Source organism: Ornithodoros turicata, chromosome 3, assembly GCF_037126465.1.
Source record: "Ornithodoros turicata isolate Travis chromosome 3, ASM3712646v1, whole genome shotgun sequence".
Taxonomy (NCBI): domain Eukaryota; kingdom Metazoa; phylum Arthropoda; class Arachnida; order Ixodida; family Argasidae; genus Ornithodoros; species Ornithodoros turicata.
Window position 1 is genome coordinate 103353460 of NC_088203.1, and position 69002 is coordinate 103422461.

Below are 69002 nucleotides of genomic sequence, written 5' to 3' on the forward strand. Positions count from 1 at the left end.
GAGAATGCTCGATTGTTTTGTAAGATGGCATATGCCTTGTTTAAAAACACGATATCACTATTTAACCATCCAAATTCAGGGGTTTTCGATGTCTAGCAAAAGTCCTTTTAGCAAACGAAACCAGAATTTCAGCGGCATAGTTAGGCTTAGCGAAGCGCACACCACGTTAGTTTATGATCAGGTCAGTCCCAAGTTTGAGGTTTGCATTTTTCTGCGAAGGGTAGTCGCTGCCCAGTTCGCTGTTGGCAGCTTCCCGCGCGAAACTGTGCATTTTATAGTCAAATAACGTTTAGTTCCAGCAAATTTTGCAGCGGGGATTTCCATCACTTTATCTCGAGGTAGTCGCGGGACGTACAATCAACAATTTTTCGCTAAATACCCATGCACTAAGAATTCCACGACTGCTTTCTTCCCATGTGAAATAACTCAGATGTGCATTATGTATATTATACTTTTTATTTACAAATGATCAAAAATACACAAAGATGCTGAGCAATAGGAGACATTTACATCAATTGTTTTCCAAATTGTCACCAGCTCACGCGTGCCCACAACTTAAATAGAACTTACGCGATTGACATAAAACAGAAAGGCAACCATGTTGCACTACAACGTCACACGGAACTGCCACTTACGAAAGTGGCGAAGTCCTTATGTACAACACAGGCAATTCTGACCTTAACTCTGTAAATCACAAGTGGATCCCAGTAGTCCAAAAGAGAAGTCCACAAAAATACAGAAAGAAATAAAAGAGGAACTGTACATATCCATACTGCTTGGTGCAGGTGACATTTGAAAGCCAAGCCAAGGCAAGCCAAGCAAACCTCACCTCACAATGCACCCCGAATTCTTTTCCAGTCATATTCTGTTGTGCTGTCTGAAGGCCGCTTCATGGCACTGTACGCCGCCGTACTTGTGACTCCTGCTTCATGAAAGGAGAGGCACACAAAGACACGCAAAAAGCACACCCAAGAAACGTTGGCCGAAATCGTCAATGAAAGTTGTAGCATGTTGACGTAGCAAGGTATTCAGATTGCAATCACAGAATGATGGTGTTAGAATATCATTAGCATTATCGAGACGTTCAATCAAATTTAAATGCGAATTTCATCCACGTTAATTTTGATTGTTGTATAAATGCCAATTGATGTCAAAAGTTTTATCCCAGACATGTAAAAATTTTAGGTGGCATATTTAAGTTTGAAGAAAGAGCACACAAAATCAACAATGAACACACAAGGCGATCAATTATAAAACATGTAATAAAAATGCACAGCAATGACCAATGGAATCAACAACACCGTACCGTAGTGGAGAGAAGGATGAAGATGAACATCGTGGAGCGTAGTTTTTTTGTTTTTTTTTCGTTTGATTTTCCAGGGCGATGAAGATAGGCATGGCGAGAAGTGGAAGGAAAAATAATGTTAATAGCGCCGAGAGAAAAGGTTGCCCACATTCGTTGCGTTCCGTTTGATGAAGGGATGCATGGCCATTTTTTTTTAAATAGATGAACGAAGATCCGCATCGGACAGAAACAATAGTCGCAGCAGCAGCAGCACATTGTTGGCAGCACACAAGGTTGGCCCACATGAAAGAAAATGGAGAACGGAAAGGAGAGAAAAAGGGGAACCCAGTTAGAACCAGGAACTGGAACCGATCGATTACATACTTGAATTATCATTATGATTGGTAATACGAATTAACGTTATTACATCGGCACATAAGCAGGCTGAAAGGGTGTTATATCGAGATGAATTTTTTTTTATTAAACCCCAAGTTATGACCGTGGCACTGTTTTTTTTCTCTCAAACATACGCTGGTCAGACGTGGCAGTAGAAATATGACCATTTCTGACTGCGTCGTTTGGTTGGTTTCATAACAGTTCCACAAACACACACAGCCGGTTGTAAATTTAAGTACCGTATGCAACGTGCCTCACTAAAATGATTGGCTCAGTTAGAAAAGGTGTCTTCCCAGAAATTAAGGATCGTTACTGAGATGTCCGATTAATTTTCTCAATTTAATACGCGTAAGACTAAAACAGTCACTATCTCAAGAATGAGGGCCTGAATGAAAGTTAGGGCATGACTATAGTCGATGTTTATGCTTTCACGTTCTGAAAAGAGCAAGAAAAACTAAATGATCAGTTTGCAAATACCCTCTGGGAATGCACATACAACCATCTGCATAGAAATGGAAACAAAGTGGCACATTAGAGTACACATTCCCTCCCATACCATGATTGTGCACAGATCTGGCAATTCAAAAACTTCACTCAATCTGGTTTCACAAGTAATTTCACCACCGATAAAGAGCAGAGAAGGTTTGATTCAGTGAAACTAAGCATGTTGAGAAACACACACGGAAGTATACCACAATGGCGGAGTGTATACAGATACCTCACGCCCACAAAGCACAATGTTGACACACTTCTGAACGGACAAGAGAATAACAGGGTGAGTGAGTAGCGTAATTTCACGCACATAAGCCGCAGGACGCGACTTTAGGAACGCTTTGAAAATTTTCTGGCAGATAAGCCGCGGGCAACATGAGATGACTGATTGGTGCGACAAATGAGACCATAGGTAGGGTTGCCACCAGGCCGGTATTATACCGGCACGGCCGGTTATTTGTGCGCCATGCCGGTAGGAAGGTGATACCGGCAGCCTTTTGCCGGTACTTGTGGCTCAAGACCTTTCATGAGGGCTTTTACGAGGTTTTCCCTTTAACATTTCACTACAGCTTGAATAAATCTGGAGCACAGACCCAACTCCGCAGTCACCAGTCGTTTCCTTAGTTATTCGTTATTATTATCATTGTTATTCATTAAGTCTTGTGTTCGGTGGGGACAAGAGCAGTGGTTGTGTCGAGCCAGCTAGAACGTTCCTCACCCACTTTCCCTTTCCTTCTTCCCCTCTATTCCACCTCCTCTCCCTCAGCCGGTATTTTTCACTCCGAAAGGTGGCAACCCTAACCATAGGGAAGGCCATAAACGCTGTGGTCCATACTCCGGGGTCGGCATAGTGTACAACAAAGGAGGTCAGCTCTGGAATTCTACCAAGATCAGATTGTGCCCTTGTTGGGCGTTTTTCATGGATCGATGGGTCAGCGGATTGCCACAAGACGTGAATCACAGTGTCACCACTTTCGTAAAAGCTACATGGGGGAATGCACCAGGAATATTGATCTACTCGAGTGTGGACCCGTCCCTGTTACGCACTGTTCGTGCATCGGCAGGGCAATGCTGTTCCAGTGATACTGTCAGCCGATTCGTTAAAACCGGCATACGCGGAAAATACCAGGAAAAAATAGTCATCAGACAAGCGTGAGAAAAAAATCACGCATAAGCCGCGGCTAATACGCGTGAAATTACGGCATACGGGCAAGACGGCCACTGTGGTCAGGCTTACATGCAAGTTATCCTGAATACGATTTCTACGTCAGCCAGTGGCATTCCAATGTGAGTCTTTGTCTCTACTTCCCATCAGAGCTTGATGATGATGACGATAATGATGAGGATTGTGGAGGCTCTTCCCTTTGGATACTCAAGGATTATAGGTTGCCAGCACAGCTCGTGGTAAGCTGTGCCATTATTAATTTATGCCTCAAATGCACACTGTATGGTGAGAAGCCACCCCCGAAAAATGCAAATTATTTAGGCCACTGCTATCTGCCTTCAGAGTGGAAAATGAACCCGACAGGTCCTCTGTACGAGAGAGCACGGAAAATAATCGTAGATGAGTTGAGCTAACACGTGACATTCAGAAGGTTAATAACTATGAGGTGAGACCGTAAGGAGAACAATAAGCGTGAGGAGAAACACACTGTGTGCATTATGATTGGCTCACAATCACCATGAGACACGTATCGTCCAAAAGCTTCGCAGTTTCCCAATATTGCGCAATCGAAGTGCAATCCGCTGAGCCGCCTGCACTTGTGTTTCGTAGGGGAAGTGGTGGCGAAGGGGGGGGTCTTGCAAGTATAAGCTCGTAACAATTTGTTCCCGGTCTTCCGTTCTATTTTCCTCTGTACTGGGAAAGCTGCTCCAAATTGCACACCCAAAGTGAAAGCCACACACACAAAAAAGAGCAATTTGCAAATTACGTGGGATTCTGCGAGAAAAGCACGTTCCGCAAAACACCCTAAGCTCCAAAAAATATCGCGGAAAGCTAGCGAGCTTCAATCGTGGTGCAAAAGTATACTATATCACTGTCCAAGTATCCTGTGGTTTCATTATCGCACAAATTACCTCTGAAGCTTTACACCGTACGATGTATATACGTGTTAAACAATCCGACAAAACCCACTCTTGCTGTTCTCAAACATCTGCTGTCGTCGTAAGAATTATTGCCCGTGTGCTTTGCAGATTCCAACCTAGCTATCTAGACGCAAATTCTTATGTGCGGATAGGAAAAATGAAGGCCGAACACCACAGACCTCAAAAAGACACTTCTTTGGAATGTACATCGCACGGAAAAAACAAAACAACAACAACAAAAAAAAAACTATACAGGTAATATAATAATAATAATATAGTACAGAGATGATAAAAGTGCTACAGGGAACAGTGTTGGAGCCTGACGAAGGTTCCTTGTCTCTGTCCACTAACCACAGATAATGTAATGTAATGTAATGTAATGTAGTGTAGCGTAATGTAAAGTAACGGCCATTGATAACGGCAATTTCACGTCTGCCTCAAGAGAGCTAATGAATTATGGCCGCTTTTGCACACAGTTCGCTTCCTTATGGATGCGCCGTGAGCATGGATCTTTCACGATGAGGACAGAAGGACTCAGCTGGGCACATGTAACAAGTGAAGGGGGGGGGGGGGGGGTTCTACGTGATTGGTCACAACTCAGATAGATAGCTTATCTGTCACATGACACCTCCTGAGTGCGCACACTTTGGGCATTGTGCGTTCATTGCTGCCCAGGAGGAGAAATGTGGCGACAGATGACACGGGTTAATGGGGTTTGCGTTCATAGTAACCTATTTGTTCGTGGTCAGGGGTTGGAAATTTCCAAAGCACAAACGCAAACTTTGACAGTCGTTCCTAACTTGTTTGGTATAACCGAAAGTTTGTTTTAAGTGGAGCCATTATAACCGAGCTTTACATTAGTACAGCAAAGGGAGTGATGGCATTTACTGCCACACACACACGCATCTAGAGATAAAGGAAGTCTCACTATTAATGGGAAGCACCAACCCCAGCACTGCAAACAAGGGCCAAAGGCCAGTAGCGTAGCCAGAAATGATATTGCAGGGGGAGATCCACAGGAACTTACATGGGCGGAGATCATTTCGCCCCCTTTTTCCTCCTCCCAAATGCAAGATCAAAGGTACGATTTTCCCAGCCCACTGGCTACGCGACTGCCAAAGACCACTCAAGATGACACTTCCCAAATGGAGAATGATGAGCCTGATAAAATTTGAAAGATGAGATGATGTTTAACGCAGCACCAGGCTTCGATACTATCAGCTGGAGAAGATAGCTAAAGGTTCAGCAATAAACCACATGAGACAATGGTGTGTGTGTGTGTGAAGTTCGGTAGAATCCACGAGGAACTCGATTACACTGATCACTACAATATACCCTAAGCAACCTATCAAAGTGCAGGGGAAAACGGTGACCTTCGCCATAGGATTAATACATTTTGACTGTCTTTCCAGACAGAGCTTTGTCCGAAGGCGCGGTTTTGTCCGGACCAAAATGCTCGCGGAGAAGTGCCAACGCTACTATTTTCGGCACTGCGGATTTCGAAACAGTAATTTTGGATTGTGCATTCGTATTAGATTGGTAATTGGAATCCTAGGTGAGGCTGCTCTGAAACTTCCGAAGTGTACGTTTAGGTGATGCCATTGCGCCGCCCGAATGTTCGGGACGCCGACACTTTCGGGAGTTGGAACGCTCTTTCACGTTTCTGTTTGTACACGCCGTCGCTGTTCGACCGCTTTCGATGGTACAGGCAGGTCTGTTCAGTAAATTTGCAGCCGGAAAGTGAGTCGAGCTCAGCGGACGACCCTGACCGTCAAGAACCGTCGACAGCAAGCGTGGTGAACACACCGTCGCTATTCTCAAATAGTACAAGCGACATACCTACGATGCTCGCGCAAGTGAGAGCAAACATTATACAAGCGCAAATTTTAGATTACCTAGCTGCAGCTGCGATGATATAATGTTGAATTTAGTGATACTGTAGTCGGATTTTCCGAACTGCTTTATCATTCAGACTTTTTAACAGTCACCATCGAGTACGGAAAATCAGCCTGCTGCTGTACACTCTTCCATCCACTTAGATTGGGAAAAAAATAAAAAACACCACAACTCGGCTGCTGTACTGGAGCAATGCAAGATATGATTCATTAGGATGCACAAACTATTTTGAGATTTTCCTGGTTCTTTCCAGAAAGCTGCAACGGCAAAATGCTTGCATTGCCTTTTCACCTCAACGGCTGCTCCCACACGTTCAACCATTCCCAGATGAGGCACGTGGTGGAGTCGTTTATGAAGATGGCTTATTGCCTGGTGCACGTCAAGCAGTCAAAGCAAGAACTGACAGTTGTTAAATCAGGGATTAAAAAAAAAGAAAAGAAAAAGCAGTTAAGGAAAGGCTTCTTTCTACCATTTTATCTGATATCAGTGATTTTCCACACCATGCTCTAGATCTCTCTAGATAAGCGTGTTCTAAGATCTCTACAGTGGAAAGACATACAAGACAGACTAACAGGACCCTGAAAACAAACTGGTTAGAGTGCATGCACAAACTGTGGTAAGCTCTTGTCATACAGATTTTCGTAAAGGCGCAACCACCAATAGGGCAGGGTAAGAGCAACCTGTTCTGGGTTCTTTCTTGAGATTGTGCGTTGCAGAGGCAAGACGAGAGAAGAAAGACTTTTTCCTCGCAATGAATTTATGCAGCGTAAATCAGCGTCTTCATAAACTACATTCTAGGGATGGCAAGAACTTCCACAAATGACAATGTAACAGTAAAACACACAAAACACATACCTCCTGAAGGTTGCTGACCCGCACTGCTCAGCGGTGCGCGCGGTGGGGGCATTAGGTCCCAATCTGCCTTGCCAGTTGCAGGCCTGCTCCTCAACGGTGGAGGTGGGACACGAAACAGCACCGCCGTAGACAACGAGGCCGTCGTCCGAGATGGTGATGATGTTGTTGGAGACGACGTCACTGGAGGAGGGCGGTAACTGCTTAGGAATGAGGACTTCGATCTGGGTAATGTGCTTCGGTAGTACAGCATGCCGTTCATGTGACTGTCACCGACTGTTGACGCGGAGGTGGTGGTAGTTGTTGAAGAGGATGGAGTGGTGGTTGATACCGGTGGCCCCGCCTGTGTTGAAGGAGGTAGCGAAGGGGATGTTTTTGAAGTCGAGATGGGCAATGGTGGAGGGGGAACGCGGAACCTAGAATGGGAATCATGTCAACGCTATATACGTAATGCTGAAAAAAAAAAAAAGAGAAAAAGATGGATGATTTTACACTGGTTGATGAACGGTTTTCCTAATTGCATGTGTGGACGCACATGTCACCTTGGAGGTGAAAATTCTAGGTGTACTCAACAGGTGGCACTTTCTGTAACAGGTTCACCCTGAACAGCTCTGCCCAACACCTGCCAAGGAGACAGGCCCAAACCAGATTTGCGATTGATTGAGTACTATACACGTGGGCTTGTTTTGGGCTAAGTGATGTATATACGATTAGGAGAGAAGTTTATGCTCCAACATATTTCTATAGCTTAGCGAGCTTAGGAATTTTTGCACCCAAGCAGATGTGGGGGCACACAATGGGGGGGGGGGGGGGGGGGGGGGGGGGGGGGGGGGTTATGACCAGGCGACAGGCCTATGCTCAAACAGGGATTCCAGAGGTGGAGCAATATCACTGCACATATTTCGTTAAGCTCACCTCCAGTCATCAGTCACAGAAGCACTGTAGTTGCTCGACTGGTATGCCGGCTGAGAAGACAGAGCCGTCGTGCAAGTTGTGATGACAGTGGTGATGGAAGATGTAGCGGCTGCAGTGGACTGCACGGGCTGTGAGGGTGAAAGTAGCTGAGGCGGAGGAGAATGTAGGTGCTGAAGAGGTAATGGAAGCGCCGCCTCCTGCACCTGTTGCTGAGCTTGCTGCGGTTGCTGAAGCTGTTGAGGGGCAGGCTGCTGCAGCTGCTGGGGTGTTGACTGCTGCAGCTGCTGAGGCGGAGCCTGCTGCTGCTGCGCTGTTGTAGAGGGCGGAGGAGTGTCGTAACTCTGTTTTGCTGCAGCATACTGGGCGTACTGTTGCCGAAGATGTGGGTAAACAGTGGGCGCGATATACGCTGGCGGAGGCACCATCTGTAACGTGGGACATTTTGTGCGGTGAACGGTGATGGTCAAGGACACCCCACATTTACAAGTCAGTTCCAATGCCTACGACTCTACGTTATGCATAGAGCCTGAAGTTTTCGGGAAATATTTTTTTCTAAATTCGGGGGGTAAAAATCGGGTAAATAAACGTGCGCACTAAAGTCATGCAAATTCGGGTGATAAAAAAAAATTACGCTAAAATCAGGGAGAAATCGGGCTCAGTTATTCAAACCAACTGTAGCGGTTTGGTACAAACGGTGACGTAACTGCATTTTTCTGCCAAACAAGTAAGTTGGTGCATTTCAACAGACATCCCAGAGAGTGCAGTTTGCCTGGTAAAAATCTGGTTTCACCCTAAAGAGGCAACCTTCAATTCGGGGTGCAAATTCGGAGAAGAATCGGGTAAAATCCTAAAACTTCAGGCTCTAGCTTATGCAATAGCGTCGACAAAGTTGCGGTGTGAAGCTAAACACTAACGGAAGTTCACATTTTTGTACAAAAATACGCTCAAGTTCTTGTTCAAGTGTACAAAGCCTCACACCTGTCACACGATGACAGGTAGTTTAACGCCGCGTTAAAGTACACATGCTTGGTAAGACTAACTCACAGCAACATGCTGTTGAGCTTGTTGCAACGTAGGAGGCGGCACAGCTGGAGGCGGTACCATCATGGGGGGCGCCACAGAAGCCAACGACGGCGGCGGCACGGACATGGACACCATAGTGGGCGGAGCGACGGACGCTGCACCGTACGTGGGACCCGCTAGAGACGTGGAGACCAACGTGGGTGGAGCTACGGAGGTAGACACGTAGGTGGGCTGCACCACGGATGTCTGCACCAAGCCGGTCAAAGTTTGCGGCACGGCAATGCTCGGCGGCGGCACCATGGTCGGGGTGGCGGCCTGCGCAACCACCACAGGGGGCGGCACCATCGTGGGCGCAGCTACGGACTGCGGAGGAATCACGGCGTGGGCGAGGACTTGGGACGTCGGGTAGACGACGGCTTGCGTCTGCGGCAGAGCCGTGACGTAGCTCACATCTGAGGAACAAATGAGACGCTTATTTGTCCGCCCGTGTGAAGTAGGAAGAGCCAGAAGTGTCCTTACTCGATGGAAGACTGGACGTCAGCGACACGGGGACCATGATAGATGCCGAAGTGTTGCCAACTGCGCCGACCAGTATACCTGAAGGACAACAGCATCTATGGCATTACCCGCCACGTATGTAAAGTTACTCTAAAGAGCAAAACGGACACGTTTAGTTGCCTGCCCTCAGATCTCATAATCTTCATGCACTGTGGCACCTTCCTCATTCGCTGGGAGACAACAGACACGACAGCTCTTACGAAGTACTGGGAAATCAATAGGAAAATCTGTCTCAATTTTGAGTAAATAAAGGGCATGTACAAAAGTAAGAAAAATGAAAAAGAAAAAAGAAAACAGGAGAGCCAATAAAAGCAACCGAGCTGTTGTCTGAACCAGACTGAGGACCCCACTCATGGAGGCAGTTTGTAATCATTGGACAGGCAAATGCACTTGACGCGTTGTTTACTCTTCATTCAATTGCTGAAAACACCCTGAACTTCAGCCTCTACAGAACTGAACTACCTGAGCCTGAATTACAGCCTGAACTACAGCCTGAACTACAGCCTCCCGGACGGCTCGGGAGAGTTGGTAGGTACGCTACATTATCTGCGATACAAGCACTTGATAAAGTCAATACATGAACAAAAATATACTGACCTTGAGCTCTCATCTCTGTGCCAGACACCATAGGTTGAAATACTGCCTGGCCTAGCCCCAACACATTAGCCGTGGACGCCACCCCTGCAAACGAAAGACACGCATACTCAGAGCGCATTAAGGTAGGAATGTTTAGCCAACTGCACATTCAAAACCAGTCCCGCCCTCAGATCTCATAATCTTCGTTCACGGTGGCACCTTCCTCATTCCCTGGGAGACTGCAAGCAAGCGTGCACGACACAAAACTACCAAAAATGAATATAAAACTTTGATTTTGAGTACATGAAGGGCGACACGTTGCATCGAATAAAAATAAAAACAAAGCGTGAAAAGTAATATGCCAATAATAGCGAGCAGGCTGCAGTCCCGGTCAGGTTGAGGACCCCACTTGAGAAGGCAGTTTGTAATCATTGGGCAAGGAAGAGATAGACTCGATTTGTCTATGCCTGCAAAATGAAGCGCATGGAACTCACTGGGTGCTTGAATCGAAACAGCTGATTGCAGTGCCACACTTGCCAGCTGCTGCTGCTGCCACTCTGCAAGGTCTTGGTGGGTCTGCACGGAGAGAAGTCTACAATTAAGTAGAGTCGGGATGGGATTTGCTTTATGAGTGTCCAGCAGTAGACAGCCTCAACAGATATAGACAGGCACCAGGCTACATAAGATACTGTCACGGTCCATTCAGGGTTATATGCAATCAACCTCCCTTTGAAGCAATGAATGCTAACCGTTTGAATCAGGCTGATGGCCAGTGTTTTGGCAGCTTGAAGGCCGTCCATATTAGGATGCCTGAAACAAAGTTTGGGCTCTTTACTTGCCTGAACTAAAGACACAGAGAGAGAGACACTCACGTAATGTGAATATGGAGCGGCTCAAAGGCTTCCCTCCCTGAAGTGGGTTCAATGAAGCCGGATCCCTTCCCCCGCAGCGTTGCCGTAGCCCCCGTCGTTACGTTGATGTGGTCCAGGTAAGAACCCTGTATGAAAAGGACAGCGGCACCTAAACAGCGGCATCACGCAGGGCAAAGCGTTGACAAGACACCTGAGCAGGTCTCGCGCAACGTAGAAATCTTAGGGAGTATGCCGGAAAGAAACCTCCCAAACTGGGACATACGGGCGAGGGGAGCACCATATTGAATCAGACACCGTTGCCGTGGCGTATACAAAAAAAAAGAATAAGCACACACCAAACATAATGAAAAAAAAAAAAAAGCAGTTTTTGGAGCAGTAACACACAGCCCTAATCGATGAAACTGTAAAAAAAAAAAAAAATAAACAAAATAAATAAATAATAATTATTATTTGTTGTAACATAATTAATTGTAACATAATTGTTACATAGTAATTGTAACAAATAAAATAACAACATAAATAACATAACATAATTAATTGTAACATAAATTAAAAAAAAATAATAATAATAAATAAAAAGAGAATAAAATAAAATAGACACAACATGGATGCCACCTGGGGACGCAGTCTCCGCCGCCTCAACCAGCCTTGGCTACAAGGCTGGATGGGGGCAGTCCGTAGCCAAAAGTTTTGGAAATTGTGCCTCCTTTCACGGGCTAAAAATAGGCGATTCAATATGGCTGTCTCCGAGCGCATACATTGAGAGAGAGAGAGAAGAGCCCAGTTGAAGTTCTTTGCTCTCCTCCGACCCTCCTCCCCGCCTTTCCTTGTAGCCTCTCCCCGTAAGATTTCTATGTCGTGCATTGGTCTTAGGGAATAGTATACGGTACATTTGGTCCCATGATCTTCTCTTGGATGGGGTAAGCAGCAGGCGCCTGCTCCAGGCCAACGTAGATCTTGTCTTGCACGTAGTGATGGTGCTATTTAATCAGAATGCAACGAACACGTGTTTTCTACAGTCGTCAAATCAATTAATTCCATCTCCTCACCCCTGTCGTGAGGAGAGTATTGGCTGTAAGGCAGGGATCAGTGTACGTCGTCCCAGTGAATTCGTCCGCCTGTTGCTCCGCACCATCCTTTGAGTGCTCAGCAATGATTGAATTGATGCGACACATTGCACCTGCGTCAAAAAAACAGGTGTGTCTAACACTGCGGTCCTGTCCTAATAATTCGCAAATTTGTTTGTCTATGTTTACTATGTTTACGACGTTGCAGCGACAGAACGTCTGAAAATACTTCCTGCAACGCAAGGGTTTCAATAAAACTGCCAAGAAACCTTGAGGAACTTAATCAGGTATGCATCAAACTACATACATGGACAATCACCAGGTGGTTCCTTTTTCCAGAGCATGCTTATAATATCAAAGTGGGCAAGTGTGGTTGTTTCCCTTGCTCACGTCCTTGCACATGTAGTAGTATGAGTTCTGAATTTTCGTTGAAGTTTTAAGATCATTAATCCCCTTGTGAGTGACATCATATGGCCAAACCCTGTTCTACCAAGAAGGTCACTGCACATAGTTTGGCATTTATGTTGACACTCACGTTCAATGGCATCAATATGTGGAGCCTGAATGTGGATGTAGAGGGGCCGTTCCGCCGATGATGCGTTCATCTTTTCCACATTATTCATGTACCTTCCTCTCGTGGAGAGAACAGCACGCGTAGTCCTGCAGATCTGATGGAAAAGCACACTTCAAGTCCCATCATCATTGCCATCACAAACGAAGAAAGCAGTGACATGAACCAAAGAAACACTGAAACACCCTCAGATCTCATAATCTTCGCGCATTGTGGCACATCCCTCATTTGCTGGGAGATGGCAAGTGGGCGAGCACATGATCAGTGACACGAAATCTGTCACAGGATTACAGAGTTTGCTGGAATCGGTCAGTGAGTGCGCAAAAACGTAGAGGAAGGTGTTCTAGATGACTCATCCAATCGGAAGAATACGAATTAATAAATATTCAACAATTAAATAATTTTGAGAACTGTCTGGATGCGCGCACACTCGCCATTTCGGCCAGCTCGAGGGCCCCACTTGCGGAGGCAGTTTGTAATCACTGGGCAGGGAATACAGTTCATGGAGGGACGTAAAATATGGCATAAAAAAAAAAAAAAAGCCTCACTAGCAAATGTTGTGATGCTTACCTCTTCTTGAAATAGTCCTTTCGTGAGAACATTTCTTGCTGCCAATGGTGCATCGTTGATTTCAACTTCTGTTGTGAACAGATCCCCAGAGTTCCGCCCCGATATGCCGTTTATCTGATACAAAATTCTTCACTGTACATTTGGGTGCATACTGGATATTCATTGCTATTCATTCAGGCAGAAAGGGGGGCAACATGAAAGTGCATAAAACGCCGCCGTTTAAATATGCCAAGTGAGTTTCGTCGCGGAAAATATCACAGCAGGAATCTTGTTGAGTCTTTTATTTTTGCATTCGGGATAAACAGAATGCAAAGGTGATGAATGAGCAGATAGAGATGAACTCATCAATTTTGAAGCTTCAACTTCCACTGAACACTTACTTTTAACTTGCCTTTGGCAACCAGCATTGCGTTCACTCGTTCAGCAGCTTCTGCAGCTACTTCTAGACAGCTTTTACTCATAGTGATTCCCGGCAGCGTGTCAGAGATGCACAAAAAACTTGCGAAGAACGCAAGGCATGGTGACTAGGCCTAACGCCATACCTACAGATTCCATTCTGCCGTGCGCTTTTACTGGGATAAGGGGACGCCTCCTTGATACGCCCTGACATCAAAATGTTTCGAGTGAAAAATCATGGCCACAAAACGGAAAAAAATTACTAATTCGCGGGACAACACGATAACAAATGGAACACTTCCATCCGGCAGCACAAGCACCTACAGAACAAATCGAAGGCAGAATAACAAGTAATAAGCATAAAACGCGAAAAAAAATAAAGCCAACGCAAGACCTCAAATTTTACGATCTGTTAATGAATTTTACTAAAATACCGTGCGCAGTCAGACATGTAAATTTTACCATTTTCTCCTCGGCTGACGTAACACATTGCAGCCTGTTTCGGTTTCCGTTCCACGTGAGCAGCGTTACAGAAGAAAGGAATTACCAAAGGAATTTTAGTCTCCTCACAGTCGCGTGAAACTGCGTTTGAAAAAACTTTAGAACCGATCCCACGACTTCGTAAAGTACAGCCCTGCGTTTATTCCACTGTAAATGTATGTACGTCGCCCAGCGACCGTGGACGATTTTTCCGTAGCAAAGCGAGCTGCCTCCAAGGCCACGCTCATGGTTTTTGTAAACTTAATTCCGCACTATTCCGCATTAGCGCCGCGAAGAAACTGTAGCTATGAACGGCGTACAGACGTGGACAGAGATGGGACAGCAGGAAGGAATGGGGTACAGGGGGGGATTAGTATGCGTCCTGGGCAGACTTCAGGGAGAACTGTGTCGACATTCGACTGGAATGTCTGCCGGAAAACCTAAGACAACACAGCCGGTGTCGGGTTTCAGCAGCGCGTCACCTACCATTCTCCGCGTGGAAGGCAATCATCCTAGACACAGTTCAGCAAATATATATTTTGCATGGCAGCTCAAGACTCCTTGATGAATGAAGCAAGCAATGCCAAATGTCATTTCATTGCACCTACAATGAAAGCTGGCATGATTGCAATTTGCAGTTTTCCCATGTCATTCAGGTGTCACACACTGCCTGGGGAAGGTTTCTTATGGTGCAGGACACTAGTCCCCCTCGCACTTTCCAGGGCCGCAGTCTAAAACATGTTACAGCAATACCCCCGAAAAAGCTTGCCTTTAGAGCTCTAAAAATTCCTTGGAGCCTTGTTGTATTGCCCAACTTATCTCCCTTGATCCAGCGTGCCTGCTGGGGAAGGCACCCGGGGCGGCTGCCCCTCTCGCCCCCCTCGGAGCAGCTCCGACTGTGAGAAACTTCACAACTACTGGGGGTGCACGCTGCAGATATTTATTATCTCGACACTGAAAGATAAAATCTCTCACATCATTTATATAAAATATATTTACAAACATTGTGTCGACACCAATGTATCTTCGTAAAGTTTATCACAAGGGAAATAGAATTCTTTCAAACACCCGACAAGGAACTCTTGGGTCTATAACTACGTACAATATATACACGCTTTGTCATTCAAACTATGTCCTATGCTGATATTTCAGGGTGTCTGATTTCCCAAAATTTGTGCTTGTCAATTGCTTAGGGAAGAGTCCTTCCACTTAAAATTAACGTGATGTGCGTACATACACTTTGTGCTCTACATATCAATAATATGCCTTCTAGACATAAAACAAAACAAGGAAAAAGACAATACCTTTGGCAAGTCTGACGATACGAATGCTTGCCATAAATGCAAGGGAACACTAAGCTGACAGCATGAGACGTATAGGGGACGTAACATAGATCGGTATCTTCCAGCATCATAATAATAATACAAAAATTGGACCATCACATCACAGACAACACCGTTCCAATGCTAGGAAGAAAGATTCTCGCAAAAGGGTACCTCTTACACGATTAGTATTCAATTGAAGTTACACCAAGATCTGTTGTAGAAAGCCACCCCCCCATTCCATGGCAGTTTTGCTTAAAGATAGGCAATGAATTCAAAGCTCATAAGCCAGGTACATCTGCATACATGTTTTGTTAACTTAATACCATAGCAGACGAACCTTTTTCTGAAAGGTTGCAAAAGACACGTGTAAATGTGACACGTAGAAACATGATGGCTATGCCAAGTAGCCCGCGATCTCAAAAGTTACTTGCGGTGGTCAAGGTGCATGCGGCACTTAGTCTAAAAGCACGCTATTTCTTTCGCACTTGTCGTTTAAAAATTACAGCACATCTGTTGCAAGCATATGGCGACACGATGCACAAAAACTAACGCATTTGCTTTCCGTTCGACTGTACTCTGCTCACAAACCCGGTGGAAAACCACCCAATAAACTGCAAGACCATCCGGTCTTGCCTAACCCATAAACTTAATTCAGCCCTCACCTCCTACGAGAGCGAAAGTACGCCTCATCTTCGTCGTCCGAAGAAAACGTGCGAGGCTTCCACCCTTTCCTTTTCCCATCCCTGGACGCCTGCTTTGTCTCCCTCCAGTTCTCCCCTTGGCGCCGCAGAAACCAATTCTCGTTGCGAGCCTCCTCGGAGAACCGCTGTTCTGCGCGGCTCTTTGCTCGACCGCTGAACCAGTTGTTGGCCATTTCGGCCGCATCTTCGTCCGCGACTTCCCCCTCATCTGCCTCCGCGGATTCCTCTTCCTTCTTCTCTGGCAGTGCATGTTCGTGCCGATGATCTTTTGCAAAGTGTTCACCCGTTTCGCTGTGTTCGTCGCGGTGAGAGTCATCCTCGTGGGGAGGAGGATCGTCTTCAACGTCCACATCATCCACGTTTTCTTCTTCCGCCGTTGACGGCTTCTCGTGGGCCATTTCGTACAGCTTCTTGTTCAAAGTGTCCATTGCTTTCCACAGCTTCGAGGTCAGTTTTGTCGCCTTCATCTCAACCGATTTGTCCAACACCGACAGAAACTTGTTGCTCGCGTCGTAGACCTTCTTCAGCGAATTTTCGACCGCGCGCGCCATGTCGGCAACGATTCGGGACTTCTCCTCCGTGCCCGACTCCGCGTCACTCGCAGGGGAGTTCATCGACTGTTGCAGCTGCTCCCACCTCTCTGTTATGATGTTGCGGAGACTGCCGAAGGAATCTTTCACCTGAGAGATTTTCTCGGAGACCTTCGTCCCCAACGACATCTTCTTCAACCTGCCGAGCAACACCGACACAGCGTTGGACGCCGCTTCGGTTCCGTTGTTCAGGAGCTCCGTCCAGTTGACGGAGGAGAGGTTATTCCAGTTAGCACCTTTGCTCTGCAGGTCTTCGTAGAGCTTCCGCCAGTGCTTGGCTTCCATGTGTTGATTCTTCAGCAGTTCGAGGAGCAATTTTAAATCTTGGTTCGAGTCACTCCCCTCATCTTCTCCTTCTGGCTGAGAATTTCGTTTCTTTTCAATTTCCACTTCGAGATTCCCGTTCTGTCGACGAAGGTCGCTGATCTTCTGTCGATGCTGTTCGTGTTGATCCCCGTTTGCAGCCACTGGCGGTGGTTGGCCATAGCGGAGTTTAGCTATGATGGCTTTCAGGTCTTCGTTTTCTGTTGCTAACTGATTAACTTTGTCCTTCAACTGAGAGAGCCTCGCTGTTATGGTCTGTTGCTCCTCTTCCTCATTGTGTTGAATTTCCTTCAATGTATGTTGAAGCTGCTCATTTTCCATGTGCAACAGCTGCACTTGACTCTCCAGGCTCAACAGAGTCTCTTGCCGTGAGGTGTCCTCTTTAAGATGAGCTTTGAGTTCAGCATTTTCCTCTCTCAAGTTCTTCACCTACAGTTGGGCAGGAAACAGAGAAATACTGGGGTGATTAGGAAGGAAATCTTTCTGCCAATACAAGGCCATGTAATCAAGAGAACAAGGCACAGAACAGTCCTGCCCAGGTTGAGTAGCAAGCTGTGCTTTTACTGCGCAGTAAAAGTACAATAATGCGGGGATACTTTAAAAATCTTGGTTAGTAACTACATTTCTGCAAAAGTAACTCGTAAACTGCTGAGCCACAACAGTGCTTTCAATTTGTAATTTTATAAAATATTTTTGTCCCCACATTATCGAAGAAAATAAGGCGTTTCCCACTTCAAGCAGCTGTCAACTGCTTGCCGCGGAAAATCGCGGAATTTGCAAGTCTGTGCCGCAGAATTTTGAATTTGCCGCAGCAGAAAACCACGGGGCCTTAGTTACGTGATACTGGTATTTTTTATCTATGCCTTACAATACTCTATCTGTACCTTTCCTTCCAAGTCCCTTAACATGGTATCTTCTTCCTCTTCTTCAACCAGCCTCTGCTTCAATTCCTTGTTCTCTTCTTCCAGCATACGAGCCCTTTCCCGCGTCTGCCGTTCCTGGTGTCTCACCTCGTTGAAGGTCTTCATCAGCTAGACATACACAAACACTCGTGACAGAATGCTTCGACTCCATCAACTTGTAGAAAAAAATTTGCACACTTTTTTTCTCCCCTAAAAAAGTTGCAAACGTCGATCGAGGGTGCAGAAATTATGCGGGATCATTCGTAGAACGACTTTCAAGTGACATGATTCTTCCAAATTTTAGTATACTGATCACGGGCTCCCGGTAGGGACTGTATTGACATTATTATTGCAATGCACGTGCGCAAAAGGAATAGTAGCCTATCGCACCAGGGAAGGATAACGGACGTATTTTGGTTACCGTTTCCATTTTCGTTACTGCTCTATTTTCGTTTCCGTTATCCGTTTCTGATACCGGCCTTTCAATTTCGTTTCCGTTTCGTTTCCGTTACTGTTTCCGGTAATGGAATCGTTGTTACAGAGCTGCGGGAGGACAGCCTGTCCGGCTCTATCAGCGCCCTGCTTTTTCCCCAAGTGTAGCTTAGGTGTCATGAGTACACACTACACAAGTAATTTTATGTCGTTGGGATGCGCACATGTTGCAAGATAAAAAAAATATATATGTAAAAACATGTTTTCAGTCTTCAATCACTCGGAATCCAGCAGCTCAACGGGCTTAACTTTAATCCAATGTCGCGTTCATAAGCGGACGCGCTCAATAGTAAATAATACTGCCATGGCCACAGTGAAAAGAAAAAAAGTACAAGATAAGTAACTAAAAATCATAGGCTGGCATCCTCACGCTATGAAGGAGTATAGTCATGTGTTGATGTCATGGAGGTATGAGGACTGGGGCGTGGTAAGTGAGGGATGCACCCTCGAGATCCAACTTGCGCTTTCTTCCCATGTCTCGAGTAGTATTTAGAGCATTACAGGAAACGGAGTCATCAAAATACAATAGCAAAAAATAAAAAAATGACTCTAATGTCATCGCATAACAGGAATAGCCATTACCCGAATTCAATACCGGACGATAAATTCGTTTCCGTTTCCGGTAATGGAGGACCATGGTATGCGTTTTCGTTTCCGTTATCGTTACCATCTCCAATTTTGGTAATATACCGTTTCTGTTACCGTTACCGTTACCCTTCCCTGCACCTACAGCACAATCAGCAACGGTCGGTAGGTGAAATACCAGACCCTCTACCACTCATTCAACCGGCAAAATGCGACGAAATCAACGGCGGTGCTGACGTGCGGCGGGATGCTGCTGGGAGCCACCACCAGGCACACTGACGCTCGGAAGCATACTATGTTCTGCAACTTTGCCTATGTCACCTTGTGTTGTGAGTTCATAGCGTCTTTGTCTACAGTATCTTTCTGAGCTTGTTTCATTGTTAGACCAACAGTATCGTCCATCATCGGCGCACCTTCGTCCAAATGTAGGGCGCAAATGGTACAAAGGCAGTAACTCTGGTAGCACTAACGGTGCTGGCATTGGTTGTGTAGTGGGCTCAGGTGGAGGGTGTGGCGCAAACCAGTCGCTGGGACAAGTAACCGGGCACGAAACTGTGAGGGTGCATATTATGCGAGTAATTATGGCATTCAACTTACTTGTAGATGTTGCATCTGGTTGAGGATGAGATCAAGCTTAAGCTTGTGGACGTCATCATCCTCACATTGGCCCTCGTCGAGTGCATCGACGCGGACGTCTGTCAGGACGGCATTCCTCTGGGACTGCTCCAGTAGTTCTTTCAGGCCTTTATTTTCACTGAACAAATTTTCAAACTTTTGCTTCCAGTACTCGTTATCTTCATAGCAGACCTGAAAGTGATAACCGCACTCATAGACGAGGATTCCCTGCATTCTGTAACAACGCGTCTCACCAAGGGATCTTTGTCCGCAGATGACCCTTTATTCTGTTTCTGTTGTTGCATGCAGATAATCAGTTCATCCTGAAGTTGCTTCAATTTGCCTATCTGGGCATGCGTCATTTCTTTCTGCTGAAAGAACTTGTCGGACCAGCCTGCAAAAACATTATTGGGTCTTGTTAATCGTAGCGCAAAAACACACACAGGAATGCGGAACGATCCAGGAATAACTATTATATGGTTTTGCCCTGCGCGTAGCGACACCTGGTGCTACTAAAGAATGACACTTTATGAATGCTTACGAATATTCCTCCACATTTATCCAGAGACACCTATAAAATGTGAACTGTGTGTGCTTGAGACTTTTGCTCACCGCGGCAATTACAGTCGCCGACTGATTTTTCGGACGTGCTCGATTATTCGGACTCGTTTGCGGAACGGCCGCGGGTCCCATAGAGTTGATGTTGATGTTGAGAGCGTAGAGTTGAAGAACATCCAAAATTTCGGACGCCGTGCAGCTCAGTCGCTCGATATTTCGGACTCTGTTTGCCCAACCCGCGAATTTCTCTCTTGGGGTGACGGAAAATATTGGTATAATCCGAAATTGGTATCAAAAGAAATCAACCAACTAAAATATTTAGGAAAAAAAATAAGCAGTGATGATTGTACATTTTCCATTCCTATGAGTAGAAGAGGTCTGTCGTAGCGCTTTTGCGTCTTCGTTTTGGCCAACGGCCCAGCACGTGCTGTCCGCTTGCGAGTCGCGCTACAGCGCTGTTAAGCGAGCTTCACCTAAAACATGCGTGCGTTCGGTGAAGCAGACTTGCGGACTTGATGACGGCAGTACCTCTCGCAGTGTACGCTGACGAAATGTCGCTTCGGGAAATAGAAGCTGATGTTGTCAGGTAGAGCTGGAATCGCGTTAGGAAAGCATCGACAAAAATTTTTCCAGCCTACTAGGGCTTAGTAAAGTTTATTTCGAAGCAAAATTCGTTTTTTCGGACCGCTCGATCATTCGGACTTTTGCGCGATCCCCGCCGAGTCCGAAAAATCGGACAGCGACTGTACTTCACAATTACTTGCACATCTACGATTGAACCCTTTCCTTGTCCTAACATCTTTTACATGAAGGATTTCACAATTTTTTTTTTCACAATTTCACAGGATTTTACATCTTGGCACAAGTAGTGCACAGAACGAAACGTTACTTCAAACATCGCCTACACTTCTGAATGCGCTGGTAATCCTTCAGCAGATCTCCGTACCTCTCTTTTACACACGATTTCGCTTCGAAGTTGCGTCGCAAATAAATCGTGGTTGGTTCTGAGTTTGTTGAGAGTGGCTGTCTAGTGCTTCGACCGGACTCGAGGAAATGAACCTCGGATCTACGTGACACCAGCTCGCTTGCATTGTTCTTTTTCCCACATCACTTCACATTTACGTGCAAGACCACGCTTTGCAGGAATGCTTACAGGAGCCAATGTACATCCGTGAACTACAGGGTTATCCTAGCAAGCATTACACACTTCCATCGCACTGTAAGAATATAAGACTAGATTTGGCCTATCCCAAACTTTGCAGACTAATAGCCATTTATCTGAAGTTTCATTCGAATTTTTTGTAAGCGCTATGGTCATGTAGAAAGAAAATTAAAAATAAAGCAAAATCTCGCCCCATGTATTTTCCGTGGCCTATCCCACGCAAACACCGCCATTTCTTCTTGTGTCTGCTTCACATTTACATCACCTCACACAGGTAGCGCTGTCTTCAACGATGTGACATGCCGATTCTGGTGTTATGCACCAGTGCTCATGTTCAAGTCCTGTTCTGTATGCTGGTGCCACCTGTGTGTGGTGGAATGAAAATGAAGCGCACACAGCACAAAATGGCGGCCTTTGACTGAGATGCCATAGAAAATGCATAGAGTGAAATCTTGCTCGATTTTTTTATTTTTCTTCTACAGGACCATAATGCTCACAAAAAATTCCAACAAAACTTCAGACAAGTGGTTACCAGTCTGCAAAGTTTGTTGTAGGATAAACCCCGTCTTCTATTTTTACGGTGGGCTCAAACTGCGTAATGTTTGCTAGATTAACCCTGTAAGTAGGCCACATTTCTTTTTGATATTATTTCGAAGGAATAAATGCGACATCGTCCAAAAAGCCATATCGTAAAGATATCTCGTTCCATTTTTTTTCTACATAGAGAGGAGCACTTCAGTCGTACACTGGAAATCTGCGCTAGCATACCTAGGTAATGGCCGATACCGAGGCCAATTGCAGCCGCAGCCACCAGGGCGGCCATCACACTAAGAGTTATATTAAGCCTCGCATTAGGAACATGTCTGTAACGGCGAACTCCTGGCCTCAGATCTAAACCAGGAGGGAGGGAGGCGTCAGACAGCACCGTCGAGGCAGCTTCAGAAGCGTCGTCTGGAAGCACCTCCAGATTTTCGTAGGAACTTGCAGTGTTGGCTGCTGTGAGAGGACGAAAGATTGAAATGTAGCGCGTCATTAAAGAATATAGTAGGGATGTGCCGACCAAATCCGCAAATCCTAGGCATGGATTCGAGATTCGCAAATCCCAATCCCAGTGCCCAAAACGGGGAATTGAATCTTTGGAAAATCCACCGACCAAGTTTGTTTGTTTCTTTTTCAAACTGGCTTGTTTGTTTGTTTACATTGCTCCAGACTGAAAGAGTTCTGGCAGGAACTGTTACCTCAAAAGTTTAAAAGTAACCTAGTTTTGCTCGTGACTGTCGCTTAGTTTTATGGAAATATAATTCAGACTCGAGAATTTACGAATTTCTCGCAGTCTATGAACAATGTGTTGAATAAATTACGCTTAAGAAGAACTATATGGGTATATATTCTCCTAAAACTGAAGCATTATTTAATTTGTTTTTCGTTAAACAAAGGTATCATATTCTGCTTCAAAACACTTTTTGACTGGAAGTGTTTTTTTTTTTCCTTGGCTTTTTAGACGTTTCTTAAAAAAGGATTAGAAAGATTCGAGATTCGTAAGATTCATGGACTCTTAGAACATTCCTTGAATTCGGATTTGGATTCAAAAAATTTTTGATTCGTCCCATCTCTAAAGACTAGATTGAGCTACGTACGCTAGTTTTCTTACCCGAGATCTCACTAAAGCTTAGCGATGCAGACGTCTGCGTCACGGCTGACGATTCGAGTGACTGAAGTCTTTCGTCCATGTCGTCGTCGAGGATGTCGATGTCGCTGTCTCTGCTGTGATCGTTAGCTTCATCCTTCTCTGCAGCTGCACCGTCCGGAAGCGAAGACAGCTCTTCCTCTCGAACGGTGTTGCGGGTGCTATTTAGTGCGGGGAGATGGGGTTAGGCACGACCACGTCCAAGATTGCTCGTGTATCGGAAAGGACATCGAAATATCCTAGTAAACCAGAATACAGCAGATGCGCTAAATGGCAAATGAGACGGTGCGGGTAATATATTTTTGTAGACGTTATTCTTTCTTCTTAAGGAGGTTGAACTGGACTTATACTTTTAAGGACATTTTAGATGCATGTGCAAGGACAATAGCACAGGTATTAATAACGGTAATAACGGTCTAGTTTTACTTGTCTGCTTATAAAATGAAGAAATCACTTACACAAAATTCAGAAATGAAATTGCATTCACAGACGCATGACACGATCAACTTACTTTTCATCTTCAGTGATCACTTCAACCTTGTTACCTTCCAGCTGAGAAGACCCCGTCGAAGCAACCTGAAACAGTTTCACAGAAAATTAAACCTTTTCTTCTTCTTCTTCTTCTGCTTTTCCTTTCCCCGGTGCATTGATGCCAAAAACAAAATATGTAATGAATGCGATAATGTGGAAAGCGTGTTAATTGGGACTGAACATGATTGAGAACACACACAGACAGGGACAACACACAAGGAAAGCGTTCAACTAGCAACTGATTTTATTTGGACAACCAACTCCAGTCAGGAAAATCTTCAACAGTTGCCAGTTGAAGTTTTCTGTGTGTCATCCTTGTCCCTCTGTGTGTTCTCAATCATGTTATGTAATGAAGGCAGTATAAGTGAACAAATTGTTTACACTAATTGTACTTTAATCGCCGATTGTCTCCCAAACAAGTTTATCTTTGCAGCCTTGGCAGCGGAAGTGTGTTTTTAACATTCCGTACGAAAATAAAACACAAAGACTGCCAATCTGCATACAAAGGCTGGAAGTATAATAACTCTGAAATGCCAGCCCACCTGTACGTTTCAAGCTTATTGTGTAATAGTCGATATAGATTGTTAATACTATATATAACAATGCGTGACAACCATTTATACATAATAACAGCAAGAGCACTCAATGTATCTAACAAAGGGCACCTTGTGTCACTTCACTGAATGCCTATGCAGCATCAGATACCCTGCAAACAAAAGGAAAGATGGACAGCTTCTTTTTTTATCATTCGGGTACAAGGGAAAGTGCAGTGTCTATTGGTGAAAACAGATATACCCACAACACTCCCCCACTTGTTGATACGGTCAGAGTGATAAGGCTCCTTCAGCGTTATCATTGGACACAAGGCCTTTAACACGTGGTAGACACACCCCCAGACACTCCTTCTCGTACATATATCACGTGTACAACATGAGTTGAAGTGGTACTTGTAACCTGTCAAGACAGATATATCTTGGCACGATGAGGCACATGCAGCGCTGCATGTGCAAAATCTCTACTTTTGCAGAACTCCCAGAACATAGCTTTGTTGCAAAAATTTGTCTTGTTGCTTGCCAATAATTGTTAGACTTGTATATAATGCTTTGCGGTTCTATAACACTTTGATGCTGGTACAGAATCTATGTGTACATGTAAGACCAATTCGTTCCTGAAACCGTTCCAATGTATGGCCATGTTCATGGCAGTGACACCTGCGTTCCACACATGATAAAAAAGTAACTATAAAGGAGGGCATACCATTTTATCTTCTTCCGGCGATGACACCAGTGTCCAGTCGCCCGAAACTTCCATGTCACTTTGCTGGCCGGAAGCCATTTCTTACCAAGTCCGCAGCTATTCAGCCATAAAACTTCCAAGGAAAGAACAAATAAAGTTTTATTTCGCACGAGGAGACACTCGCAGCACGATCGGTAAATCACATTCCCTGTAATCCGATCGTGTCAGCACAGCACACAACCTCCCGTTACGTCGAATGACCCAAATAACGTCGCACAAATTTACATCGAGAACATTGCAGAAAACATTGCTGTCGCTGACAAGCTAACCCATTTTGACAACTGCGTCACTGTGCAAGTAACACGTGTACTAACCTTGAACCAAAACAGACCCCCCTCAAGTCGGGCAGCGCGCTCGCGAACTTGCATCAATCAATACATAACCTTGCGTGCCGTGTACGTGATATGATCAATAAGTCAAGTCGTCGCTGGCTTCCTGTACGCGATTAACCTCAAACTTGACATTTGAGGCGCAGCGCAGCTGTCATAACAAAAGAGACGAGTTATATATGTTGGTAAATAAAACAGTATATAGGAAAGACCGAAAGGCTCAAAGTGTGGACGCATCGAAGGATTTAAACGCATTCAGGATTGCATGTAATCTAGAGCCAGAATTCGATTGAAATATGCGTACATTAGCGTCATTCTAACAGGTAGCGAAGGATGAAAAAGGCGAAAGGATAATCTCCATTATTATGGTTCGCGACAACAAAGAAATTGGAGACAGAAAATCTTACCTCCGATTGACCGGCTCTTCTTAGCTGAAGACAGCGGAGCGAAAGAATTTAGCGCGATAACTTTATCTGCCTTACGACAGCTTACATCAGCTATCAGCAGCAATAAAAGTAGCACTTTCGCATTGCACGGGTAAGACGCGACAGTAGGCCCGCAAGATACCTTGCCTTGCCTTGTTCCCTCGCGTTCGCCGTTCGACAGGTACTGCCATCTGGTACGGCTGCTATGCTGCACACAGCTACCTCGGTTGACTACGCCATAAAATGACGGATAAAGCATTGTGCATTTGCGAAATTTTGGGTGTTCTAGATGAGAGGAGCATGAAATGGAAACAAAAGCGCAGTAAAAATTTGAAAGCGAAACTGACACGGCAGAAGCGGATTCACAGTCGGTGCGGGTGTCGTCTGCTTCTGAAAGCGTCGTAGTGTGATCAACAACATGCTCGAATTTTGAGTTTCACTGGCTAATATAGTTGCAAGAAATTGACGCCAACGACGTACGTGTCCCAGATCACCAGTCAGGTACGTGTTCCTGGCGCCCGTGTTTCGTTTTTCTTTATTTTCTCTAAGACAGCCGAATGATTCGGCACTGGTTTCTTCTGAGCTCATCCCGGCTACATCGTTAAACAGCTCGTTATCAAGTTAAACCTGTTCGTTTCTACAGTAACATTAATAAAACGAAAATACGGAATTACCTTCCAACTTATGCAATTTTCATACAGTCACACCATGCACGTGGGCAGAATGTGACGAGGAGAGATACTGCTTGAAAGCACAAGCTGTTTTCTCAACTACATACTCAGCAGTTTATGCAGTGTTTTGCGGGCTTTCCTCCATTATTTGTCATCCACTTGACTCTTTTTGAACATGACACAGATATATGTTGAGCATAACAACAGTGTTATATTTACAACATAACACATCTCCAAGACAACAGGCATCACACTAGCTATAACAAGTTTTTACAGAAAAACAAACACAGTGACTTGCCTACACAGGCAGTGACCAGAAAAATACAACATGTAATATTTTTTACCTTCAGCTATATTCACAAATGCTTCAGTGTGGATGTTAACATATTGCATGTTGTCGTAATGAGTCCACAATGAATTATGAATAACAGCTATTTGCCATAACTGGGATATTTTCCTTTTTACAGGTATGATTCAAACGACCCAGTGACTGTCACAAAGTTCAAAATGGGTGCCACAAAAATAAATAGATCACGAACGACTGCAGAAACCCACACGTGATGTCACTGAATTGAGCACGAAGACTCTGAAAATAAAATGTAATAAAAGATTATAGAAAAACCAAACTGCTGACACAGTTGTAATTCAAACTACCTGTTCGCATTTGTGTGGAGCTGACATCCTCAAACCTCTGCATTGCCATGTATGACTTGACAAGTTCGGCAGCCTCGAGCCATTTCTCAGCCTATTAAATAAAAACAAAGTTTTCTCTTTCTCTTGGTGTTGTATTTGTTTACCATATTATTATTGAGAGAAACATTTGTTGAGGCATAGAGAAAAGATTGTCACAGTGCAACAATTCATGTGAAGTTATTAGGGATCTGTGAATAGTAATTTCAAAACACAAGCAAACAGCTATATAACTTAAGCAAATGGTCATGTAATCAAAGTGGACATTAAGCAAATAGTCGTAAAAATATTACGATCTACGCTTAATGTAGCCCATTAAGTTACGGTAAACATATAACGTCATGTAAATAACTGTTCACCTCTCTTCTCAAAATTTCCCGTTCTTCTGGCTTGCAATCTGCAATCACATTACAAATATTGTACTATGTGTGCAAGGCGACGTTAATATCGGAAAATAAACATGAAACATAAAACACTCCACTCACTAGGCATGAATGGAATGGCAATGTCAAGTGCATCTTGATATGTTTTCAGTGCTTGCTGCATCCTGTTTGCAAAAGCCTACAAGTAATAATAAAAATTACCAATAATTCTAACAAAATGTGTAAAATGTAACGGATGTACATATTTATCTGCGAGTAAGAAAACAGTGCACGAAGTTGTATAATTTAACTTACCAGTTTTTTTGCAGCATTTACAAGCAGGAGTGCATTTCTCAGTGGTGGGTATCTTTCGCAGATATCCTCTAGAAATTAATTTCAAATTAATTTCCATATATTTTCAAAAATGAGTTTACACAGGGTATCCCTGTTTTTATGTGTACCAAAATCGTTGCAGTCGTTTATGTCGTCGTCGATGACAATTGGCTCTTTGGATTTCAAAATCGACTTGAGAACTTCGGCTCGCTGGAGATATTCGCTGATCTGATAAATAAATAAATCAATAAATAAATAACATAAAGATGTACATGTTGGCTAATCTACCTTAGCCTGTAATGACTTCCACTTCTCCATGTCTGTTTCATCTAAAAGAAACATAAATGGCTGTCATTATACACTCCCCACTGAAACGTTATAATGAATTACGACGCAGGTTATACTCATTTAAAGTTTTAGATTAAAAATTACTCAATTAAAAATTTATACTCATCACTTCCCATGCAGTACTGGAAGCAGATACTGAAGTGCCTGACAGTACAGTTGTAGAGCTTCTCGGTACTTGCCGCTGCTGTCCGCTGCTATGGCCTTATGTACCAGCCCAACCTTAATTTTGATGATGCAGCCAAATTCATATCAGCGTTTCTATGTTATCTCACATTTACACGCGTAATGTTGGCCGTACCCCTTTCTCGAAGGATTCCCTTGATGGTAAGTGCTCAAGGTCCACAAAGGGGTGCGAGAAGAACTCCTCAAATCCAATTCGTTTTTCCGGATTCCTCTGCAGCAAGCTCAGGAGTAGGTCGCGACATGTGTCAGATATGGCAGCTCCAAGGGGAAGCTGAATTTTGAATATGTAAAAGAAATAAATCGGAAGAAAATAGTGGTCTGCATCAGTGAATTTGTTTACGGCATACTTCATAAACACAATTTACTTTCATGTCACATAGAATGATGTGTAATGTTGACCAACGTTAGAACTTCTGTATCTTGAAGAACGTCAGGTATTGCCATTCTACTTCACGTGTCTTGTTTATTGAAGTTGACTAATCTGTTATTTATTTAAGCTGCCACCTGATTCCTGATGATAATTTTGGGATGTTGTGGTCGTTTAATGTAGGGCCTAGGGTGTTATCCAGCACCCAGTATGGCATGCTAGCTCTGAAATTCGCTAAAATTTGCCATTTAGGAAAAAAAAAAAAAAAAATCTGCGCGACCTGTAAGTTTCCTCAACTGCCCCAAAGCAGGACTAAAAAAATTGTGCTGCTGCCACATTACAAAGTGCTCACTCACATAATAGAGATACTGAAACACAACTTATGCTTAAAGCACTATTGAGACACAGCAAAGTGTCCCTCACCTCAATAGGTTTGTCCGTTTTGATTTTGTCAGCAACTTCCTTGAAAGTCGGAGAAGCATATGGTGCGCTGCCGAAGAGACACTCTGAAAATTTATAATGTGCATGAACGACACCTTTGTGTACAAACGTGATGTAAAGCTGCACGTACCATACATAATAATACCAACAGACCACAGGTCAACCTTGTGATCATAGTGGTTACTAAGAAGCATTTCGGGTGCCATGTACAGCGGCGAGCCTCTCAGGCTGCTTGCTCGATCACCTTCGTGTAAATACTGGGCAAAGCCAAAGTCTGTAAATAAAGTGAAAGATAAATTGTCGCCATGGCAACGAGGCAAGTATCCGCTATACCATTTTATTTTCATATTTTACCTGCTAATTTCAGAACCGGATTTCTCATGGAAGATAACAATATGTTTTGTGGCTTGAGATCCATGTGCGCAATATTGTGGTGCTGCAATACTTGCAAGGCCTTTGCTGTTAGTTTGAGACAATGAGAAACGTTAGCACCGAAAGTTGGTATCATTTAGACGAAAACTTACCGAGCTGTTGCAGGAATTTTCGAACCACAAGTTCTCGAAGCCTTTTGTGAACTCTGATATAGCGATGAAGATCTCCTCCCGAGCAGTACTCCATTATAAGGTATATGAAACCACTGTTCCACTGTGCGAAAGTGAAATTAGTCGTTTGTGTGCGAAAGTTTGGTCAAGACTTGCCCTTACTTGGAAATCAATGAGGTCCACAATGTGTTCGTTCTTAATTTTCTTCAGAATCGCAATCTCGGTTAGCAGATTTTCAGTGGCAGATTTGGTAAGGGAGCTCTTGCTAATGCATTTGATAGCCACGACTTGCCTCGCACCAGTCTGAAAAAAAGACAATATGGGTTATGAAGCAACGCAGGGAGCTGTTAAGCCAATTTAACACCCACGTCGTAACATCAAGGAAATGACAGACTCGTCATTTCGAAGAAGATCGAGTGGCAAATCGTGGACACGCAAGACCATGCTCTGACCATGATGCTTCCAAATGAAATAAAACACATCGTGAGGTCACCTTGTTGTACGCTTTGTAGACTGTAGCATATGTTCCCTGCCCAAGCTTTTCTGTGAAAATATAGTCGGGTAGCTTATGCTCGAACAGTTGAGCCATCAACAAGCTGAAACGCGAACTCCGAAAGCAGAAGCCGAATTCCCCTTACGGATATTAGAGGAACTAAGAGCGGTTTATGTCATCGTTTTTTTTTTTACATTACATTACAGTTACATTTAAGTTATTCCAAAATCTTTTTTATACTGCCGGCTCTATTTATTGTAACAAACCCATCTTATCCTGGCATTTAAAAATGGAAGGAAGCTTTGTAGGTGAAAAAAACATGGCGCTGCCCATGTTAAAGCGTTTTCGGCTACCTCTTGGCAGCGTTTTTCACATTTCTTCCCGCAGTTTCTTTACGGTACATATAAGAAGTGAACGCATCGTGCAAAAACGTCACCGGCTAAAGATACACCGTGAATTATCCCAGCATTCAAAGAAAGGAAAGGAGAAAATCCACATAAACGTCGGTACTATCGGTCATGTAGACCACGGCAAAACAACTTTGACTTCTGCTATCACTCGAGCATTATCCGAAGAGGGATCATCCCGATTCATCGAATACGACCAGATCGACCGTGCTCCCGAAGAAAGGCTACGGGGTATCACCATCAATGCTACTCACATCGAATACAGCACTGCCACTCGGCATTATGCCCACACGGACTGTCCGGGTCACAGAGACTTCATCAAAAACATGATATGCGGCACAAGTCAGATGGACGGCGCCATCGTTGTTGTTGCAGCAGACGATGGCTGCATGCCACAAACGAGAGAACATCTCCTCATCTGCAAACAACTCGGAGTGGAAAAAATTATCGGATTCGTAAACAAAGCCGATTTAGGGGACCAAGACGTGTTAGATTTAATCCAGCTAGAAATCAGAGATTTACTAGAAGATTTCAAGTTCGAGTGCACGAAAGATGCACCCATTATTTACGGTTCCGCCCTGAAAGCCATGGAGGGAGACACCTCGGAATTTGGACTTCCTTCCATACGGAAACTACTAGCCGAGATGGATTCTTATTTCGTACCTCCAAAGCGTGACACAGATGGTCCACTTATGGCACCCCTAGAAGGGGCGCTGAACGTCAAAGGACGCGGAACAGTGTTGATCGGAACTCTCTTCCGCGGCACGTTGAAGCGAGGGGATCACGTCGAGATAGTCGGATTCGACCAAAAGATTCCGACCGTGGTTACGGAGATACAGATGTTTGGAAAGACCATCCCAGAATGCAAAGCTGGAGACCACGTTGGATTATTGGTTCGAGGGATTAAAACTAACATCATCGAACGTGGGATGACATTAATATCCCCAAACTCCGCAGCGACCAGCAACCGCTTCAGGGCGCAGCTCTACCTGTTAGCGAAAGGTGAAGGCGGGCGGTCGAGACCAATATCTCAAAAGTACATCATGCCCATGTTTTCACGGACGTGGAACATAGCATGCCGGGTGGACGTGGCCAGCGACAGCATGTTGATGCCGGGAGACCACGCCGACGTCTTTCTCACGTTACCAAAGAAGATGTTGATGACAGTCGGACAGAGCTTCACAATACGCGAGCACAATCGAACGGTCGCAACGGGGCTGATCAGTGAAGTGCTTCCGAGCATTTTGGTGACTACCAGCCAAATTGGAATGGTGGCCGTTGGAAACTAGATGGTAGTTTTTGTTGTGTGTCTACAGGTTTTCCCGGCGATTTTAATCTAAGTGCCAGCTAAATTAATCCATGCCCCATAAAGTTTGCGTGGCACGTGGATTAATTTCGATGGCACTTGGATTAAAATCACCGGGAAAACCCGTAGTTCAGCTTTTAAGTCATTGACTCAACGAGTTAGGAAGTTTGTGTTCAGAATACTGTAGAATTTTTTTTCACCTGCGCATTCGTTTACTCGAGATGTGGAAGTGAAACCGTAAGCAGGAACATTATCCTTGTTGTAGCATTAGCCTGGTTGGCTCCACTCTGTCTTATACGGACGTAAAACGTCTCGTGCCACAATCGAGCAATCACGCGCTATCAGCCAATGATATTATTGTGAACGGGTGCTTCTATGACACAAAGAACTATTTTTCTCTCTCTTTTGCAACAGTGTGTAGTTGGGTGCGTTCATTGTTATCAGAAATATTGGAAACCATACCAGCGCAAAAATATAATTACAAAGATGGAATAGTACATTAAAACACTGTAAAACTAATTTTAAAAAATGACAAAGCATACATTGGAAACATGAAGAGTGACTAAAATACGATGTAATGGGTGAAAATACAGATGTGAACACTTGCATGGGGGGTTGCTAGTAATGTTTGTACAATGTTGCTACAGTTACAGCAACTTGGAGCACCCTTCCACGATGTCTCTCAATTCCGTGTCTGTCGCCCAGTCAGCGTTCGACGACAGGATGAGCTGCAACGTGACGTTATTCAGAATCCTTAATTTCTCCAACTCTTCTTTCAAGTGTCTCCTAAATGAAGGACAATTCTCAGTGTAAGGATGACAAAAAAATAACGAAAGAAAAATACCAACACACACACACTTACTCTTCTGAAGGTGGAGCATCCGCGCCATGCTCACACTCTCGTTCTCTTTCCTCGACCGCCTTCCGTTCTTCCGCTAGTCCTGGGAATGATTTTAGCTATTTTGTGATGAATAGTTTCGTCACTTTATGACACCATTTTGTCAGATTCACCGCCAAAAAATGAGAAAAAGTAGGGGTAGTTTGAAGGCAGAACCGTGTAGTTCATTGAAAGTAAGTATACTTTAATAATTTACTTTGTAATAAGTTAATCTGTATTAAGTAATAATTTATTTAACCCAAAACTGGGAAATCTGAAACCATTTAAAGCGTATGATATGCATAAAAATTTCTTCCTAAGTTTCAGTTGCATAAGGCATATGTTACAGATACATCATTTGTGATATATCTCCAAATTTATCCATCTGTTCAATGTACACTTTTGATACACGCTCATGATGAGTCTTCTACAGTACGGACGCATTTTCGCAGAATTAAAACTAATAATGGTACAGGAAAAAAAAAAAAAAAAAAAACAGAACTCACTTTTATGTTGTTGTCTTAGTTCTTCCAGCTTGGCCTTCTCCTCACACAGTTTCTGAAGCAAATTGCGCCACTTATCTTGTATGCAAATAGTTGGCTAATATTTTATACCTGTTGTTCTTCCAGATATTCCTGTTTAAGTCTTTCGTTCTCTTTCATAAGCTTCAGAAGCCAGCTGTGAGACACGCGTGCGAATAAATTAGGTGCAGTAACACGCTCAAATGCTCCAAATGCACTCACATCTGGAACTCGCTCGGGCCTTCTTCAAAGGTCACTTTGTACTGCTCATTCGACAGTTGTAAGCTGAAAGAATTTAACAGCTTACAGCATGTATCATAGACAAGGAGACTGTACCTGCTAAGGGCCAGTTCTTGAGCTGTGTATTCAGCCATTGCAGTACGGTACTGCGCATCCAGCCTACCGAGAGAAGAATGCCATGAGAGCACATAAATTCACGTAGCAGTTAAATGCACGATGGGTGAACTGAACCAACCCTTGTTCTGTATCTTCAGCGCCGACATCAACTTCAGATTCTGAAAGAAATATTGTAGGCATCACTACCACTCTCTGAAGAGTGCGACATACTTTTGATTTCGCGTTCAATGTTTTGCGTCTTGCTTCGTAAGGCATCTACGTAGTCACAGAGTGTTTGAACATCGCCGGGTGCTAACGTGGGTGGCTCATCACTGAAAGAGATAGCAGGTGTCTTACAGATGTTATTGGATATGGTCCAGGTTTCCTTACGTGTCCATGTTCTGTCTCAAGACGAGCACAGGAGGACGAGCACAACTGTACAAAAAAGAAAAAAGAAACACATAATCTTTACACAAGCTGCGTTGGCTGGCAGACGTAAACTACAGACGAAATCAATCCATGTGCCATGCAGACTTTAATGGGCAGGGATTAATTTAGCTGGCACTTGGATCAAAATCGTCGGGAAAACCTGTAGACATGCAGCTCGCAATGGGAAGCAATACTGTTCTGGGACCTGAACACGGAAACAGATGAACACTATACAAGCCTCAATGGGGTGTCTGGCTTTTTCGACAACTGTCACATTTCAGTCTCTAGTACTGCTCTTGCCATTAAACGAAAAGCAGGTTCAAAAGTCGGATCATCATTTCCCTCTGAAGTCGCGTGAGTATTGTGAAACCCCAATGTATTGGCGTTTTATATTGTAGGATGGGACAAAGGCAATGCATGACCACATTATACGCTTCAAAAATAGGACCGCCCTCGCCCTAAAACCGAAAAGTGAGAAAAGTAGACATGCACTGCTCGATCATCCACCTCGATCATCAGAAATCAAATGAAAGTGAAAGTCACACGGGCGTAAAGTGAACCATCAAGTAACATTTAAAAGAAAGAATTTTCTCGGGAACAGCACCACCACACCACTTGCGTACACACACACACGACCCGAAATACCCGATACAGCGATAACGAGAACCACATTAACGTTTGTTTACTGTCAAATTTTCGCGGTGCTGCTGGATGTGTTGATGTTCCTTTGCCAGTGTTGCTCGCAGAAAACGCCAATAACATGCCCGCCCGAGGATGATGGGATGATCTCCATCCATCCATCCCTCTCACCCAAAGAGGTCTCACTCATTCTCACCTCACCTCAGTGCTCAATCAGTCTCGCCTCACCTTGTCTCACCAAGAGGGATACGACCGATAGGACAGGACTGACTGACTGGTAGGACAGCCAACCCACTACCGGCACTATTATACCACTACTAAACATGGCGCCGAAAGCGAGGTTCCAAGATGGTAAGCCGGCCAAGTTGGATTGAATTAGTGCTGCATAATAAGTCAAATCATATTTTCGTTAATTGTTTGTGTTATGAGGTGTAGTCGTGGTAAACTCCAACCAGTTTCATACGGAGCATAGCACATTTTTTTAGCAAACAGACCCCATTTTAATTTCCTCACACCCGATTCATTCACCCAAATCTGACACTCCTGGCGTTCAAGATGTTATACGTGCGTAAACATATTATAACACGACGATTACCCGCGCAGAAAGGTCACACGCACTCTTTTTAAACAGAGTTGTAAAGGTATTTGTTTTAATTTTCGAAATGATGCGTTTGTATCGTTCGCTGTGCGCGCGAATAACCTTACCTTACCTCAGAACGACTTAACCCTGCATGCTTTTTTTTCCCCCTCGAAGGTGAAAAGGTGTTATGCTTTCATGGCCCATTACTCTACGAAGCCAAGGTAAAAATTGAATTCTCATTATCGGGCATAAACCTCGACTTGAGTATGCTCAATCTACTGCAGTGCATCAAAGCGCAGGTGAAGGACAAGCAGACAAAATACTTCATTCACTACAGTGGTTGGAATAAAAAGTAAGGCCATCCACAAACCGTGTGAAATGAAACGCAGAATGGTGTACTCAAGCAGAACCACGTTTTAATTTCGTTTTAGTTGGGACGAGTGGGTGCCTGAGAGCAGAGTTCTAAAGTACAACGATGTGAATCTACAAAAGCAGAAAGAACTGGAAAAGGCGCACTTGTAAGTTGGACACATACCTTGTTACAGGACCACACTTGTTTACTACCGTTTCGCACACATACACTGCTGATAACATATTTAGACTTGGACAGGGGCGGATCTAGGATTTTTCCGGGGGGGGGGGGGGGGTCAGCCATGGACAAGTGCCAGGTGCATGCTGGGATTGGTCTATTGAACCCTATGTTCAAGTCTGGAATTGAGGGGGGGTCAGGACATCCGGACCCTCCCCCTAAATCTGCCCCTGGACTTGGATACAAATTAAGGAGACATTGCATGAAAGTTGACCAGGCTTTAAAAAAAAGGTGGTCTGATTGTGATGTTGAAAGGTGGTGAAATATGCAAACATGGAAGCAAACAAACACAGATCTCTCTGAGCCTGCAAGTCAATACCATATAGTGATCTCACATTAGAGCAGTGGCATCACCAGGGTGTACGTCACCCAGTGTGGCAGCTCTTTGCGTCACCTCCCCACCCCCCCCCCCCCACCCCCCAAAATATACTGTGTCCCTTTCGACAGCAGGCAATACACTAAACAATATCATACCCCACTCAGAAAAAAATCACATGCTCGCAGAGGGCTCTTCATGATATTTTTGGCATCATTGCTTTGCAGACCGTACACCCCTAGTGACGCCACTGCTTTGGAAGTCAGTCTTGACATAAGTGAAGGGAGTTGATCTTGAGCATTGTTTGTGACGTGCCTCCTGCTTTACCTGTAGCACACAATTTTTTGTCTTTTCCCCTTTTTTTCCCCCCTGTTTCTTTGCTGGCAAATGTCCTCACAGGTCCTCTGCTCCTCACTCTCAGTGTGCTTTGTAAGTACCTCCACACCCTCATACAGCATGCCATTCAAGGTGAGCGTGGCGTCCCGTTCTCTGGTAGGAAATTTGCTCTCCCAGGCGCGCTTTGCCCCCTATAAACATGTACAGGGCTTCAAAGAAACAACAGGGGACAACAGCAATCTAATACCTTTCGCTTGCATCATAATAGACACATTACTGATTAACTGCATCAATCACGAGGGAGAGTCAAATGAAAACTGCCAAAAAGTGCAATAAAAATTTGTGACAAAACTCTTGTCCTGTACATTGGCAACAGTGACGCTGGTTCAGGTTCATATTTGTCTAATCCACTGCAGGCACATGGCAGCCCTCTTTACGCATGCTCTAATAAGGAACAGAGTTCTCCTGTTCCTGAGCTCTGCAGAGCCCATTATCCGAGTCCACGCTCACCTGTACACATTTCACGTCTCTTCATTTCTCTGTGGGTGCTTGTGTGACAAATGCATGTTGCTCCGTTTCTCGCTTCCTTCCTTCGGATTTCTTGCTTGCTGATGAGTTTCTTTTCTCTAGCTGCAAAAGTGTGTCTTACTAACAGCAGTAAGGAGGCAACATTTTGCCATACACTGGGTGAAGATTATCATTTGATGAAGATAGAAGCAGGAACGTTAATTCTACACACATTGCTTTTATACGAAAGCTATTCAAGGGGGAATCACTTCTGCGCAAGACTATAGAGAACGTTTGTTCGCTTAGAAAGCTCATGGAATATCGTCAAAACAGAAGTACTGGCGTGTTCACCTTGCTTTTCCCTTGTCAGTGACACAATTTGTAGAATTCCAGGACTATCCGTTGATTTGTATTGAGCCCGAATTCGCTAATATTTTAGTGCGCGACACTCTATCGAGGTGGCAGCACATGTTCGAGACGCACCAAACTTTAATTTGTTAAAAGTCAACGGTTCAACCTTGTCCTCTAAAAAATACGTCATCGAGTAGAGAAAAGCTAAGAGAACATGCCAGTACCGATCTTATGATGGTAGTTTAGAGCATTCACGTGTCTTATGCGAACGAAAATCGCCCATAGATTTCTGAACAAGCGATTCCCCCTTAATACTCACTGCCAGGTACTCATAATAGCAACCTCGTCCTATGTTTCGAGTATTGTTTAACAGCATAGGAGTCCAACATAACGTTGATTCCCACAGGAACTGTCAGAATTTGTTTTCCTTGTGGAAATTTTAGAATATATGCATGAACATTTTCATTCACCTTTGTGCACCTCCCTACACCCCTCCCAACCAGCAAAAGATGTGTGTATGTATGTAAAATAACTGCAGTATGATGGAAATTTTTGCGTATCAGAAAAAACAAGAAACATAACAAGGTTACTAAAGCGAAGAAGGAGCCAGAGAAAGAACGTTCTTCTACACCTACGCAAGAGAAGCAGCCAAAACAAAAACGTAAGAAACCTTCTCTCGCAGTAAGAGATACGTTGAAAGGCTTGACAGCAATCCTTGTCCATGCAGCATCAAGCGCAGGGACAGCACCTCCAGTGACTCCAGCTTCTGCTCAGGGTCAAGACACGAGCTGCGAGAGCCACAGGAAGAAGCGGAGCCGCTTGGATCCGCACGTAGAGTCGGTATGCGGCATAATATGTGGCTACTTTTAAGCGGAACCGATTGGAAGCGAAATTCTTGCTAACGAGCTTTGAGGTTATTAACCAGATTTTTTCCAGTGCGTTTTCGTTAATTGGAATATGCAGGGAGGAATTGGGGCCAGAAAAATATGCAGTGAAAAAGTTACAATACGCATGTGCTCCAGCTCTGCACAAACCCTTATACTGAAACACACGCTTCAAGTGAGATTCAATGCACATGCGCCAGAAGACATGCACCGAGATGTAGGTTTTGTCTAGGGACGGACATGAGAAGGTATGGTGGATGATGCCACAGCATATCGATATACATACCAGTGATGACCGCTAACTACTTCTACAGTAGTTTAACTATAACTACTTTGCAGTGGAGTAGTTTAACTAGTAGTTCAACTATTTTTCAGGGGAGGTAGTTAAAACTACTACTTTAACTACTGCAATGTATTTTAACTACATCTATAACTACTTAACGTTGCCCATCAACACCAATCCCATTCTATAGTGTTCTTGGACACCTAAATGTGAATCGCAAGCAGTGATAAAGGTGAAAATTTAGTACACATGCACGACACAATTGTTCTGCAGCTCCGTTCTCATCAAACAAGTAGCTCAAGGTAAAAGTCGGAAGCACAATCGTGCCGTAAAGCTTGCGGCAAAATCGGAAGTAGTTGGCGTCTGCAGCAACCTGACTACTGTAGTTAACTACTGGCCATCACTGATACATACTTATATACAGACGTGGATCTAGGGGGTTCCAGATGTTCTGACCCACTCTTTCAATTTCTTCCGTAGAGTTCAGCTGATCTTAGGTATGGCACATAGCAGGTTGCTGTCCAAGGCAGGACTCAGAAAAATCTTAGATTCGTCCCTGCTTATGTAATACATATTATATTAATAAACAACCATACACATAACAGTTGACATTCATAGTGCAGACACAAAGTGGTATTTGTGAAGCATGAATACATGACCCTAATGATAAGATCGTGAAAATATCGTACATTTGGTCTTTTGATATATATCGTTCGATGAGTTAAACAGGGTTTTTGAGCAACCTCAAAATCTCCTTACTCCTCTAAATCTGCTTCTCCGATATTTCAGGAAGAGGCATTCCTGACAAGAGTTGAAATAAAAGTTCGAATTCCAGACGAGCTCAAACCGTGGTTGGTTGATGACTGGGACCTCATCACGAGACAAAAAAAGGTACTACGCGCTGCTACGCAAAAATTCCCTCTTTTAACAATGCACTTTCAATCCAGCTGGTCCAACTTCCGTGTAACGTGACCGTAGACCACATCCTAGCCGACTATGTCAAGCAGAAGACGTCGGTGAAGGGAATCTCTTCTAATAAGTAAGGAACAACAGTAGTAGTATAGTTTTTGTGGTGCCTTATGCGGTACCTATCGATTTCCTTCAGGGAGAGTGCCGTTATTGAGGTTACCAATGGACTGAAGGAATATTTCAACGTCATGCTGGGAAGCCAGTTGCTGTACAAGTTTGAGAGGCCTCAGTATGCGGAGGTATGCTTGTGCCAATGCGTAAATCTTGTTTCGAAACGGGGCGTTTCACCTAACGTGATAAAAAATTCCAAGTGGCGAAGTACTGGCCGCAGCATTGCAGGGCTTTCTGCAATTTCCTTCGGGAAACTTTTGCCACCATTCACAAAGGCTTTGGACAATTTTTAATTGCGGGAAATTTATTTTTTGAATTGAACTTTGAAAATTACCAAGCAAACCTCCCTTTTTTTCAGAAGTATGAAGTCCTCCACGGATGAATGCAGACCCAACTAAAACTATGCACAGTATCGCAACAGAAATAGTCGAAAAAATTAGTGAAAATTACACTTTAGCCCCGCCTGCTTGATTTTCGCAAAGATGACGTGTGTCTAGGCAGGGAAGAGTCCCCGCTTCTTGTTTTACCTTTCTTTCCCCCGCTTTGACCTTGATGCTGGTGACTACCATCTTATCACAAGGAAGCAGTGATGGCCACTAACTACTTCTACAGTAGTTTAACTATAACTACTAACTACTTTGCGATGGAGTAGTTTAACTAGTAGTTCAACTACTTTTCAGGGGAGGTAGTTAAAACTACTTCCTTAACTACTGCAATGTAGTTTAACTACATCTATAACTACTTAACGTTGTCCATCAACACCAACCCCATTCTATAGCGTCCTTAGACACCTAAATATGAATCACAACCAGCGATAAAAGTGAAGATTTAGTACACATGCACAGCACAATTGTACTGCACCTCCGTTGTCAGATAACGAGTAGCTCAAGGTAAAAGTCGGAAGCACAATCGTGCCGTAAAGCTTGCGGCAAAACCGGAAGTAGTTGGCACCTGCGGTAACCTAACTACTGTAGTTAACTACTCGAAATAGTAGTTTAACTAGTAGTTGCACACTACATTTCTGCAAGTAGTTGATAACTACTTTTTAACTACAATCAGGTAGTTTAACTAGTAGTTTAACTACGTGTAGTTAACTACTGGCCATCACTGCAAGGAAGGAAAAACAAGTGAAGGCGGGGACACTTCCTCCTCTGCGAAATTCAAGCAGGCGGGGTTAAAGCGTAATTTTCACTAATTTTTTCCCACTATTTCTGTTGCGATACTGTGCATAATTTTTGTTGGGTCTGCGGTTATCCGTGGAGGACTTCATATTTCTGTAAAAAAAAAAAAGTGACGTTCACTTGGCAATTTTCAAAGTTCAATTGACAATAATAAATTTTCCTCAATTAAAAATTCTCCAAAGCCTTCCTCAATGGCAGCAAAAGTTCCCAGAAGGTAATTGCCGAAAAGTCCCACAATTCTCCGGTGAGTATGTCGCCAGTTAGAATTTTTTATCACTCTAGGTGAAACACCCTGTATGCTGCCCATTAGGAACTGAACATGTGGCGAGTTTTGTACTTTGCTGAAACGGGTTGCGTTGTGCTTGTTTTTAGGTTCTAAACGAACGTCCTGAAACTGCGATGTCGCAGATCTATGGTGCTATACATCTGCTGAGGCTTTTTGGTAAGACAACATTTGTAAACTGGTGTTTGGGACCCATCAGAACATTGTGCAGGACGTAATGCAGAAGTAACACGAAGGTCAGCATCAGTAACCTAGTGAGTGTTCTTTTCAGTCAAGTTGGGAAGTATGTTAGCCTACACACCTTTGGACGAGAAAAGTGTGCAGTTGCTCTTAAACCATATCCATGATTTTCTCAAGTAAGCACAGTATGCACAAGGTATGGTTGATGTGTTGCGAAAGATGCTGCTCTGTTTATGCAGGTACATGGCCAGAAATTCGCAGCTATTCAGCCTCAACGATTACACTGTTGCCCCACCGGATTATCAACGAAAGGCCATTTAAGGCCAGTGATGTACATAAAGCTTGTTCATAATCCTCTGCTCTGTCGTACGGTAACGAAGCATGAATTAAATGAGTGATCCTCGATTTGGCTCTGTATTTGATTTGCATGCATTTGATTTGCATGTGTTGACTTGTTCTTTCAAAACAAAACACATACAGGGTGTTTCAAAAAACGTGTCATTCGGACTTTATAAAAAAAACGGGGGGTCGGAAAAATACGGGGTAAACGGCACTTGTGTGGCAACTGAATTTGCCATGTTGCAAAAATATATTCATTTGATTTTAATTAAAATAAATTGAATTTCTTTAATTGATTTTAATTAAAATAAATTGAATTTCTTTAATTGAACTCAGAAATTTCCCAAGTCAACCTAACGTTTTTTTTTACAGAATTAGAGAGTCCGTAGCGAACTTAGTCAGATCCACCAAGAAATCCGCTCGATATTGCAAATGGAACTGCTCCCAAAACTCCCGAAATTGAGGCTTCAAAGTTTCGGGTATTCAACGGCGCACCAAATCAGATGCAAAGATTCGTGGAGAGGGGGACATGCTCCTGCCCCTATGAAAGGTAGAAGGTAAAAAAAAAAAAACGGGGCGGGAAAAAAGAGGCAGAATCATTTTTGTTTGCCGATTATCAAGGTATGGTGGAATGTCACCCGCCTTGTTATCGGCGCGTCTTGTGCTGGACGCCGGTCCGGCGATAAACTGTTCTAGCTTCATGGGGGCAGGAACACGTCCTGCCCTCCACGCATCTTTGCGACTGATTTGGTGCGCTGTTGAATACCCGAAACTCTGAAGCCTCAACTTCGGGACTTATTTTAGGCATTACCCTTTGCAATATCGAGCGGATTTCTTAGTGGATCTGACTAAGTTCGCTACAGGCTCACTAATTCTGTAAAAAAAACGTGAGGTTGACTTGGGAGATTTTGAAGTTCAATTAAAGAAATTCAATTTCTTTTAATTAAAATGAAATGAAAATATTTTTGCAAGGTGTCAAATTCAGTTGCCACACAAATGCCGTTTACCCTGTATTTTTTCGTCGCCCCGTTTTTTTTATAAAATCCGAATGACACGTTTTTTGAAACACCCTGTATATAAGTGCATCCAACACAATTACATGAAACAGGACAAGGTACAATCACCAAATGATTTTTCAGATTTCCATAAGCCACAAAACTGGCCAGAGTTATCATGTAGTTTGAAATTTTTAGTTGCAAGCAGTAAAAAAAAAATTTTTTTTTTTTCAAGGCTTGCTTTTTCCTTACAGTTAATAGTGCCTTCTTTAAATAGCTTAAAGAGGTACTTAACGTGTGCCTGCTTTGAATGCAGGACAGCGTAAATTCTGATCTGCTGGAGTGGTGGACATGGAAATGCATTTGTGCTATGGGCCTTTTTGGTGATGTGTATACCATTGTTCAAAAGATATGCTTCAAAAGTAATGAGACTAGTGCAAAAACTGTCATGTACCACTAGTGTATAATAAAGATGTTGCACTTTATGAGCTTACATTTTAAAATTTCATAGAGAAAGGTATACAAGACATACAGGGGCATTCCAAGAGCACTGGATTTGCAACATTATTGTTTAGAGGATAAATGAGTGCAAAAATCTCTCAAAGCCCTTTTTCAACTTGCTTAGTTACTGAATGCTAGTCCATGCCCACCTGTCTACTTGTGTTGTCAATGTTTGCACTCGTTTTCCCTCTAATTATGTACATACCAACCAGCCAAAACACAGTTCTGCAAACATTGTGCCACACATTTTTAATTTAAAAATATAGTGTACCATCAAGGTACCAATAACGGATGCCACGCCATCTCAGTATATGCTGTTGGCCATAATAGGTTTATAAGTCCGTAACGTTCATAAATAATCTTCATTGAAAGGTTATTACATATAAGGTGTTCCGATACACATAGTCACTATGTTAACAGGATATATAGCTAACCAAAAAGGCTTCTGAAGACAAATTTAATATTACAGTTTGTACCTGCAAGCTCACTACCAAGAAGAAAAATATTTCAACATAGTCATAATAAAAAAAATAAAAGCACATTTTTAGAAATTACCAACAAATACAACTTATAGATAAATATATGTATATACACAACAAACAGGCTGGAAATGAAAAGCTCAGTTCAGCTTGAGATGTCAAGACAAACAAGAGACACAGATAAAAAGAAAATGTATGCATATGTAGAAAAAAAAACTGCTTTGACGCATCTGTGAGGATAAAAGTGTAAGCAAGATTTTTACACAATACCACACCTTTTTACAAGCTGTGCTCTCTATTCGATAGACTGTCAGAGGTTGGGTAATAAAGCGAAAAACACGCAGGTGTGCAAGGTCAGAATCTCAAACATGTTTCTGCAATAAATATGCTACATCTACAAGAGGACAGGAATATGGAACTTTTATAATGTGCAAAATACATGCAAAATATCACATCCGGAGCACGTGTGCAACACGATCGGGTGTTAAATTATCTGAAATATTCAAGCTCTTGCAGCCCCATCCTATTTGGAGCAAATCTTTCATATGTACAGAGTGGCTCAGAATGACAGGAAACAAAATATTATATCTCAATTTGAATTGCTTGCAGCCACAGTCATGCATGACGCTACTGCTGCTTAGCACTAGTAGACGTCAACTTACACGGATTGTATCTTAAAATCATTAAGCATTATTAAAAACACTGGATGAAAAATTAGCAGAAAGACACTACGAACATCAAGACATGCATTTTATGCTACGGTGATCTCCATCAGATTGTTCCATAACCCAACATCCTACATTGATGTCTTGCCACTGATTGTATGTTAAATTAAAAACATTCTTAAGAGCACTAAGAGAGCATTTTGTTTCTATGTGGAATGTTTGAACTGAAATGGGAAACTATAAAATCTCTGGTAAAATGCACATATAATATGTGGATCCTTTGTTCAGATGAGGCTACTGGCATCTCTCTCGATATCTTCTGGTACAGGTGCAACATCTCGATCCGCGTTCCAGTAGTACAAGGGGGGACCGGATGAAAAGCAGGTGTTTCCGCTCGGAATTTTGTCTCCATCCACGTAGTACATTATGTAGAAATTGCACATCTCGTCATTACCCGTTGAGCTGCACGAAACAGAGAGATAAGGTACTCTCCAACAACAACAACAAATTTGCTCTGTGTTGTATGTGCTATGCCAAATTTCGTTAGAGGCCCATAAACTCAAAAGAAGGGTCATGAGTGTTGTTCCAGCTGATGATCTACAGTTAAACACATTTGAGACGAAACCTTCTAGCTAACAATTCGGAAACAGACAAGTAAGATAAAGCTATGCAAAAAGCCAGCTCACCCAACGTAAGTCGTTCTATCCCTGAAGTTGTACATGGTACACCGTGCAGCCTGAGTGGCCGAAAAAAAAAAAAAGAAAAAAGTCAGGTGGTACATTAATGAACCATTCCACATAAAGAGGAAGCTACACATTACCAGAACATCTCCTTTCTTAATCTTGATGCCTTTGTTTGCAGGGAAGAACATCTGAGGAAAGAAGCACAAGATTACAGCCCTGGGTCATACATAGTACACTAACTAAATAGGAAAGATGGCAGATAGCACTCTCTATAAGACAAGACTTTACCTGAGGCTTCAGTGGATCGCGTCTCCCAATGTTAATCCACTGTCCATCTCTGATGACATACCCAGTGACGACTTTCCCTGTGGGAACAGTGATTGTTTCACTTTTACGTGACCCCGCAAAATTACTGTAAAGGACAGCACTTGTATGTAATACTTATGAGCATTATTATAGTTTAAAGTTAAAACAACAGCCCGGACCCAAAGAAAAACTAAAAAGCTGCCATCGCTTGCATGCTTATGCTGGTTAACAGTAGCTGAAAGAAACCTTACTACCAATTACCTAGAACTGAAATTGCAACTAGCAATTTTACAGCTGTGATATCAGTTTCAGTAACTGCTTGACTGTGCTCTGCAAGGATTTGGGACAAAATCTGGTGACTAAAATTCGGTAGATTTAGAAAAAAAAGTCTGCAGTCGCTTGTTACGCACCCCTGTGGAGCACCAAAAATGTGCTACTGTTCAATGCTTATGTCACTGTAAAATATCTGTTGCCCGTATTTTTTAAATAAAGTTATAATCCGGGTGGGTTGGTGATCCGTGCGAGGGGACAACGAAAGGGACAAAAGACGTCCTTGTGTTTGTCTTGTCGCTTTTCATATTTATTGTTTGCCTCAAAAACTGTATGATGCAATGCTGAATGAAATTTTGCAGACGACACGAACATTTAATGCACAGTCCTATAGAACTGCAATCTCAGAAAGAGTCGATGGACTGTCCCTTTAAAAGTGCGTCAGCACTGCACAAAGAACACACAAAGACACTGCTGCAAGGTACACACCGAGCTTATGAGTATGCGTCCGAAAAGCAAACGGAAAGAGTGTGAAGTCTTCCTGTATTCGACAAGCTGTCTCCATGTGCACTGTTGGGGGTAAAGTTAACTTAATTAGAACTCTGTTGTCTGTGACGAGGAAAGGATGAAACCACAGACCAGTTTCCTTTGGAGGGATCATTCCACCGGTACCCAGTAGGTAGACACCGGCTCTTCTCGTCACTCTGGTGCATAACAAAAGATGTTGTCATCAATAAGTAATGATCGGTCAAACTCTGCGAAAGCGAAGCCATAATGGGGGCTGCTCCAAAACTGTGTCCTGCATTCTTTTACCAGTTTGACAACATGTGGTTTTGTTGTTTTGCAGTTTTTGCACTCCTTCTGGTACGGTGTCACAGAGGTTATCTCTGGAGGTCCATTCTTTTCGAAAGAAAAGTGCTGCACCAGTTCTTAAAGTGCCACTCCGAACCCAGAAAACAGCATTTATTTTATTTAGTCCATGAAAAGAAGATGTCTCAAGGATTGTATTCCCGAAATTTAAATCCTGTTTACGAACGCTGTGCATTTCTGTAAATTTTTGAAGCTCTGTTGAACCTCCTCAAGTTTCGATAACGCAACAAACGAGTTATGTAATCATACGCCATATGACACATACATATAAAGTGAAGATCACTTGCTCAAAATTAACACGCTATGTTGCCTTACATGTTTAACCACTCCACCTACTCTATAGCATTTATGAGTATTGTATACTCACTTGTACCTGAGGGAAAAAAGTATAGTACATAAGATTTAGATGCTCCAGCTAATATGTCCTTATTTGTCCCTTAACTGAAGTAGTGACAAAAGTTTGGTGTTGGTGCGACATGTGACACTGTGAGCAGTACAATGCTGGGAGCAAGTACTAACCAGCAGCACACCGACAATATCAGCGATACGTACTTCTTAGTTTTAGATGGCAGCAGCGACAGCACTATGCCTGATGCATCAGTTTTTGTTCCATCTGTGAACAAAGACTCCATCAGACTGACTAATGCGTATATGTTCCAGTGGGCTACTTACCTTGGAATGATGACGTATCAGCGTAATGGACCTGCAGTACGAGGTACTTGATGCCAGACCTTCCACCTATTTTGAATCCCACCTCTGCAAGATATTACCGATGATATTCTATAATGACTTTGGAGCATGCCGTCCTGTATTAGAGCACTGCATGGACTTGAGCTTTCTTTTGTGGGCCGGGCTCGGCCATTATGGGCTCGGGCCTGTACACTGCCAGGCCTAGGTCGGACTCGAGGCTGTGTTACCCCTCCCTTAGTTAGCCACAGGGATGGGCAATATTTAAATACATTGTAATTAAAATACTATTTAAAATATAAATACACGTATTTATATTTTGTATTTAAATACAGACTCAAAAAATGTATTTATAACTATATTTAAATACCAATTTTGGGGTATTTATTCTCGTAAATACTTTATAAATGCTCCTAAATACGGTATACATACTGAATCGTATCTTAAAGGTGCCTTGCATTTGACCTTTCGGAAAGAAGAGCGAGTTCACGAAGCATCAAATGATATCGTTATTTGCCTTGATTTGTTGAAAACCGGAGGCGTACGCCTTTTTGTGACACTTATGCTGTTCGTAATTGTCAGAAAAAAGGCGTACGCCTCCCGTTTTCAACAAATCAAGGCAGATAATGGTATCATTTGAGATGATAGTTGGCTAGGAGTGTGCGATGCGGTGAAGTTCATTCTTAAGAGTGCATGGCCGAACAGAAGATGCCTAAAAGATGCAGTCTTTGAGAAACTTCTAACATTAAAATTGCCACGATAGTCTAACAAATAAATGCTATTGTTAGTTGCTTGATTTGTTGTTACGATCATCGTTATTTATGTAATTCCAGATGATATTTTCCTCACAGTATTTATGGCAGTAGATACAGTATTTAAATACTGTATTTATACTTTGTATTTAAATACCCCTTTCAACAAAGTATTTTGTATTTATATTTAAATTTAAAAAAAATGTATTTATGCCCATCCCTGGTTAGCCACAGTCAAATTTTACAGCCTGATACAGTGGGCAGAGCTGGGCCCGGTAGCCTATAACTTTATCAGACTCGGGCTGGGCTTGGGCCAGAAAGCTTATGTTGAATTCCAATGGCAGAGTCGGAGCAAGTGGCACACTCCGCAGTGGAGCGGCTTGATCTAGGCCTAGAGCAAGTGATCCGAATCTGCAATTGGAACACTTGCGCCCAACTTGGAGTTTATCCCTGGCCGCCAATCTCCCTTGGTGGATGGCGGCCAGAGACGGAGGAGGAAGAAGAAGAAGAAGATGGTACTCATGTTCCAATACAACGCCATGTTTTGCAACATCAAGGTCCTCCTAATCTCCTAACATTGCCCTGGTGATGTCCGGCTTATCACTTTCTTCAAGAAACAAAATCGCTAACGTATGACGCGAAATACTACAGGTTTTCCAGGCGATTTTAATCCAAGCGCCATTGAAATTAATCCACATGCCATGCAAACTTTATGGGGCATGGATTAATTTAGCTGGCACTTGGATTAAAATTGCCGGGAAAACCTGTAGTCACGGCGAAGACGTGTCGGGAAGCGGCCATGTTGCCGAACTTGCTCTGGAAACGCTCCGAATCTGTCATTGGAATTCAACATTAGAATCCTTTGGGCTTGGACTGGGCTAGGTATACAGCCATCGGGCCGGGCCGGGCCTAAAAATACGGCCTATCCAGTTCTCTATCCTGTTTTGCTTACTGTCGGGTAGAGTAAGGGCTGGTGCATCCCTCGCCCAAGCGTAGATTATCTGAGATCCACTCCTACACACAGGGCCCGTAACATAGTGGGCGGTGGATCCAGCCATCTCTCCACAATTCCAGATCGCCCGCGGAGTGTCTCGTTCGGAGTAGCCGGGGCTTGTGCAGCCGTAGATGAGAATATGGTGAGCAGTGTGCATCGTTGCATTAGGCTCAAAGGCCACTGAAAGTGCGTTAAAATTCCTTAAGCATTACAATGCTGTTTTCAGTGGTGTCTGAAACAGTATGGTGACTTACCAATGTACTGGTGTTCCTTCACTGGAAGATGAAAGCCTGTACATAAGTAGGTTTCATTCTGAAATAGAGGGAGGCAGATCGGAATTATTCCCTCGTGAGGAATGGCAACTTTGTGAAGAAGCGGACCATTCAAAGTTTTTGATGGGCTGATATGTTATGCACAGTGAACTCTGCAAGTGCAACCAGGGAAGATTTCAAAATTGCCGCATCTATAATTGTTTTAGAATGTCCCAGCAATATACAAAGACTTTTGTGTGCTGCATATGAATCGTGGCATAATATTTAAATGTTTCCTTACTCACACAACAGATTAATGTGCTTCACAATCTCGAAGTACAACATCAATTAAATCGGAAGGCTTCGGCTATCATATCAATGTAGACTGGTATAAATCATTCCAATCTCCAGATAAATAATTGATTTTAATTGCAGTTTAAGGAACCATTTTTAATAATGGTTTACATACTTAAAAATTACTCTGAAACTTGGCAGGAAGCTGCACCACATGTGCACAATTACTTTATAAGTAGGCATCGTTTCCACAACTGTGAGATTAATGGATCGATGCCACAAAAATCAAGCGAATGTGCATATGACTAGTGGGTAACAATGTCAATTACATAAGCACACTTGCATTCAAGGATTTAAATAAACTGTGTTTTGTTTGTGTACTGCATGGGGAAGACAAGTTGTGACATCATCCTAATTCTTGCTCGATGTTGCATCTTTGCTCGTGACGCACAAACTGCCTGGCTGGGATCCAGCAGATTTCTGCAACTTCAGTGCACTAACAGCTCGGATCCTTCACCACGGGAAGAGAGCAATGTGTCGAAGACGTTGTGCAATCTTCCTCTGCAGCACCAAAGAGCTTACCTTATTCTATGGTACATTGAACTGGGCCCATTGGTTTTCCAACATCGTACTAAAAGCGCTAAAAATTACAATGTGTAGCACAAATCGTACTACAAAGCGCTTTAAGTGTGTGAATCACCGTTTCTGTGGTTTTTAGTGATTCCAGTACGATGTCCGATTATATGGATTGCATGATATTGGATACAAATATGGCCTGCCAAGTGCTTAGCCAAGACTCTGACGTACCTCCTTATAGATCTGACATTTTGTAAGAAGCTTCTCATGTTCCTAGTGTGATTTAGCAGCTCATTTGTTCAAGTGGCTTCTGCTCCATGTATCCTGTCATGGTTCGCTTCACAAATTTTCACAGGTGTTCACTTGTGGTCACCCAGGTGAAAAATGTTTGCACTTACACGTGGTTTATGAAACAATTCCTACTTGAACCCACTTTGAACTCCTTTGTACGTAAATGGTTTGCAAGTGCAAATTGTTTAATAAACCATTTGGAATTGCAGACATTTTTCACCTCGGCAAAAAAGAAAAAGAAAAGCTCTGTCAAACAACTGATTCAAATCAAGTAAATCAGAACACAGTGACAGGGCGCAAACTAGCTGGTGTAAACTAGTAGCTGTTGAACACATAATATTGAATATGGGGAAAAACAACGTGTTCGGTTCGTGTAGTTTTACCCCAAACGTAGCGTTAGGTCTTCAACAACGAGTAAATCAGCTTTGAATAAGGTAATTCAGATCTAAATGAAATCAGTAAGACTTATTTTTCCGTAAAAATCGTGAATTTTTTTTACAACTCTGATGAAATAAGGAAATGGGAAACTTCCCGTCAAAAACTTGTTGACAAGTGCCTCAAATGAAACCACTTTGTGCAGCACTGGCATGCTCTCCTTGACATTAAATACATTTTGCCGTATACAGTCGAAAATAAGTGGGGCATAAAAATACGACCCTTTTCGTTTCGCATGCTTGCAGTTCAAGTACATTAAGATCTATTGTATGTGAAAACAAAAAAGATAAACGAAAAAGTCTCCTTGGGGCTTGCAATTCCAGTGTCACTCTGGAGAGGTGACGTTGTCAGGAAACTGAGCCGATTATCTTTATCAAAATGCCAGCGATCACCGGCGTTATCTTTCTCTTATCTTATCGTTCGTACATAGCATGATGTCTCTACTTCTGTTGGGATTTCCCACACGCGACATCACAGGCAACACCAAATAAATTCGCTCAGGGATTTTCAGGTTACGTAACCGCAACATTTTCCAGAACGAGCGAGACCATTAAAATTGGACAGCACAAACAACTGTGGAAAGATAATATTTCTGACACGCATATTTATACTACGGATATGTGACGCAGTAAGTGGAGATTGCAAAACAAGAAAAATTTCACAAAATAAGCAATCATCATCGATCAAATGAATCAGTATACGGATACGCGAGTCAGAAATTGCATCCACATAAACAGCTCGGACGATTACACGTGCTTACAAGTTTATGTACATCTCATCGCCACTTTTGTGTCATATTTATTAATATGCGCGAGATCTGAAATCAATGAACACACACACATACTGTTGAACCGTATGTTGAGTAAATGTCAAACCGTCCTACCTGTTTCGGTTGAACATGAGGCATGAGTAGCGGAAATTTGTGCACTTCATTGTTTGGTATGGCCGAAAAGACGTTGGTAGGTAAGAATACAAAGATCAAGCTCAACAGGTAACAAACTTTACGGTGTAGCTCCATGTTCTCCAGCAATACAAACACAGAGATGCGGACGGGGAGCGCACCGAGTGCGCATGCCCGAACGTTACTGACGCGACGTTGACGGGCAGCGATGGAAGCGCGCAATCAACGAAAACTTCCAGGAAAGACAAGAAACGCACCAAAAATTTTGTTCTTTCATTTTTAATGAACCCAAAAAGAAGTGGGAAGCGACGTACGCAGACCAGGTAACTGGCAAAAATATTTTTTTCAACAAAAATTACCCCAACGCTATTAATATTTTCATCCACAACCAACTCGCCGCGCAAGTGTCCCTTGTGTTCGTAATGTTTTCTTTTTTTCTTCTCCTTCCATTTCCATATACAATAGATATCATAGACAGGTCAGATCGATCACACACACGCGATTGCGATTGTGACGCGGACCGAAAGAGAGCAGCACTTGACTAGGACAACTGGGCGACTACACGGGGACCGAGTGGGCGGGCAAAAAGAGACGGTGGAACTGTTGGAGCCGTGGACCCACACAGCGAATGCAAATGTACCTACTCGCTGACCCCACAGGAATACGCACTAAGGAATTATTTAATAAGGAATAGCAAGCCGTCCTTTCTGGCTGACTTTTCCTGTGAAAATAAATAGATTCGCCCCCTCTCCCTACTCACTACCTGCTACATTAAGGATTTTCCATGGGGATGGGGGGCAGAGTGTTCGAGGGAGAGGGAGGTGCGTCAACTGCGCCCGCAACTACATTGCCTTTGCTCAGAAACCCTATGTTTCCGGGGCAACAACCCCCAGCGTGAACCAAGCACGGATCCAGGAGTTTTCTGTGCGGGGCTTCCGGAAAAGACAACATGCTACGCATGCTCAGGGGCGATCCAGGATTTTTCTGAGAGCGGGGTCCAGCCTTGTCACGGTCTTGCTGAGGAGGGGTCAGGACATCCTGACCCCCCTCTCCGCCTCTGCACATGCTACATAAGCACATGGTGACGACAGAAATTTAAAAAAGGGGGGCGTCCAGAACCCCTGTGCCCACTATAGATTCGCCCCTGGTGCGAATCGGGTGTATATCTGAATAAAGGAACCCCTTAGAGGTCGTCAATGATTAGTGAAGTTCCTGTTCACTCCAACGTGTATAGTCGCTTTCGTGTTTACTGTCGCTGAACAGGTTATGGGCGCAGAAGACTACTGAGTATTGGACGCATAGGGCGGACGGTCTTGGGTTTAAGACTGGGCTGCCTTGGATCAAGGATGGCGGAGTTCGCGCCAAGTCTGCAGAAGCGAAGCCGACCGACGCGGACTACCGGGCATGGAAATTCAAATTCAAGGTGCTACTGGTACAGGAATTCACTTGGGCGTACGTGGAGGAAGCGGGTTCGGAATCTCCGACAGCGTCCTGGATCGCAGGTGACAAGAAGGCACAGAGTACAATCTGTCCGAGTATTGAGGATAGCCAGATTGCACACGTCTGCAAGTGTCTGCAAGGAAGAGCGTCGAAAGGCACACGAGCGGGCAAACCTCAGCAACAAGCTCTACCTGCTGAGGAAGTGGTATGAGTTACGTCTCGGTACAGAGAAGGAAATGCATAGTTACGTCCGGAGCACCTCGAAACTGGTGGAGGGGCTCAGAGGGATTGGACAAGAAACTACAGATTTCCAGGTAGCTGTTTTGTTCCTTAGTGATCTTCTTGAGACCTACGAGGCACTCGTGACATCACTTGATGCTTGCCTGGATGAAGGAATTAACGCTCGAATACGTTAAAGGCAAGCTCACAGACGAGTACAAAAGAGAGCAGGATACCTTGGTAGGAACATCTAACCCTGAGACGGCGCTGCGAATCGAAGCGCGGAAGGCTCCAGGTGCTGGTAGGGGTGCTATTATTGCAAAAAGTTGGGTCATTCTTAGAAAAACTGTCCCGCACAGAGAAACGGGAATGGGCCGTATCCCAAACAGTGCGTCAGGTGATTCGTCGTTCTGACGCTGCTTTTCTACAAGGGGCTACTTCTACAAAGACAGCATGTCAAGAGGCATCACGAGACATATGTGCAACGACCGGAATATTTTCGTCAAAAGTTTCTTGTTTCGCCAAAAGTTTCGAGAAGATAAAGGAGGTCGCCGTGGCCAATGGTCAGTACATATCTTGCGAAGGGGCAGGCGAGGGGTTCCTCTACTGCAAGTCAGGGGACGTACACTCTCCATAAAAAGGGTGTGAAAATGTCGTAACTTCTATAGTGACCACCTAGGCCAACATAGCGTCTGATAAAGGGTGTAAAAGGGTCTTAAAAGCAATTATCATATATCCAAATTGCTACAAAAAGGCGTACGTCTCCATCGCTCACCGAATCAGAAGCGGTAACCCTATCATTCGTAGGGAGCAGGTAGAACTTTGCAACCTTTTAGGCACAACATATGCGACAACTATTACCTCCTATAAGGTGTAACTGCTCCCCCCTTTTTTCTGAGAGTGTATATGCAGAAATGGTTCGAAATGAAAATGAGCTGTATGTCCCGTCTCTAGGAAGCAGTTATGAAGCAACTTGGAAATGTTGTGACTTTCCACCAGGGACCGCTGTACAGTTACTCGCAGCGGGCGATTAGTAGCAACCGGTTCCCTAGATGATGGGCAATGCCATGGGGGAACAAATCACGCGAGCCTCCAATCAGCGGTCAATGCGAAACGTCTGCTCACCAAGAGGGTGCTCGGGATCAGTCAGGCGGTTCAGAGCGAAGAACGGCTATGGATTCATTCGCCGGAATGACACCCAGGAGGATATCTTTGTTCATCAGAGGCTAGCAGAAGGTGGTCGAATTTGATGTCGTTGCTGGAGACAAGGGACGCAAAGCTGTCAACATGACAGGTCCTAGCGGAAAAGATGTGGAAGGTGGTCGATATGCGCCAGGCCGGCGGGTTCCCAGAAGACGCAGGACTGGTGAAAGTAAACCAGCAGAGAAGAGGAATACTCACCTCGGGAACTACTTTATTGCTTCCGACAAGGAAAGACGCGGACCTTTGGTAGGTTGTTGTCGAGGGGGCGTGTTGGACTGACGATAACGACAGTAGGAGTGAAAACCTGCACCCGCACTTGCGGGCTTGCGTACGCACACTATTCTTATTAGTAAAGTTCCTGTTTACTTCGACTTGTAGTCGCTTCCGCGTGTTTACTGTCGCTCAACAGTTGTAATACACATTTTCAAAAAGTATTAGTATTATAATACAAAAAAGAGTATTACTGCCCACCCCTGGATTTGTTCATGTACACGTTCAGGTATACCACACTCAGCAAGATTCCTTTTGAGATTGAGATTTGTTTTGATTTTGATTGTCTAGGTTTCAGTGTATAACCAAGCCAAACGCTTGAATCACACAACCAACCAATGTCATTGTTTCATGTCATTAACTATTAACGTCATTTTTTTTAAATCTCACTTTTGTAAAGTCCTAATGCAGCATGAATTTGAAATAATTAACTCGGTGAGGATGACAGTGACCACTGCTTCACTCGCGATTTGGAACCAGCTGTGTTTCATTAGCGTCCCATCGGTTTGGGGGGAATGACGAAGCAAAATTGAATTTACTCCGAGCAGACGACAGTTGGGGCCGTCTGCTAACGCACCTAATGACTTTGATGGCGGTCACGGTTCACTTATCCCTTCTGCTTTGACTTCGGGGTCGGACGGGGGCCACACGGGTCATCCATTTCCTCTCGTTGTCACCAATGTTCTGATTTAGTGAAGTGGTGAAGTAGTGGCCCTGAAGGGCTACAGTGGTAGAATGGTTTAATGAAGTCCGGATATGGTCTTCTTACTCCTTTTAGTCGATCGTGGCTATTAATATTATGATATGTATTACTTCGAACAACTAATGCAACGGTAGTCTAGTTTGATTTGATTTAAATTTGTCGAAATATTTTAACTTTTAAACCGTTAGAAGACTGATGAACCATTGGGATTACCGGAGAAGGAGAATTCTGGATGGATATTAATGTCTGGAATGGTCCATTGGGTTTCCATCTCTCTTTTTTATCATAATATACCTGTTGAGGCTCATTTCGTTCAACAGGGCTTCGTAGTTCTCCGGATAAATAAGAAAAGCACAGACGCACGTAAGCGGGTTCACCCTCGCGGACGCCACAAAGGATGTGGACGTCACAGCTAAAGGTAAGTAAGTAAGTAAGTAAGTAAAGGTAAGGTATTACGTAATCAATGACGCAGGGGCGTAGGTCGTATATTGCGGAACGCAATCAGCAAGACCTTAGCGGTTGCGCTCATCAGTCGAGGTTTCATTGTGCCCAGCTACTACTGCATACACTGAAACCTCCGTTTATGCTTGTTGGTGACAGAACTGCATGACTTAAAAGCGCTAAAAGGATGAAAAGACAAACACACACAACACCGAGCGCCATGTGCTGGCGCCTCGGTATTGTGTGTGTTTGTCTTCTATACTATACGTAATCAGCCTAAGCACGTTTTGCGTGGAATCGATGGACTCCTCGCTTTTCAAGACAATAACTGAATTAACAGTGATATCGCGGCAGCGAAACTATGACTGAGATGACATCAGTACTGACTATGAGATTCCATAATCAATACACAATGTACACACGATAACAATACACAATTGCAAATGACTCGACGGAAAACGGACCCACAGTCTGTGTGGTACGCATATAGGTAACGATGCTTCGCGAAGCTTTACATCGCGAGACAACTAGTTTCGGCACATATGTCTACACATACATGTGTGAATGGGAACAATTGTACGTACAGCTCGCATCAGTGTTAACTTGAGCGCCATTGCGGCCTACGGACCCTGGTGGAGCTTAACAGAAATAACGGCGGAGGATGTTTTCGTTTTTACTATAGGCGCTGCCAGAGTGGCTCTCTTTCCACTTCCCAAACTGGAGCGGTGTTCAAGTTAACTTTGACCCGAGCCGTACATTCAGTCAGGTTCACCGTTGTTCCATTCCCTCAAATCTATTTGAAGCAAATCGCAGAAACGAGCTGGAACTCCGTCCATCTCGAGAAATTATCCCGCAAGAGCTGCCCGTAAACGTTTCGGCATTCGAACACCTAATTGAGAAAGTACTTAGCGGAGTCCCCGATAAACTGCAACGACGCGTTCGGAAGATGTCCCTTTCACGTTAGGGGGCTACGCGACGACGACGACGACAGAAGTTCTGGGGAGTGCCATATTGATGCGCGCTCGAGTGCGCCCTTACAATGACCCGCTGTAATGAATTTTGATCCCGGGGGCGCTACGCATCGCAGCCGTCACTGGCCAGCCCCTGCACACACCTCATCGAGCGCGAACAAACCCAGCGGGGGACGCGACATATAGGGAGCGACAACCTCACGCGTTCACCGACGTCGGGTCCTCTGGCTCATCTCCGGTTATAGCGGAACGAAGAGGCAGAGGAAATCGCGGTTGGTTACGGCTGGGCAGGTTCTAGATTTTTGAGAACTCAATATGTAGGTGACGATGACAAGGTAAATGCGTGAACGTGAGCCGTCACGCGGAGTACCATGCCGGTTTATCAATGTCCCCTTATTGCTGTCCTGTGACTGGACAGACATTTCGTCACGTGATTTCTCCCCATCCCGGTGCCGGCTGTGCTGTCAGGGTTTTTTTTTTCCTGGGTTTTCCTCGGACGCTTTCAGACATATGGCGGCACAGTTCCCTTAGAAGTCGGCCTAGGACGCACATTCCCCCAGGGCGTTAGTTGTGACGTTGTCCACATCTGTGAGGCAACGGTGAGCACTTTCGCCGACACCACGAACATCACCTTATATCTCATGCGCAGAGACAAACGCGTAGTGGTGGAACTGATTGCCGTAGTCGGCCACGCTTAGGCAGGCAACGTCACGACTATCGTAAGGGAGACCGCAAAGGGTTATATGGACCGCAAAGCGGTTCATGATCCGGCCCACAGATCAGCACGTACTCCAATCATCTCCATCGCTTCAAAGCACGTGACCCTATGACGTGAAATGTGCGCTGTGCCCCCCCGCGCTTCCGGTTGATTTGCGTATCAAAATTTGGCGATGGATATTTTAACGCACGTGCGCGTTTCAGGATTTCTTTTTTAAACGTGGAACGCCTTTCAACGAGGATTGTCTCCCATTCTGTTATCTCGCTTTCGCCTGAAATCCCCTAATTAAAGAGTTAATAGATTTGAAGTAATTAGTCATCTTGTAATTACATACTGTCTTCGAGAGGATGTCGCCTGGCCTATAACTCAACTGCAAAAACGATGATGTTGATGTTGGGAACAAATATAACGACATCTATGTTGCTATATTTTTATATAAAAATCTATAAAGAATTTTTAAAAAAGCTCTCGATAAAATCCATCATATATTCCGTGTCTCTCTAGACCACATTGTTTGTCAGACTCACGCAGGTGATCACGTTTTCATTACATTAATTATGCGACACACACACACGAATACAAGATCCATAGTCAAAACAGCCACGTTCCTAAAGGAGGGTGGGCAGGCGGTACCACATTTGCGTATCAAAGGAACACGTGGTGCGCCACAAGGCATAAAGCGGCCTACCAGGGACGTTTTGGAGTGACCGCACTTTTGACTGCATGTAAATACACGGCTGGCACATATTGTAGTAGAGTTCTTTGTGAGAGACAGATGGATGCAGTGCAGCAGGCATAGTATTAGTATGCAGGACGCGTCTATATGGAGGTCGAGTCCGGAAAGTTTCGTGCGACAAATGGTTTGACTTCTGGGTTATTTCCGTACTTGTATGGCGTGAAATGGTGGTATTGCTCATGTATGGTAGACGAGGTACGTTCGTTCATTACCCACAAATAAACATGTGACCACATACTGATTTTCAATTAGAATACTACGAATTCAAATGACTATACTACGCCTCCCGTATGTATATGAAGGCTCACATTTTAAGGTTCAATCCGGGTGCATTCGGGTGTTATCCAGCTAAAGCGTAGAAATGAAGCTTTCAGTCGTCAAAAACACATTAGGCGTACCAGACGGGCGTGATACTCTACCCCATTGCTGGTGGTGATGCAGCAGAGAAGACGATGCTGGCAACAGTGTTTATGTGGCTCCTTGATGCGCGAGAGTCGTAGAAAGACGGGATAAAATGTCAGACCTACAACTAATACAGCTTATGAAAAATGCTAGACCAATTGATACAGCTTTATTGATTGATATAGCTGCTAGACCATGCAATGATAGCTTTATCCTTGATAACGTCTTATCTTAGCAATAGATTGCAGTGTGTTGTTGTAGATATAACTTCATATCGTCTCTAAAATCTGTTAGTTGTGGTGTGCCGCAGGGAAGTATGTTGGGTCCCCTTCTTTTCAATCTTTGTGTGAATGGCGTCGTCAACTTATGCGCAGAGACGAACTGTGTGTTGTACGCAGATGATATTAGCATGCTTATTAGTGGTAAAATTATCGATCAAGTTATTGGGAAGGCAGACATGCTACTACGAAGAGTGTCAACGTGGTCAAACGCAAATCGTCTGAAGTTAAGACCTAGTAAAACAAAAGCTGTGTTATTTAGATCTCGTAATCGAAGAGTACATTTAGCGAGCAATATATTTTTAAATAATGACAATATATGTGTCGCTGAAACAGTTAAAATACTATGTGTACATTTTTCTTCTACATTGTCGTGGTGATGCGCAAATAACTCAAGTTCGGTCAAAGGTATGTTCTGCCCTAGGGATTCATAGATACAAATATTTTCTGCAAGGTGATGTTCTGAAGTTATCAAATTATTCATATTAATGTATCACATTGGTTCGTATCTTAATGATTGTTTGGTGGTCTGGTGCGCTTCCTCGATATGCTCTTTGTCGAAGTTCTTAATAATCCAAAAGAAATTCTTACGTGTCTTGGAAAACATGCACTACGACGATACGAGTCAGCCTCTTTTTCAAAAGCATAAAATACCTAAAATCCACAGGCTATACAGTTACAGGCTAGCTCTTACATATAGAACGGCGACTGAAGATAAGTAATATAATTGACTTTCCGAATATGGCAAACATAATATATACTAATCATCTTTACAACTATACCGCAACCCCTTTGCGTATACAAACCCCCACAATATAGAACTTCTTGTGGCCTCCAGGCTTTACAATAGAATTTAGTTACATTGCTACATAGCATAAAATATATTTCCACTATGTCTAAACCTTATCTGTTAACTCACTTCGTTAGAATTCAGTGGTATCTGTTTCCCTCTCTCTCTCTCTCTTTTATTGTCTTTTTGATATATTGTATACATTTGTGCTGAATGTCGGGTACTGTGTCTTAGTGTTTTCGCTGCTGTAGGGAGTGACACCTCCGTCCACTCCTCTGTACTCTTTTTGCCTCACCTCCCATTCACCGAAGTGAAAAATAAGGATATAATATATATAAGTCAACCCTCGATTTATGAACCTTCGATTTATGAATTCCCTCGTTTTATGAACACGAGCACGGGGAACCAAACTTTTTCCATTCATTTTTCCCTCGTTTTATGACATTCGATATTCGAATAATGAACGGAATTTCTGGGAACCAACTAGAAGTTGCCCAGCGTTTTTGCCCTCAATTTATGAACGGATCGTTCCGAGGTCAACAAAAACCTTCAAAGGGATTATTCCGTGGTCTTATGAATGACGCCTGAACGGACAAAACGTTTTCCAGGTATTGCACCCTCGGTTCTTAACCCCTCGAAATCCGAAAAACAAACGGGTTTTCCGGGGCCACACAAGGTACGACCAAGTGTTCCTGACCTCAGTTGATGAATAAGGTGGTCGCTGTCACCCGGAGATTAATAAACGGAGGTTAAAAATCCCGGAGGAAATCCGAGAGCAGTCCAGTGCGAATGTGGTGACATCTCTTCTTTCCAAGATTGGCACAGCGGAAGGCATGGTCCAAAGCAAAACTAAACAATTTAGTATTGCATAATAAACAGAGTGTGAATGCGTTAACGTCTGTTCTTTGTGAGATTGAGCAGAAGGCATGGTCAAAAGCAAAATTACACAATATATGGCATTACAAATACAATCCCAACTCGGAAATACTGTTCCATTTGCTCGATAGTACTCAGTTAACGGAATTTTCGATTTATGAATCCCTCGATTTATGAACGATTTTTCGGGGAACCGAGGGTGTTCATAAATCGAGGGTTGACTGTATATATTTTACGTTCTCCAAGAAAGTGAACCTATACTTTAACTTTATCGCCATAATACCGAAATTTTCGTTTAAAAAAACTAGAAATGAAAACCAAGTGGCCCAAGTTACCGCTAAACTTGGGGTCCAAATCTATTACCGCCCTACGGCGCGTAGAACGCGAGCGCTGCCGATAACGGGGTGATTATTTTAGCTTTTGGCTTTATCCACATTGACGTAGTTCGATTAATCCGTATGACCGACTCTGCGACCTAACCAGGCGAAATCCCCTCTGCATACGTCGACCAAGTTGCATGGATTCGTCCTGGCCGCGGCAAACAAAGTAAAATACAACTATCTCCCCCTCGACAGAAGGGAGGACAGTTTTGCATAGTTATCGCTGGTACGCTAACGCTCGTAATTTCTCCAGAAGGTATGGTACGGGCCTTTTATTATCATTAAAACGATGGCGCCCGGGACAATTCAATTTAAGCTCTCCCCTACCAAGTTTTCTTTTTGGACTTTTTTATGGCTGTTACTAGTTTGAATCGAGTTGTTCCGTCCAGACGAGTGAACGCCTGACGAATGAGGTTCGGGGCTTTGTGCCATGTCACCATGTGCGGTGTCATGTATTCCTCCTGAACATATGGGCCTCGCTTAGACTAAAAAGGAAACACGGACCGATCTTCATCATCCGGAAGAAGCAAAGGAATAAGCGTGTCGACTAAAAAACTCGAAGGTTTCGACAATAAGGTGTTTAGTAATACGAAGCAGTAGCGCAGGCGTACGCGCACATTCGTGTTTATGATCACGTCGACTACCCGAAGCTGGCTTCTCAGCAAGCCCACTATAACGAAGGAGAAGCCGAACTTACAGACGCGCTCGACGGATGACACGAAGTATCGACATCATACTGAATAAAACAGTAACAGAAAAGAAGAAGAAGAAGAAGAAGAAGAAGAAGAGAAAAAAAGGATGCCACGCTTGTCGAATAGCCGTCCTGAGCTTTGGAACCCCTGGTCCCTGTCGAAAATTCAAATCAAATTATTCGTTGCCTCTCGTCGAAAGAGGGAGCTACGATCGGCAGCGACGACACAGTGGCACTGTATATCTATCACATCTTTTCTTTTTCTTTTTTTTTTGCTTAGCTGTGGGTTATCTCCTATCTAACGTCCCTCCTCGATGACCACGTATCTGAGACAGTCACGTGTTAGTTACTACTTTTAAAAAGTAAGCTTAAGCTTAAAAGTTGAAGGGGTTTTTAAATTACGTGTTAGCGCCGCGAAGCAATAAAAAGTTATTAAGTTACCTTACGGATCGACTTAAAGAAAGGAATGCGGAGTAGATGTAACCCTGAAAGACATTACCTTAGCACTTGAACCTTCCACCCGCAATTGTACTGCTTCCATCACTTCACATGGCCTCTCCCACTCAAAAGTCATTCAACAGGATCTTTCACCGCACATAAACCTCAAAAGAACGTCAGAAGGACGTTCGGAAACTGATGCGATTTGTTCTGGTGGATGGAAATCCTCATTGAGATGTCACAAAAGCTGCAATTTCTTTGTGCTATTGTTTCAACTAAGACTGAACTATGACGAACTATAGACGTCGTACTCGTTTGCTGCAGCAGCAGACAAGACAAAAGAAAAATTCATTTAAGTCAATAAAACTCCTAATGAGAACAGTGCCAAGAAGAGCAACAACCGCGCGGGAAGCAATTAGGGAGCCGCCGCCGCACTGGCGATCATGGCGCCATGGGGCGGCGGAATGTATCATGACGTCAGTGCGCGCATCCAGCTGGTGAACATCGGAAGTGAGCAGTGTTTACGGTTGACGTACGATGTGTTTCGAGCTGAATGAAGTACGACAGCCGTGTGTGGTAAACGGCGCTTTTTTACGTTCGACAGGGGTCTGTGTCTCTGCATGACGTCAGGAAGTATGCTGTGATGCACTAGCGCCGCGGGTGGCTTTTCGTCGCAGTTCGCGGTAGTCCTGTCCGTTACGACTCCCTGTTGGACAATTTTTGTCGCGAGGTAAATTCTTACGGTTATACTTCACACTCAAGGAAACGAAACCGTGTGCCTGGCGTTTAAGTATTGGTTCCTTTATCGATTGATTGTCACTTTGCTTACTTTCTTTAGGCCTCTAATTGAACTGGAGGAGGCTAGTCCCTTCGTGAGCGCCGCGATCTCCACTTTAGTTTTCCACGCTCTAAAAAATTAAACCCCGAAAAACTTACTAAATAGCAATATGATGCGCATGCTGAACCGTTGAAAGTAGGCGTTCCGAATCGCCATCGACATCAGTCAAGCGATAGAGCTCACTGCCGTGACCACCCGTTACAAAGGGCGCAGCCAACAAGATCATCATCATCATTATCATCATCATCAGAGCCAGTTGTACAGCACTGCACGGGCCGCATTCATAGGCCCAGGCCCGACCCGAGACAGACTTTCCTCTTTTTTTTTTGTTATAGTCGTGACGATGCCCACTTGAGTGCGGCCAACAACGGCAAGCTACTTCGACACCCCCCTTTGATTTACCCGCCCGGCCCGACGGCTGCATATCTGGCACGGGCCCGGACAAGGCCCGAAGGATTCTAAGTTCCTCGGCCCAAACTCGGCGCGAGCCCGAGAAATTTATAGGCTACCCAGACTGGCGGCCTATATCCCGGACCAGTGTATCAGGCTGTAAAATTTGACCGTGGCTAACTAACAGAGTGGCAATACAGGTTCGAGTCTGACCTAGGCTCGGCAATGTACGGGGCCGAGCCCATAATGATCAAACCCGAGCTCGGCCCACGGGCTGGGCCGGGCTCGGGTTTTGAGGTAAGCCCGTGCAGTGCTCTGGTCAGTTGGAGCCAGTGTACCCGCAGCAATAACCTGCGCAATAGTGTTACTTACATTGCTGAACATCTTATTCGTTTTTACGTTTTCATACTCTTTCCCAGCTGCTTGTTACAGTAACGGAGGATCAGCCTATAGTCGTCCAACTCTTAAAATTCCGTAAGGTGACATACACGCATATAAAACGCTCTTACATTTCTAGATTTTGCGTCCTGACCTTTGAATATGTATGACGACATACATAGCGTTGTGCTTATAGTTATCATTTCTGACAGATATTTTTGTGCAAAAATTATTCTTTACTTCCCTCGCGCTTCTTCGCCGTAAGAATAACCGTAAAAAAGATATTTATCGCAAATGGAAGAAACGTACTTCCTGTATCACGATGATGATATTGCCTCCCAGGAAGAGGTTGCTCATTAAGCTGCCGTCTGATCTCCCTTTCCCATCTTTCCCCAGTTTTGACGTATAGTACTCAGCAATAATCCCAGGAACATCTATCCAGGCTCTTCAAATATCGCTTCTATTCTACTTACCACGCAACCAAACATGCGAGGCTAAGCAGACGGCATTAAGATACGCGCAAAATTTTCCTCGCAGACGACACGACAACCAAACGAGCCAGCCATAGCCATCAACGCTCGAACAGTGCGCAGACGATATCGGCGGCCAGGGTCGAGATTGCATTAACGCGCCATCTAGCGGCTATAAACCCCGCGTTTGAAAAACGGCGCCGCCATTAGTGGGCCTCTAGTAGAAAGGGGTGGGTAATTTCCTTACATCACAGTCCGTGTGCACTTTCAGCTCCTACATAATGAGGAGAACTGGCACCACTGTCCTCTTCGTGCGGTTGGCCACTACTGCCTACGACTTAGAGCGGACAGATGCGAGTTTGGCAAAATCGGATTAGGAGACTGCGGAAAAGTTGTGTGATTTGTGAGTTGCGGAGCGCGGAGGTTTCATGGGTGTTTCAACGTGAAACCTGCATGGAATGAGAATTGCAGCTCTGTACATTACGGTGCTTTGAGTCGCCCCCCCAGTACACATAATCAAATATAAACTTAAGAAATGTTGAACTTAAGAACTATTGACCTCTGGAATAACCTGCCGAACATCATAGTGACGATCACAGATAACACACGCTTTCAACAGTCTCTGACAGAACACCTGAAAGATTAACAGTGTACTAGACCCGTCAAAGTTTCATTATCAATAGACTTATCTTGATAGTTGCAAAGTAGGTTGTGCACTACTTAGATATAGATGCCAATCATCGTCATCGTCATATTGTTTGGTATCTTGTATTATTTGTATTACCTTACGTTGTATTTTGTTTTTCACATTGTGTTTTACTTACTGTGTACTTTTTGTTTTGTTTTTGTTTTTTACCGCAGTTTACTTACACAGAGAACTACTGTGTTCTGCTTCGCTTATGTCCCCCCCCCCCTTATGTAATGACCTCAGGCCTTTAAGGGTTAAATAAATGAAGTCAAATGAAATTGAAATGTTACTGAAAGAATGGTTAAAGAGCACTGAGGTGATCCCCCCCCCCTTTTTTTTGCTCGTTGTGCCGTGTCCTGCAACGAATAAAATGAGCCCCTGCGAAAGAACGGCGAGTGCAATTTTTGGTATCTATCTTTGTATATGCATACCATATCAGATCAATGCAATAAAGTTGCTCTATATAGCTTTGTTCCCACATTTATCACCAGCCAATGGTGATCACCCTGTGTGTTTGTGTATACACTGTGTGTATAAAAATAAAATCGATCAATCACATTTCACATGAGCTTCCGAGCGAATCAACTCGAGCCACAATGAGGAAATTGCGCGCGCCCTACATACAAGGTGGCCTACATTTCTGGGGGCGCTCTAACCCCCTAAGACCCTACGTCGCTACGCCCCTGCCGCTATATAACATTCGCGGATAGTGGGGTTTTTTTTTTGTGTCGATGGCTCTCGCTTTTCTATAATGTATCAGCGTATACTTACAGCCTCCCAGCTGCCTGCCCTTTCTGTGAAAATAATTCAAGTTCGAAGCCGGTGAATATTTGTCGTTTCGAACCTACGATGAAAAAGTAAATTGCGAAGCCTATATAGAATTTTTTAAAATAATTTTCCACGATTTTCCGAAGAGTCTCCAGACGAATGTTGGCACAGTTCCCCCTGAAGTGGGCCCAGGACGCATACTAACCTCCCCCCCCCTGTCCCCCACTCCTTCATGATGTCCTCTCTCCATCTGTCTACCTCTGTATGACGCTCACAGCCACTGTTGCTTCGCGGCGAAAACACGAAACTTAAAAAAAACTTATTTGAATATCCGATGCGTATATGTGGGACAAGTATACGCATTTTTCTTATCTTCAGCTATAATAACGCGTCGTTCTTTGTGACAGAACAGTGTGTTTTGCCTTTCTGTCTAAACCATGCACTATACGTGTGCGCATAAATCAGTATAAAATATGCATGTACGTAAAGTATAAAGAACATAGATCGCATCAATCGTTCCACTCTCAATTTCGAACTCGTACACGAAATGAAGATTATAATACGAACAAACCAGAAGAAGAGAAGGCAGCAAACACGAAACATAATTTTGTATGGGGTTTATTCACTCGACGTCATCCGCAGGAGAGCGCCACTGTCGCTAGCAGATTCACCCACATCGCATTCACCGCACATTCGGTGATTCAAAGTTATTGTACCGTGTGAATATTATTTGTACCACAATCCAAGTAATTTTCATGTTCTCAACGTTAATAGTCCTCTGAATAGCATAAATGACAGTAAACGAAAACCGGAACCAAACTTCGAAGGACATACATCATGGAGGTGATCTCGCCCTTTCGAAGCTACTGCCCTCTGGAGGAGTGACGTCGTGAATAAACTCTATAGATCTGGCATAGAGGGGAAGCGCTCTATATGGAAACCACACGACAAACGAAGTTGTCAAATCAAAGATCAGCCGCTTCAAAGAAATTGGGCTCATCATCTGTTCGGAACCGTTATCGGGAACACCTTCCGATCCACCAAAAACTCGGTATTGACCGTTAACACCGTGCATGCACACATCGCAGAATCATCTCGAGCAATTATTACTTCACACGCAAATGCCTGTCGACGATGGGACGACGCAGACCTCACCTCTCGCTAAAACACACACAAAGAAAAAAAGAAAAAGAAAAAAGAAAGAAAAGCCTGGACATCGTTGCGCCAGCCGTGCACTGCCGTGGCGGACAGAGAGGTTTGTTTCAGACAGCCGGGACAGACATAACACGGCCGGGCCAGGCGCCCGTCGGCCGATAAGGGGGGGACCGCTGAGCAATTAAGCCTAACGTGGCTGCCACCCCGGCGGCTGACGCCGTAAGCAAAGCACGTCTCGCCGTCTTGGCACAGAATACCTATACGTCGCGGGAATGGGGAAAGCACTGTGATGTCGCGCGGGCGGTGTGGCAGTTCTCGGAAGCATGAGAGGTCCGCGTGAGGATATATCTCCTTAGATGATTCGTAAATTGAACGTGGCCTTCTTTGGTTCAGTAAATAAGCCTGCTTTGACGACTGCTTATCAAGTCACTGCCCGTCTCCTCGGGCTATACCTCCGTTCGTGATGTGTTAGTAACGGAAACATGCTGAATTCCGTTTTCTGCAGACTTGGAGCGTTCAAACATGCTCTGACCCGTTCTATACGAAATGTGCTGCTTTGTGACGTAACTGCGTTTGTTTCTGCCTGCCGCAGGCGTCGAGCGAGCCGCCTTCCGGCTAAATGTAATCCTAATCCACGAGATATAATTTTTTCAGCAGAAGTGACGTATGGTCTCCCTTTTCTCATCCGATGCCCATCCAACCCTCGTAGTAAAAGTCACTCATAACCACATACATACACACACACACACGTACGTGCACATAACACGGCGCGATGTCCAGTATCTGACCTTTATCTAGCGTTTACCCGCGGGTACAGGCATTGTTAATGACCCCAGGGACCCAAACCGAGCGGGTCAAACTCCGAAGCCCTATCGTTGCTGTCAACAACCTCGGAACCGTCGTCGGCATCCTTTGCCGGTGACCGCCTTCAAAGTTATCCCGTCTTGGTGGACAAACAGAGCCCACTCATTAGCTATTCGTTTGTCCTGCTGCTGGCGAACTCCCCATGGAGTGTGTTTGCCCACGGCTGATTGCAGAACAACGACCAAGTTGTCAACTGGCCCATGTGTGTACGCTCCCTGTACAGACGGTCAACTTTAAAGTACGTTGGATACCGTGTGCTTCAAATGGGGTTGTAGCTTTAGTTCGTATATACGCTCAGAAGCGTCTCCGAGGATAATGCTAGGGAACACAAACTCGCCTATACGACACCGGATATCATCTGGATGAATTTTTATGGTTCCCGGGGGGGGGGGGGATTTATTGGCAGAAAAAAAAAGGAAAAAGAAAGATAAAAGGGCAAAGGTCAGCCATGTAGCAATGCAGCACGCCGGCTTGATATTCCCTGAACAAAAAAAAATAAAAAAATAAAAAAAAAAATAAAAAAAAATAAAATAAATAAATAGAAAAAAGAAACCGGGAGCTTCTCATGTATAACTCATGAAGAACGTGGGTTATACATAGGGTTCCGCGTTTTCGGTTTCTATTTTTGGGCGGATTCGGCGTATGTTTTTCGGTGTTTATTGATTTTCACAAAATCGGCGTTTTTCGATGATTTTCTTGGCGTGTGCACGGTTTACCTGACAGATGTCGGCGAATAGAAATCACAATGTAATATTTCCGCACGACGCTCATTCAACGTGGCGTCGTTCGCTGAGGGTGGCGTTTTGCGGCTAACGAAAAAGTAAACTCTGTATTCGGTGTTTTTCGATTAAAATCGAATGAAGAAAAATTTACCCCGGCGTATGTTTTTCGGTGTTTTTCGGTTAAAACCGAAAACGCGGAACACTATACAGCACATCGGTGTATGTATTCTATAGTGCTGGTGGATACTGTTCGCAAGCGTGACGTGTTACCTTGACTTCCACCGAGGACGCGCCATCGTCGAAGGTCGACCTATTAGAGGGTTTTAGTTCACCGTACGCTATCACCTTTGCGCACGGAGGGGATAGCGTTTATGGTTCTGCGCACGCCCACAACAGAAGGAGAGCTTCGCGCAGTGCGCGGAATCACCAGCGCTATCCCTTCCGTACGCAAATGCGATAGCGTACGATATACTAAAACCCTCTGTTTTCTCCAAGCTTCGCCTACATTACACATGGTGAAGCACGTGGTATGGAACGGAATAGAGGGAAAGGGTAGAACAAACAGCGAACGTCACGGTGTGTCCGAAGCAAAATAAAATAAAACGATCAATCACCTGCAGTTGTTCGTGGAATTTCGTTCTGTCATATTGACTTCACAGTACGAGCATACAGTATAACAAGTAATGAGAGCACAAGTAGAACAGCCAAGAAGAAAGAAAAGTCGTTTAGGAATAAAAAGATTTGGCCTGCATAACCAACCGACTTCCACAGAAATAAACGAACATATGCACATTAAAATGCAATGGGCAGTGA

At 44.0% G+C, this 69002-nt stretch overlaps 7 protein-coding genes and 1 long non-coding RNA gene across 12 annotated transcripts; 3 read left to right on the top strand and 5 right to left on the bottom strand.

The window, feature by feature from the left end:
* Positions 1–437: 437 nt before the first annotated feature.
* On the bottom strand, positions 438–13920 carry LOC135389057 (KH homology domain-containing protein 4-like). 2 transcript variants are annotated; one of them, XM_064619016.1, is made up of 14 exons: positions 13539–13920; positions 13159–13272; positions 12553–12685; positions 12000–12130; positions 11841–11930; positions 10951–11075; positions 10828–10888; positions 10573–10654; positions 10100–10183; positions 9464–9541; positions 8966–9396; positions 7922–8346; positions 7010–7422; positions 438–922 (listed from the first exon to the last, which is right to left on the bottom strand). In XM_064619016.1, the coding sequence occupies exons 1-14, from the start codon at positions 13617–13619 to the stop codon at positions 831–833; spliced, it is 2340 nt and encodes a 779-aa protein (XP_064475086.1). In that variant the 5' UTR covers positions 13620–13920; the 3' UTR covers positions 438–830. The 2 variants fall into 2 exon arrangements, with proteins under 2 accessions (XP_064475086.1, XP_064475087.1); XM_064619017.1 differs by having other exon boundaries at positions 13701–13918.
* Positions 13921–14958: 1038 nt separating this feature from the next.
* On the bottom strand, positions 14959–25743 carry LOC135389058 (girdin-like). Its single transcript, XM_064619018.1, has 9 exons — positions 25539–25743; positions 24764–24875; positions 23487–23551; positions 22940–23136; positions 22057–22284; positions 19823–19962; positions 19551–19760; positions 17859–18005; positions 14959–17403 (listed from the first exon to the last, which is right to left on the bottom strand). Exons 2-9 carry the CDS (start codon positions 24839–24841, stop codon positions 16018–16020), a joined length of 2451 nt encoding a protein of 816 aa, XP_064475088.1. The 5' UTR covers positions 24842–24875; positions 25539–25743; the 3' UTR covers positions 14959–16017.
* LOC135389064 (uncharacterized) lies at positions 25592–27001 on the top strand. The gene is made up of 2 exons (XR_010421565.1): positions 25592–26057; positions 26695–27001. It is a non-coding gene; the product is annotated as an uncharacterized LOC135389064 (long non-coding RNA).
* Positions 26415–30141, bottom strand: LOC135389060 (serine/threonine-protein kinase ULK3-like). 2 transcript variants are annotated; one of them, XM_064619020.1, is made up of 15 exons: positions 29987–30141; positions 29656–29796; positions 29476–29596; positions 29306–29410; positions 29082–29225; positions 28934–29016; positions 28259–28414; positions 28074–28179; positions 27901–27941; positions 27741–27840; positions 27595–27662; positions 27403–27478; positions 27277–27314; positions 26882–26972; positions 26415–26813 (listed from the first exon to the last, which is right to left on the bottom strand). In XM_064619020.1, exons 1-15 carry the CDS (start codon positions 30080–30082, stop codon positions 26791–26793), a joined length of 1389 nt encoding a protein of 462 aa, XP_064475090.1. In that variant the 5' UTR covers positions 30083–30141; the 3' UTR covers positions 26415–26790. The 2 variants fall into 2 exon arrangements, with proteins under 2 accessions (XP_064475090.1, XP_064475091.1); XM_064619021.1 differs by lacking the exon at positions 29987–30141 and adding an exon at positions 29862–29953.
* Positions 30142–30268: 127 nt separating this feature from the next.
* Positions 30269–32305, top strand: LOC135389059 (elongation factor Tu-like). Its single transcript, XM_064619019.1, has one exon. The coding sequence runs from the start codon at positions 30276–30278 to the stop codon at positions 31680–31682; it is 1407 nt and encodes a 468-aa protein (XP_064475089.1). The 5' UTR covers positions 30269–30275; the 3' UTR covers positions 31683–32305.
* LOC135389063 (golgin subfamily A member 6-like protein 10) lies at positions 32161–34666 on the bottom strand. The gene is made up of 10 exons (XM_064619025.1): positions 34549–34666; positions 33824–33868; positions 33665–33765; positions 33573–33612; positions 33434–33496; positions 33320–33382; positions 33191–33254; positions 33083–33134; positions 32562–32640; positions 32161–32485 (listed from the first exon to the last, which is right to left on the bottom strand). The coding sequence occupies exons 2-10, from the start codon at positions 33829–33831 to the stop codon at positions 32347–32349; spliced, it is 609 nt and encodes a 202-aa protein (XP_064475095.1). The 5' UTR covers positions 33832–33868; positions 34549–34666; the 3' UTR covers positions 32161–32346.
* Positions 34593–41476, top strand: LOC135389061 (mortality factor 4-like protein 1). Of its 3 annotated transcripts, none has more exons than XM_064619024.1 (13): positions 34593–34852; positions 35256–35302; positions 35366–35433; positions 35513–35599; positions 36386–36415; positions 37744–37841; positions 37908–38020; positions 39137–39238; positions 39295–39386; positions 39453–39555; positions 40981–41050; positions 41103–41145; positions 41311–41476. In XM_064619024.1, coding segments are annotated over exons 1-13 (882 nt in total). In that variant the 5' UTR covers positions 34593–34824; the 3' UTR covers positions 41312–41476. The 3 variants fall into 3 exon arrangements, with proteins under 3 accessions (XP_064475094.1, XP_064475092.1, XP_064475093.1); XM_064619022.1 differs by lacking the exon at positions 41103–41145 and adding an exon at positions 41163–41247 and having other exon boundaries at positions 34595–34852; XM_064619023.1 differs by lacking the exons at positions 36386–36415; positions 41103–41145 and adding an exon at positions 41163–41247 and having other exon boundaries at positions 34599–34852.
* A 1391-nt stretch (positions 41477–42867) lies between these two features.
* Positions 42868–51550, bottom strand: LOC135389065 (peptidylglycine alpha-hydroxylating monooxygenase-like). The gene is made up of 11 exons (XM_064619027.1): positions 51343–51550; positions 48867–48924; positions 48571–48792; positions 46852–46935; positions 46732–46792; positions 45949–46013; positions 45799–45879; positions 45022–45098; positions 44871–44921; positions 44737–44786; positions 42868–44512 (listed from the first exon to the last, which is right to left on the bottom strand). Exons 1-11 carry the CDS (start codon positions 51475–51477, stop codon positions 44335–44337), a joined length of 1062 nt encoding a protein of 353 aa, XP_064475097.1. The 5' UTR covers positions 51478–51550; the 3' UTR covers positions 42868–44334.
* Between the last annotated feature and the right edge of the window lie 17452 nt (positions 51551–69002).

Bases quoted from the DNA above. Each gene is read 5' to 3' on its own strand.
- LOC135389065 (XM_064619027.1), bottom strand. From the start codon at position 51,477: ATGGAGCTACACCGTAAAGTTTGTTACCTGTTGAGCTTGATCTTTGTA. The intron at 46,936-48,570 runs GTAAGCAAAACA...AATATCTTGCAG, and splicing joins AGCCCTTACTCTACCCGACA to AGGTGGGATTCAAAATAGGT. The intron at 45,880-45,948 runs GTCTGTGGTTTC...TACCCCCAACAG, and splicing joins GATCCCTCCAAAGGAAACTG to TGCACATGGAGACAGCTTGT.
- LOC135389057 (XM_064619016.1), bottom strand. From the start codon at position 13,619: ATGAGTAAAAGCTGTCTAGAAGTAGCTGCAGAAGCTGCTGAACGAGTG. The intron at 11,931-11,999 runs GTGAGGAGATGG...CTGATTAAATAG, and splicing joins ATACTCTCCTCACGACAGGG to CACCATCACTACGTGCAAGA. The intron at 8,347-8,965 runs GTGAGTTAGTCT...CCCACGTTACAG, and splicing joins AAGCTCAACAGCATGTTGCT to ATGGTGCCTCCGCCAGCGTA.
- LOC135389060 (XM_064619020.1), bottom strand. From the start codon at position 30,082: ATGGCTCAACTGTTCGAGCATAAGCTACCCGACTATATTTTCACAGAA. The intron at 29,597-29,655 runs GTAAGGGCAAGT...ACTTTCGCACAG, and splicing joins TGGACCTCATTGATTTCCAA to TGGAACAGTGGTTTCATATA. The intron at 27,315-27,402 runs GTGAGTGGAGTG...ATGTGATTGCAG, and splicing joins TGCCATTCCATTCATGCCTA to ATTGCAAGCCAGAAGAACGG.
- LOC135389063 (XM_064619025.1), bottom strand. The intron at 33,497-33,572 runs GTTGGTTCAGTT...TTCTCTCGGTAG, and splicing joins GCTGAAGATACAGAACAAGG to GCTGGATGCGCAGTACCGTA. The intron at 33,135-33,190 runs GTATAAAATATT...AATTTGCTTCAG, and splicing joins AATATCTGGAAGAACAACAG to AAACTGTGTGAGGAGAAGGC.
- LOC135389061 (XM_064619022.1), top strand. From the start codon at position 34,825: ATGGCGCCGAAAGCGAGGTTCCAAGATG. The intron at 34,853-35,255 runs GTAAGCCGGCCA...TCCCCCTCGAAG, and splicing joins GAAAGCGAGGTTCCAAGATG to GTGAAAAGGTGTTATGCTTT. The intron at 39,387-39,452 runs GTAAGGAACAAC...GATTTCCTTCAG, and splicing joins AAGGGAATCTCTTCTAATAA to GGAGAGTGCCGTTATTGAGG.
- LOC135389058 (XM_064619018.1), bottom strand. From the start codon at position 24,841: ATGGCTTCCGGCCAGCAAAGTGACATGGAAGTTTCGGGCGACTGGACA. The intron at 23,552-24,763 runs GTATGCCCTCCT...AAACTGTTTCAG, and splicing joins CGCCGGAAGAAGATAAAATG to GTTGCTTCGACGGGGTCTTC. The intron at 22,285-22,939 runs GTAAGAAAACTA...GTCCTCTCACAG, and splicing joins AAGCTTTAGTGAGATCTCGG to CAGCCAACACTGCAAGTTCC.
- LOC135389059 (XM_064619019.1), top strand. From the start codon at position 30,276: ATGGAAGGAAGCTTTGTAGGTGAAAAAAACATGGCGCTGCCCATGTTA.